This window comes from Triticum urartu, chromosome 4A (assembly GCF_056163025.1).
Source record: "Triticum urartu cultivar PI428250 chromosome 4A, HENAU_Tu73, whole genome shotgun sequence".
Classification (NCBI taxonomy): domain Eukaryota; kingdom Viridiplantae; phylum Streptophyta; class Magnoliopsida; order Poales; family Poaceae; genus Triticum; species Triticum urartu.
The window spans coordinates 567,295,558-567,367,646 of record NC_141876.1 but is presented as its reverse complement, the minus strand read 5'-3'; the positions used below and the strand labels follow the sequence as shown (position 1 = coordinate 567,367,646).

Sequence of the window (72,089 nt, the reverse complement as noted above, 5' to 3'; positions counted from 1 at the left end):
CAACTAAACCAGTATCAAATACTGAGGGGTTGCTATAAACACTAGTAAAGTACACATCAATAACATGTATATCAAATATACGTTTGTTCACTTTGCCATCATTTCTTATCCGCCAAATTCTTGGGGTAGTTCCGCTTCCAGTGACCAGTCCCTTTGCAGTAGAAGCACTTAGTCTCAGGCTTAGGTCCAGACTTGGGCTTCTTCACTTGAGCAGCAACTTGCTTGCCGTTCTTCTTGAAGTTCCCCTTCTTCCCTTTGCCCTTTTTCTTGAAACTAGTGATCTTGTTAACCATCAACACTTGATGCTCTTTCTTGATTTCTACCTCCGTCGATTTCAACATCACGAAGAGCTTGGGAATCGTTTCCATTATCCCTTGCATATTATAGTTCATCACGAAGTTCTACTAACTTGGTGATGGTGACTAGAGAATTCTGTCAATCACTATTTTATCTGGAAGATTAACTCCCACTTGATTCAAGCGATTGTAGTACCCAGACAATCTGAGCACATGCTCACTGCTTGAGGTATTCTCTTCCATCTTTTAGCCATAGAACATGTTCGAGACTTCATATCTCTCAACTCGGGTATTTGCTTGAAATATTAACATCAACTCCTGGAACATCTCATATGGTCCATGACGTTCAAAACGTCTTTGAAGTCCCGATTCTAAGCCGTTAAGCATGGTGCACTAAACTATCAAGTAGTCATCATATTGAGCTAGCCAAACGTTCATAACGTCTGCATCTGCTCCTGCAATAGGCCTATCACCTAGCGGTGCATCAAGGACATAATTCTTCTGTGCAGCAATGAGGATAAACCTCATATCACGGATCCAATCCGCATCATTGCTACTAACATCTTTCAACTTAGTTTTCTCTAGGAACATATCAAAAATAAAACAGGGGAGCTAAACGCAATCTATTGATCTACTACATAGATATGCTAATACTACCAGGACTAAGTTCATGATAAATTTAAGTTCAATTAATCATATTACTTAAGAACTCCCACTTAGAAAGACATCCCTCTAATCTTCTAAGTGATCACGTGTCCAAATCAACTAAACCATAACCGATCATCACGTGAAATGGAGTAGCTTTCAATGGTGAACATCAATATGTTGATCATATCTACTATATGATTCACGCTCGACCTTTCGGTCTTAGTGTTCCGAGGCCATATCTGCATATGCTAGGCTCGTCAAGTTTAACCTGAGTATTCTGCGTGTGCAAAACTGGCTTGCACCCGTTGTAGATGGACGTAGAGCTTATCACACCCGATCATCACATGGTGTCTGGGCACGACGAACTTTGGCAACGGTGCATACTCAGGGATAACACTTTTATCTTGAAATTTAGTGAGAGATCATCTTATAATGCTACCGTCAATCAAAGCAAGATAAGATGCATAAAAGATAAACATCACATGCAATCAATATAAGTGATATGATATGGCCATCATCATCTTGTGCTTATGATCTCCATCTCCGAAGCACCATCATGATCACCATCGTCACCGGCGCGACACCTTGATCACCATCGTAGCATCGTTGTCGTCTCGCAAATCTTATGCTTCCACGACTATCGCTACCGCTTAGTGATAAAGTAAAGCATTATAGCGCAATTGCATTGCATACAATAAAGCGACAACCATATGGCTCCTGCCAGTTGCCGATAACTCGGTTACAAAACATGATCATCTCATACAATAAAATTTAGCATCATGTCTTGACCATATCACATCACAACATGCCCTGCAAAAACAAGTTAGACGTCCTCTACTTTGTTGTTGCAAGTTTTACGTGGCTGCTACGGGCTTTAGCAAGAACCGTTCTTACCTACGCATCAAAACCACAACGATAGTTTGTCAAGTTGGTGCTGTTATAACCTTCGCAAGGACCGGGCGTAGCCACACTCGGTTCAACTAAAGCTGGAGAAACTGACACCCGCCAGTCACCTGTGTGCAAAGCACGTCGGTATAACCAGTCTCGCGTAAGCGTACGCGTAATGTCGGTCCGGGCCGCTTCATCCAACAATACCGCCGAACCAAAGTATGACATGCTGGTAAGCAGTATGACTTATACCGCCCACAACTCGCTTGTGTTCTACTCGTGCACAACATCAACGCATAAAACCTAGGCTCGGATGCCACTTTTGGGGAACGTAGCAATTTCAAAAAAATTCCTACGCACACGCAAGATCATGGTGATGCATAGCAACGAGAGGGGAGAGTGTTGTCCATGTACCCTTGTAGACCGAAAGCGGAAGCGTTAGCACAATGCGGTTGATATAGTCATACGTCTTCACGATCCGACCGATCAAGTACCGAACGCACGGTACCTTCGAGTTCAGCACACGTTCAGCCCGATGACGTCCTACTAACTCCGATCCAGCCGAGTGTTGAGGGAGAGTTTTTGTCAGCACGGCGGCGTGGTGACGATGTTGATGTTCTACCGACGCAGGGCTTCGCCTAAGCACCGCTACAGTATTATCGAGGTGGACTATGGTGGAGGGGGGCATCGCACACGGCTAAGAGACGATCAACTTGATCAACTTGTGTGTCTAGAGGTGCCCCCCTGCCCCTGTATATAAAGGAGCAAGGGGGAGGCGGCTGGCCTAGGAGGAGGGCGCGCCAAGGGGGAGTAGGACTCCTCCTTTCCTTGTTGGAGTAGGAGAGAAGGAAAGAGGAGGAGAGGGAGAAGGAAAAGAGGGCTGCACCCCTTGTCCAATTCGGACCAGAGGGGGGGCGCAGGCCTCCTTCCTTTTGGCCTCTCTCCTCTATTCCCGTATGGCCCAATAAGGCCCATATACTCCCCGGCAAATTCTCGTAACTCTACGGTACTCCGAAAAATACCCGAATCACTCGGAACCTTTCCGAAGTCCAAATATAGTCGTCCAATATATCGATCTTTACGTCTCGACCATTTCGAGACTCCTCGTCATGTCCCTGATCTCATCCGGGACTCCGAACTCCTTCGGTACATCAAAACATATAAACTCATAATATAACTGTCATCGTAGCGTTAAGCGTGTGGACCCTACGGGTTCGAGAACTATGTAGACATGACTGAGACATGTCTCCGGTCAATAACCAATAGCGGAACCTGGATGCTCATATTGGCTCCTACATATTCTATGAAGATCTTTATTGGTCAGACCGCATAACAACATACGTATGTTACTTGCCCGAGATTCGATCGTCAGTATCTCAATACCTAGTTCAATCTTGTTACCGGCAAGTCTCTTTACTCGTTTCGTAATACATCATCTCGCAACTAACTCATTAGTTGCAATGCTTGCAAGGCTTAGGTGATGTGCATTACCGAGAGGGCCCAGAGATACCTCTCCGATAATCGGAGTGACAAATCCTAATCTCGAAATACGCCAACCCAACAAGTACCTTCGGAGACACCTGTAGAGCACCTTTATAATCACCCAGTTACGTTGTGACGTTTGGTAGCACACAAAGTGTTCCTCCGATAAACGAGAGTTGCATAATCTCATAGTCATAGGAACATATATAAGTCATGAAGAAAGCAATAGCAACAAACTAAACGATCAAGTGCCAAGCTAACGGAATGGGTCAAGTCAATCACATCATTCTCCTAATGATGTGATCCCGTTAATCAAATGACAACTCATGTCTATGGTTAGGAAACATAACCATCTTTGATCAACGAGCTAGTCAAGTAGAGGCATACCAGTGACACTCTGTTTGTCTATGTATTCACACATGTATTATGTTTCCGGTTAATACAATTCTAGCATGAATAATAAACATTTATCATGATATAAGGAAATAAATAATAACTTTATTATTGCCTCTAGGGCATATTTCCTTCAACTATGAGCTCCGCAATCGATCCGCGAGCGCGAGGACCTCGGCTATTGGCATCATCGGGCAAGACCAGCCCAAGGACTCAGGCTAGGAGAAGTGCTAGAAGGTGTATCAGAATCAGCCGACCAGTTTGGTCGCCCCATCTTTCTCGTAGGCAGCAGACTCGCTGACCAAAGCCCGCAAGAAAGTCCCCACGTCTGAAAACCTCGAAGCAAACCGCCAACCACCTTGTAAGTGACTCTCAATAACTTCTATTGAATGGTCATGCATTGAACTTGTTAAGTTAATGTTGACCTTGATCATTCCGTAGGCCCTCGTGCAAGTTTGGCACCATGCTGATTTTTGCCCTGTCAACAACTCTGTCAACGTCAGTCAACGGAACCTCCCGCACCTAAACGGGGCCCTGCTAGCAGAGCCCATCACTTCAGTTCCTCCTCCTCCTCCCAAAAATTTCAGCAAAAAACACATATTTGACCTGTGGATGAAAACAATTCAAAATTTGAACTGCTTTAGAAAAAAATTCACGTTGCTGACCCTTTCGAGTGGCGCCCGACAGACAGGTGCCGCACCCTACTGTGTAGCGCCTTTGCCTTAGGCGTCTCACCCCCGGCCAGCGTGGCAGCCCGGGGCCAGGTGCAGCACCTAACTGCTGGGCGCCACACAGTGTAATGTGCAGCGCCTATCGCTTGGGCGCCACACTTGTAATGTGGAGCGCCCGGTCCTTAGGCGTTGCACTGTCTGTTTGTCACTTAGGCTGGCCCCACCCCCTCACCCCACCCATCCCCACCCCACACACCCCGACCCCACCCACAACCTAAAGCTAAGAGCCCTCCCTCTCCCCCCTCTCAAATCCTTCTGAAATCTTGCAAATCTGGAGTATTTGTCCATGGATTTTGAAGCCAACCCCTCCCTTAAGGTAATCTCCTCATCCCCTCTTTTTCATCCATAGGAATTGTCACATTTGCTCAAATCTTGCTAGTTTGGGGAAACCCTAGTTTTGGCTTGGATTTGGAAATTTGTGTTGAAACATGTTATGTTTCTTTGCTAATTTGGTAGGGTTAGGCTTCAAACTATGCTAGGGTTAGGGTTATGTGTGTTTTTATGTTGGGGTTAGGGTTATGCTATTGTTAGGGTTGTGGTTATTGTTAAGTGGGGGTTAGGGTTATTGTTTCATATCTATGTTAGGGCTTATGTATTTTGTGCAAATATTTGGTTAAGTACTTACTTGATATATGTGTTTTTTTATTGTAGGGATGGGAAGAACATGTGTTTATGTTCATCATGTGGATAAAGAGGCCTGTTTGAAAGGCAATGTTGAGCCGCACCCGTATGAGATTGACATGGTGTTTGAGAGTAGTCCTAGCTATGCGGAGCTCTTGGAACAAGTGAGGAAGGATTTGAATTGGATGGACCCAAGTGACGTTGTTCAGTTCGAGGGAAGGCATAATGTTGGTTTTGGAATGCACATCCTTTGGAAGACAATGCGCGTGAACTCCGAGCAACGTTGGGTTGCATACAAGTAGACGGTTGCTGAATCTCTAGACAAGGCTCTTGAGTTATTTGCCTCCCAGAAGGTTGAATCTAGTTTGCATTTGGACTTGAACTGAAACCCCTCCCCGTTGGTTGATAGTACTCCTGCACCCATGAATCACGATCAAATGAGTGAACCACATTTGACGCAGCAAGTTTGGCCAGCATTGAGACCGATTTCAAACAACCAAAATGAAGCTTTTCAAGAGGAGAATGGTGAGTACGAGGAGGATGACAATGAAGTTGGTCTCCATGACAACAATGTGGGTGATCTCGGCCAATACCATGTACAAGAGACAATGGAGTATTCCATCCTTTTTTCCCGTTCATATGCATCGGACTCGGATGACGATGGTCCTGATGAAGAAGTTGATGAGGAGGGGTTCACGCCGAAGGAGGCCGAAGCATTTAAGAAGGTATTCCGGTGGGATCACAAGACACCATTGTTCAAGGATCTTAGTCTCGCGGATGAAGCCATTGTAGATGGTGGCAAATGTATATCTCTTGGAGCTAGGCCAAGTTCTCACCATGATTTGGAAGATGGCAAGAATGGGATATTTTCCGGTTGTGAGTTTGATTCCTTCTTGGAATTGAAGATGTGGCTCGAAAACTACTCGGTTACGCATTATCGTCCACATTGAGTGGCCAACTCGGACGTCAATGTGCGTTACACGGTTAAATGTGAAGTGTCAAGATGTCCATGGATTGTGAGTGCAAGATTCTGATTACGATGCGACGCAAGCAAATTATGCAAGTAAGGTTGCACTTTGAGATAAACCCAATCACCTACTTCAAACGATCTTTCACTCCGATGTTTGTTGGCATGTCGCTTCATGCGCAACTGAGCTTCTTGTAGACGATGTTCCAGAGCAGTGGAGAATGCAGGTGGAACACGCTGCACTAAAGAGGGCTAGGGATGCTTGGTGAAACTGGAAGCACGTGTTGTACAAGAAGTACTTGAGTGAAGGCAAGGACCCAATCCCCGCATACCCCCAAATTACAAAGGCGTACTGGGCAGAATTCAAAAGGGACAGGGAAACTAAAGAGTTTGTTGAGAAGAGTTTCAAGCAATCGGAACTTCAGAAGAAGAACATACACCCCCATTGTATGGATGTGGCAGGATACTATGGCATGAAACTGGTATGTGACCAGGAGGACAAAGAAGCAGTAGCGGTGGGTGGGAATCCGGCCTTTAGTGAAATCAGGGGCCAACGCGTCAAAGACTACTTGTAGGCACGTGCAAAGAGATGTGATGACGGAACTTATTACTTTAAAAACTCACATGACGCCGAACTGTATCAAGTGATGTTAGAGGCTTCCAAGATCCCTGGAAGGTTCTACAGAAACTCAGGGCCGTGTGACATTATGTCTGTTGCTCTGGAAACAAAAGAGCCCTTGGCCGTGCAAGGGGTATAGGTGTTAATGTCCCGCACAAGAGGGCTTTCACACTCAACAAAGAAGAGAGGCTCGGCATGAAAAAAACTAGGAGTGAAATGAAGCAAAATGCATTGTATGAAAGGTTGAGGAAGGAGATTTATCCGGCTGTTCGAAAGGATGTTGAGGAGTCAATGATGATGCAGAAGACTCTAACACTGACAGATAGCCAGCAGATGGGAGGGGAGGCGGGCATGGAGGATGCTGCTTATTGCGCGACAACACTGCACAAGAGTAGTTGTGCATCAGCTGACCCCAGCGACACTGAGACTGCAGCTGCTCGTGATGATGCTATATCTGATCTATCTAGAATGAAAGACAGACTGAAGGGCGTGCTTACACATTATGAAGGTACATTAAAATGTGCAACAGCCTGGGTTTTCCCACCCTTCTTGGAAGATGGCCTCTTGTTGGACAATGTGCCATTGAAGATGGGCTGTGTAAAGTGCTACTTGACTGAAGTAAAGCCTGGATTCAATGAATTTGCCCTGAAGAATGTCCTAGGAAACTTCGATGAGGAAAGGACCTTGGGAGAAACACAGTTACATCACATCCAGTGGCCACGAAAGGAAATAGAGTTCATCGATGAGATCCCTACAGCCCCGCCAAGAGCAACCACTGTTGCCCCTCAACAGGTGATGCTCTCCTTGCCACAGCAGCTCTCACAGGCTGATGCATCAACCTGTGATCGGCCGGCCCGACTTTGTGGCGTACAGGCCATGTCATCCTCCGCCTGAAAGCAGCCAGTGGCAAGGCCTACAACTGCTGAAGACGCACCACCGGTTCAGATGCCGGCCGCTGAAGCAGCGGGGGGAGACCCAGCTGCAGCACGTGCTCAGCAGACCAACCTGGTGGAACGGACTGCTAACCAGTCTGATGCTTCAGAACCGCCTGCTAAGCAGTCTGTAGGTCCAGAACCGACTGCTCATCAGTCTGTCAGTCCGCAGGCACGTGGTCAGTATACCAATGTGTCAGCACTTTCTGCTCAGCAAACCAATGCGTTGGCACGGCCTCCTCAGCACACCGACAAGTTGGCACCACCTGCGCAGAAACTCGACATAGCTTCAACGCATGGTCAGCGGTCCGATGCCTCTGCTCCTACAGCCCAACAGTCCGTCACAGCAGCATCGCCAGCTCAGCGGTCCGGCATAGATAAACCGTCTACTAAGCAGTCCGTCCAAGCTTCACCGTCTTCTCGGCAGTCTACCTTACAAGCAACCAGACGTTCTGCCAGAAATGCTTCAAGTACCAAGATGGAAGTGGCCAAAAAGGCTACACCCACGAGGAAGCACAGCGGGAAAGTGAAGAAGAAAGAGAACGATTGCCTCCTACTTAAAGCACTCATCGCCCAAAACCAAATTAACAGCAGGTTGTTCGAATCGGGGAGTAATATTATTTCTGACGGCATGGATGATGAAGAATTATGTTTGTTGCTTGCTAAAAGTAAAGCAGACATGCTTGAAGCACGCAATTACGTCCATGGTCAGCCATTTCTTATTGGTGAATACTTTGATGAGTGCAGCTTCAGTTGTCGCGAGTTACATGAATATTGCATGGATCGAATGTCAGCAGGTCTTCATGGTTTGCTAGTCCACTACAACAGAGATCATTTCTGACACGATGCTGGTTCCATCAATGTGAGTTTCGAGGACTTACATCTCTTCTTCAACTTCAACGTGCTCGATGCCACTCTTGTTAGATGCCTGATTTTGTAAGTACTTAACAAACTCTGATCAATTTCTCCATACAAGGTTGTAAATGATAAATAGCTAACTACATTGTATTCCTCTGAGGGAATTGAACGCGCAGAGAAGAAAAAGGAAGAGTGTGTATTTCATAGATCCTTAATTAGCAAATGGTACAACAATACATGGTAAGGACCTACGGGACTGGGCCTTTAACATGGCCGTCCGTCTCTTCGAAAACACGTCCCATGCAGAATCATTTCTCTGGCCATATCATAAACGGTAAGTCAAGTAAACAACCACGCATACACTGATTGTCTTTCAGATTTTGACATAATTCGTCAGTTCATGGCTTTCTTAATATATATTAATCTCTGGATATTTGTATTCATTGTTCCAAACAAGAACACAGTTTACTACATCGATTCTCCCAGAGAGCCAACAAATGCTCAGGATCTGACGCATTGATGTCTACTACACAACCTTCTTCTTGTAGACGTTGTTGGGCCTCCAAGTGCAGAGGTTTGTAGGACAGTAGCAAATTTCCCTCAAGTGGATGGCCTAAGGTTTATCAATCCATAGGAGGCGTAGGATGAAGATGGTCTCTCTCAAGCAACCCTGCAACCAAATAATAAAGAGTCTCTTGTATCCCCAACACACCCAATACAATGGTAAATTGTATAGGTGCACTAGTTCGGCGAAGAGATGGTGATACAAGTGGTATATGGATAGTAGATAAAGGTATTTGTAATCTGAAATTATAAAAACAGCAAGGTAACAAGTGATAAAAGTGAGCATAAACGGTATTGCGATGTGTGGAAATAAGGCCTAGGGTTCATACTTTCACTAGTGTAAGTCCTCTCAACAATACTAACATAATTGGATCACATAACTATCCCTCAACATGCAACAAAGAGTCACTCCAAAGTCACTAATAGCGGAGAACGAACGAAGAGATTATGGTAGGGTACGAAACCACCTCAAAGTTATTCTTTCCAATCAATCCGTTGGGATTATTCCTATAAGTGTCACAAACAACCCTAGAGTTCGTACTAGAATAACACCTTAAGACACAAATCAACCAAAACCATAATGTCACCTAGATACTCCAATGTCACCTCAAGTATCCGTGGGTATGATTATACGATATGCATCACACAATCTCAGATTCATCTATTCAACCAACACAAAGGACCTCAAAGAGTGCCCCAAAGTTCTACCGGAGAATCACGATGAAAATGTGTGCCAACCCCTATGCATAGGTTCATGGGCGGAACCCGCAAGTTGGTCACCAAAACATACATCAAGTGAATCACGTGATGTCCCATTGTCACCACAGATATCCACGGCAAGACATACATCAAGTGTTCTCAAATCTTTAAAGACTCAATCCGATAAGATTACTTCAAAGGGGAAACTCAATTCATTACAAGAGAGAAGAGGGGGAGGAGAAACATAAGATCCAACTATAATAGCAAAGCTCGCGATACATCAAGATTGTATCACCTTAAGAACACGAGAGAGAGAGAGATCAAACACATAGCTACTGGTACATACCCTCAGCTCCGAGGGAGAACTACTCCCTCCTCGTCATGGAGAGCACCGGGATGATGAAGATGGCCACCGGAGAAGGATTGCCCCCTCCGGCAGGGTGCCGGAACGGGTCTAGATTGACTTTTGGTGGCTACGGAGGCTTTTGGCGGCAGAACTCCCGATCTATTCTGCGTTGTGGAAGTTTTAGGGTATATGGAGTTATTAGGCAGAAGAAGCACGTCAGGGGAGCCACGGGGCCCCACAAGGCAGGGGCGCGCCCCCCACCCTCGTGGGCAGCTCCCGTATCTTCTGACGTGGGGTCCAAGTCCATCAGGTGTGTTTCCTTCCCAAAATAACTTCTCCAGTTGATTTTGTTCCGTTTTGACTCCGTCTGATATTCCTTTTCTCTGAAACACTGAAATAGGCATAAAACAGCAAATCTGGGCCGGGCCTCCGGTTAATAGGTTAGTCCCAAAACTAATATAAAAGTGGATAATAAAGCCCAATATTGCCCAAAACAGTAGATAATATAGCATGGAGCAATCAAAAATTATAGATACGTTGGAGACGTATCAAGCATCCCCAAGCTTAATTCCTGCTCGTCCTCGAGTAGGTAAATGGTAAAAATATAATTTTTGATGTGGAATTCTAGTTGGCATAATTTCAATGTAATTCTTCTTACTTGTGATATGAATATTCAGATCCATAAGATTCAAGACAAAAGTTTAATATTGACATAAAAACAATAATACTTCAAGCATACTGACTAAGCAATCATGTCTTCTCAAAATAACATGGCCAAAGAGAGCTATCCCTACAAAATCATATAGTCTGGCTATGCTCCATCTTCACCACACAACATATTTAAATCATGCACAACCCCGATGACAAGCCAAGCAATTGTTTCATACTTTTGATGTTCTCAAAATTTTTCAATCTTCACGCAATACATGAGCATGAGCCATGGATATAGCACTATAGGTGGAATAGAGTGGTGGTTGTGGAGAAGACAAAAAGGGGAAGATAGTCTCACATCAACTAGGCGTATCAACGGGCTATGGAGATGCCCATCAATAGATATCAATGTGAGTGAGTAGGGATTGCCATGCAACGGATGCACTAGAGCTATAAATTTATGAAAGCTCAAAAGAAACTAAGTGGGTGTGCATCCAACTTGCTTGCTCACGAAGACCTAGGGCATTTTGAGGAAGCCCATCATTGGAATATACAAGCCAAGTTCTATAATGAAAGATTCCCACTAGTATATGAAAATGACAACATAGGAGACTCTCTATCATGAAGATCAGGGTGCTACTTTGAAGCACAAGTGTGGTAAAAGGATAGTAGCATTGTCCCTTTTATTTTTTTATTTTTTATTTGGCCTTTCTTTTTTTTATTTGGCCTTTTTTTATTTGGCCTTTCTTCTTTTTTTATTTGGCCTTTCTTCTTTGGGGGGGGGGGGGGCAATGCTCTATTGAATGATGATCATCACACTTCTATTTATTTACAACTCGATGATACAACTCGATACTAGAACAAAGATGACTCTATATGAATGCATCCGGCGGTGTACTGGGATATGCAATGAATCAAGAGTGACAAGTATGAAAGAATTATGAACGGTGGCTTTGCCACAAATACAATGTCAACTACATGATCATGCAAATCAATATGACAATGATGAAGCGTGTCATAATAAATGGAACGGTGGAAAGTTGCATGGCAATATATCTCAGAATGACTATGGAAATGCCATTGTAGGTAGGTATGGTGGCTGTTTTGAGGAAGGTATATGGTGGGTTTATGGTATCGGCGAAAGTTGCGCGGTACTAGAGAGGCTAGCAATGGTGGAAGGGTGAGAGTGCGTATAATCCATGGACTCAACATTAGTCATAAAGAACTCACATACTTATTGCAAAAATCTATTAGTTATCGAAACAAAGTACTACACGCATGCTCCTAGGGGTATAGATTGGTAGGAAAAGACCATCGCTCGTCCCCGAATGCCACTCATAAGGAAGACAATCAATAAATAAATCATGCTCCGACTTCATCACATAACGGTTCACCATACGTGCATGCTACGGGAATCACAAACTTCAACACAAGTATTTATCAAATTCACAACTACTCAACTAGCACGACTCTAATATCACCATCTCCATATCTCAAAACAATTATCAAGTATCAAACTTCTCATAGTATTCAACACACTCATAAGAGAGTTTTATTATTAATCTTGCATACCAAGCATATTAGGATTTTAAGCAAATTACCATGCATTAAGACTCTCAAAATAATCTAAGTGAATCATGAGAGATCAATAGTTTCTATAAAACAAATCCACCACCGTGCTCTAAAAGATGTAAGTGAAGTACTAGAGCAAACAACAAACTACTCTGAAAGATATAAGTGAAGATCAATGAGTAGTTGAATAATTATGCAACTATGTGACTCTAACATTTAATAATTTCAGATCTTGGAATTCTATTCAAACAGCAAGCAAAGCAAAATAAAATTACATTCTAAAAATAGCAAACATCATGTGAAGAAGCAAAAACTTAGGATCAACCGATACTAACCGATAGTTGTTGAAGAAAAAAGGTGGGATACCAACCGAGGCATCCCCAAGCTTAGATGCTTGAGACTTCTTGAAATATTATCTTGGGGTGCCTTGGGCATCCCAAGCTTGAGCTTTTGTGTCTCCTTAATTCCTCTCATATCACGGTCTCCCTAAATCTCAAAAGCTTCATCCACACAAAACTCAACAAGGACTCATGAGATAGGTTAGTATAAACCATTGCAAAAACCTTATCATACTCTACTGTAGCAAATCCCTAAAATTATTATTCAACATTGCATACTAAATTCCTCTGCATATTTAATAGTCATATCCTCAAATAGAATCATTAAAGAAGCAAACATATGCAAACAATGCAAACATAACAGCAATCTGCCTAAACAGGATAGTCTGTAAAGAATACTGCAACATCCATACTTCCCTAGCTCCAAAAATTATGAAAGAAAATAACCACTGTAGTAAATTTATCAGAGCTTAATATTCAAAAGGTTTCAACATTTTATCACATTCTGACTTTTCTAGGGAATTATTGCAACATCGATAAACTTACTGTTTTCAAACAGCAACATGTATACTTGTAACATAGGCATAGTAAAGGCTATCAATGCCACTTTTATTGAAATAAAAGATGCAAAACATTTTTCTAAATAACAGCAAGCAAATCCTAACAAAATAAATTGACGCTCCAAGCAAAACACATATCATGTGGTGAATAAAAATATAGCGCCAAGTAAAGTTACCGATGAACGAAGACGAAAGAGGGGATGCCCCGGAAAGCTTAGGCTCTTGGCTATCCTTGAATATTACCTTGGGGTGCCTTGGGCATCTCCAATCTTAGGCTCTTTCCACTCCTTATTCCATAGTCCATCGAATCTTTACCCAAAACTTGGAAACTTCACAACACAAAACTTAACAGAAAACTCGTAAGCTCCGTTAGTATAAGAAAATAAATCACCACTTCAAGGTACTGTAATGAACTCATTATTTATTTATATTAGTGTTAAACCTACTGTATTCCAACTTCTCTATGGTTTATAAACTATTTTACTAGCCATAGATTCATCAAAATAAGTAAACAACACATGAAAAATAGAATCTGTCAAAAACAGAACAGTCTGTAGTAATATGAATCAAACGTATACTTCTGGAGCTCATAAAATTCTAAAATAAATTGCTGGACCTGAGTAATTTATCTATTAATCATATGCAAAAAGAATTAACTAAATATCACTCTCCAATAAAAAATGGCAGCAATTCTCGTGAGCGCTAAAGTTTCTGTTTTTGACAGCATGATCAACAAGACTTTCCCCAAGTCTTCCCAAAGGTTCTACTTGGCACAAACACTAATTAAAAGCATAAAACCACATCTAAACAGAGGCTAGATGGATTATTTATTAATAAACAGGAACAAAAAGCAAGGAACTAAAATAAAATTGAGTTGCATCCCAACAAGCGCTGTCGTTTAATGCCCCTAGCTAGGCACGATGATTTCAACGATGCTCACATAAAAGAAAAGAATTGTAACATAAAGAGAGCATCATGAAGAATATGACTAACACATTTAAGTCTAACATACTTCCTATGCATAGGGATTTTGTGAGCAAACAATTTATGGGAGCGATAATCAACTTGCATAGGAAGGTAAAACAAGCATAACTTCAAAACTTTAAGCACATAGAGAGGAAACTTGATATTATTGCAATTTCTACAAGCATATGTTCCTCCCTCATAATAATTTTCAGTAGCATCATGAATGAATTCAACAATATAACCAGCACCTAAAGCATTCTTTTCATGATCTACAAGCATAGAAATTTTATTACTCTCCACATAAGCAAAATTCTTCTCATTCAGGATAGTGGGAGTATCATAAGATACTTGGATACTATAAATTGTTTCCACATTAAAAGAGTAATGTTCAGAAAAGGGGTAACCATAATCATGACAAGTTTTATAAATATAATCCTCACTACTTAGCATATGTATCATCAGAATAATTGTCATAAGTAGGAGGCATGTTATTATCATTACAAATTTGCATATCAAAACTTGGGATACTAAAAATATCATCTCCATTAAGAGTAGCATCCCCAAGCTTGGGACAAACATTAATTGCAGCAAATATATTCTCAAAAACATCATCTTCATCAAACATAGCATCCCCAAGCTTGGGCCTTTTCATATTATAAGCATAATCACTCTCATCATTAATAGTATGGATAGCACCAATAGTATAGCAATTATCATATTCTTCCAAGCAAGTGCCAAAAAGATTTTCAAGATCATAAGAAGTATCATTATCTTCCACAATTATATTTTCATGAGGCACAATAGTAATAGGAGCAGCATTATTTGGGAGAGATATCTTTTTGCCTCTCTTCCTTTTTCTTTTCTTCTTCTTCACCACATCATGCGTGGGTTCAATCCTCTTTTTGGAGCTCCTTATTAATGAGATTGGTTGAATAGAGGGCTCCTCTTCGTTACTGATTCATCATAAGAAATAATAGGAGAATATTGGGAAGTCTCTTCCCTTTCGTTAGCATTCTCTTCATCTTCTATTTGTTTTATTTTCTTTATGTAATTGGCAATATAAGGATTTTCAATGCAATTCACCGCACAATACATATAAATCTTCTCTAGATCAAAACCAAGAAGTTTATCGAGATTAAATTTTGGAATACCCTCAATTATACATTTCATTTCTTCATAACCCAAGAGCAAACTAAGTTCATTATGATGTGCAAGGTAAATCAAGTCATCACAATTTTTGGACACGATACGGTCATGAAACAATTTCCACTTGATATTTAAATGACCATGTTCATTGCAAAGTTCGCAAGTATGGGTAAGATATCTTAAATTTTTAGCACATTCATCTAGCTCTTCTTGCAACAATTTGGTTTCTAAGTACTTATGCCTCTTGCAATATCTATCTTCCCTATTTGGTGTGTACTTGCAAACCCAGTCTACTCCACAAAAATTGACATGTTTATAGGAGGTATTTTCATCATAACTAGTGCAGTCATCATTAGCATCATGGATATTCAAAGAATTCGTACAAAACCATTGCAATCATGCTCATCATTCAAATATTTAGTGCCAAACATTTTAGAGATCTCTTCTTCTAGCACTTGAGCACAATTTTCCTTTCCATCATACTCACGAAAGATATTAAAAAGGTGAAGCGTATGAGACAAACTCAATTCCATTTTTTTGTAATTTTATTTTATAAACTAAACTAGTGATATAACAAGAAACTAAAAGACTCGATTGTAAGATCTAAAGATATACCTTCAAGCACTCACCTCCCCGGCAACGGTGCCAGAAAAGAGCTTGATGTCTACTACACAACCTTCTTCTTGTAGACGTTGTTGGGCCTCCAAGTGCAGAGGTTTGTAGGACAGTAGCAAATTTCCCTCAAGTGGATGACCTAAGGTTTATCAATCCGTAGGAGGCGTAGGATGAAGATGGTCTCTCTCAAGCAACCCTGCAACCAAATAACAAAGAGTCTCTTGTGTCCCCAACACACCCAATACAATGATAAATTGTATAGGTGCACTAGTTCGGCGAAGAGATGGTGATACAAGTGGTATATGGATAGTAGGTAAAGGTATTTGTAATCTGAAATTATAAAAACAGCAAGGTAACAAGTGATAAAAGTGAGCGTAAACGGTATTGCAATGTGTGGAAATAAGGCCTAGGGTTCATACTTTCACTAGTGTAAGTCCTCTCAACAATACTAACATAATTGGATCACATAACTATCCCTCAACATGCAACAAAGAGTCACTCCAAAGTCACTAATAGCGGAGAATGAACGAAGAGATTATGGTAGGGTATGAAACCACCTCAAAGTTATTCTTTCCAATCAAGCCGTTGGGCTATTCCTATAAGTGTCACAAACAGCCCTAGAGTTCGTACTAGAATAACACCTTAAGACACAAATCAACCAAAACCCTAATGTCACCTAGATACTCCAATGTCACATCAAGTATCCGTGGGTATGATTATACGATATGCATCAGACAATCTCAGATTCATCTATTCAACCAACACAAAGGACCTCAAAGAGTGCCCCAAAGTTCTACCAGAGAATCACGACGAAAACATGTGCCAACCCCTATGCATAGGTTCATGGGCGGAACCCGCAAGTTGGTCACCAAAACATACATCAAGTGAATCACGTGATATCCCATTGTCACCACAGATATCCAGGGCAAGACATACATCAAGTGTTCTCAAATCTTTAAAGACTCAATCCGATAAGATTACTTCAAAGGGGAAACTCAATTCATTACAAGAGAGAAGAGGGGGATGAGAAACATAAGATCCAACTATAATAGCAAAGCTCGCGATACATCAAGATCGTATCACCTTAAGAACACGAGAGAGAGAGAGAGAGAGAGAGATCAAACACATAGCTACTGGTACATACCCTCAGCCCCAAGGGAGAACTACTCCCTCCTCGTCATGGAGAGCACCGGGATGATGAAGATGGTCACCGGAGAAGGATTGCCCCCTCCGGCAGGGTGCCGGAACGGGTCTAGATTGGTTTTCGGTGGCTACGGAGGCTTCTAGCGGCGGAACTCCCGATCTATTGTTCGTTCTGGAAGTTTTAGGTTACGTAGGTATATATGGGTGCAGGAGGTACGTCGGAGGAGCCACGGGGGCCCCACGAGGCAGGGGGCGCGCCCTAGGGGGGGTGCCCCCCACCCTCGTGAGCACCTCCTGTATCTCCTGACGTGGAGTCCAAGTCTATCTGGTGGCTTCGTTCCAAAAATAACTTCTCCAGTTGATTTTGTTCTGTTTCGACTCCGTTTGATATTTCTTTTCTTCGAAACACTGAAATAGGCATAAAACAGCAAATCTGGGCTGGGCCTGCGGTTAATAGGTTAGTCTCAAAAGTAATATAAAAGTGGATAATAAAGCCCAATATTGCCCAAAACAGTAGATAATATAGCATGGAGAAATCAAAAATTATAGATACGTTGGAGACGTATCACACATCTTCAGCAATTCATGGATATGTATTGAATTCTATGATGTTGAAATTAATTTGCATTTATATCAGGTTCAATAATTGATGTTGTCAAAATTCATCATCATTATTTGCAGTGTGCTCGCATTGTGGAAAACTAAACCAGGGAACCTGTTCAAGAGGGAACTACCTCTGCAGCACGAGACCGTTTCTCCGGTAACACACCAAAAACCATTATTTTTGGAAAATTTATCCAATAGTCTACAAATGCCTTTTCTTACGCTAATTAAATGTTCAAGCTTCTAAATAAACCTCTTTCTATTTTATTCAAAGAAAAAATAATACATCTAACACCAGTTAGGTTGTTCCTAACAGGACAAATACATGATTAATTATGTACAAAAAATTTCAGTGTCCCAGCAAGAAGCAAGGATCAACCTTTATGGATACTATGTTTGCGGACACATGATCTCTATCTGCAAATCTGCTGATAATTGTGACGATCCTCGCGAATTAGCACCAGTAAGTCTATCTTAATTAATATCTTCTACTCCACTCATATGGCACATTCTGATCTTAAAAATACTGCATCTCATCTTAAAAACGAGGACCCCTGAACCGCTCCCGGCTAGTGAATTGCTGATGGTTCGAAGATTTATCAGCAACTTCTTTCTGGATCACTACATCAATCCCACTGGTGATAATGAAGATGTCAGCATGCCTTGTCCTGAAACATTGAGTAAGATAGCCGCTAAACATATACGCATGGATCCATTGTTTTCCATCTGATGAGGTCTTCATATTTCATACACTATGATTAATTATGTAATGCATATATGTGTGGACAAATCATTGGAATTTAGCTACCATATGTTCAACTGCAATTGTTGCGAAATCTGATGAATGTTCTTCATGTGGACACTATTTGTTCAATTGAATATTGTGGCGAATTTGTTTTTTGCGTGCCGATTCAAAATGAGATATTTTTGTTTATTTGTTCAATTGAATATTATGACGAATTTGCTTTTTGCGTGCTGATTCAAAATGTGATATTTTTGTTTATTTGTTCAATTGAATATTGGGCGAATTTGCTTTTTGCATGCCGATTCAAAATGGGATATTTTTGTTTTAACCTGGCAATTGCTCCGCACACTGTTCAACTAAATGAGTGTGTGCGATCCACATTGGAAAGCATACGTCAATCGTAGCGGAACTGTTGATGATACACAGAAGATCGCAAAAAACGATTCGTGGTGCTACTACATGTGCGTAGGGTCTCCGGAACCGTTTGTGATATCGTGTTATCGCACACGAGAACTCGGAGTAAACCTTGCCCAATGTAAAATACAATCCCAGTCGCAATTTTTTCAGAAAACATGTGGGATCCCAAACAAAAAGCACACATCACTCTTGCGGCAACCGTCGGTGATACCCAACAAATCACAAACGGTGTGCGAACGGGCTCCTGAACCATTTGTGATAGAACATTATCACAGACGGTAATTGTTGGGAAACGTGCATGATGGAGTCTTGCAAGGCAGACGGGCTACGCAGAAAACTCGTGTGCGATGGGGCACAAATCGCACACAGTTCATATGTGTGGCCCGTGTGCTTTACATACTGTTTCCCAAACGGTTCATTACGACACACCGTATGGTTTCACTGCGTCATTAGAAACGTTTAATCACCGATCCCACACATGCGGAAGAATTTAGTGTGTGCTGCATCGCACACGATTACATTTTGAAAGGCCTCTGGATCATTGCTCCATATCCCCGGCGGTTTCTGGGTCGTGTGGGAAGGACACCCTATCGCCCACACTCACTTGGAGATGGTCCCAAATGTCGTCGCGGAAAGGGCTTAAAAACCGTTTGTATAGCACCGACGCATACCAGTGTATATCCATTATCTGGATGATGTTGCTGAAAACCTTTGTATATCAATATTGAACCATCCTCTCTGTTGTGAACCGATGCTCTTGGATGAAGAAATAATGGCCATTGCTCTGAAGCGGCTTTGAAAACCTCAATCATGATACTGGTTATTGATAACCATAATAAAAAAAATCCAACCATGTTGGCTATTAAATATTTGAATAATATAATCTGGTATAAAAACCTCCATCATTCAATATTATAATAAAATTCCAGCCAAGTTTGGCTATTAAAGATTTGAATAATTTATCTATTGACAAGTAAATCCGGAATTAAATACCCAGCGGCTCTTGGCCGATGGCGACTTAATGCGCATCCATTGTACTCTGGGATGCAACCCGACGGCTTATAGCCTTTGTAAAATTCAAGAACCAATAACCCCTTTGAAATACCAATTTTAATCTTTGATGATGGGCTTAAACTTAATTATTTATACAAGCCATAGCTCTGCATATCCTGCACAAAGTTTAAACAACATACACCCTCGCGGTTTACGCCAGAGCGGGTCATAATTTCCAATATAATATGTTCTGGCGACTTAAAGTCTATAACCAGGGTAGGTTAGAAAAAAACTGAAATATTTATTCAAATATGAAGTCATACCTGTAGACTGGCATCATAATGATGCCATAAGGATGTAAGCCTTATAAGCTAGAAGATGTACAGGTCCAGAAGAGTCTAACTCTATTCTGTTTTTGTTTTTGAAAAAAAAAGTTTTTATCCCATAAGCCGGCTCTCACGTGCCATAAATCTGTCGTTTTAACGTTAAGTAGTTCAGGGTCTTATTGAAAAGATTGACTGTTAAGAGTACGAACGGACCACATAGCGGAGAGACTACGACAGCAGGTGAGTTTATCCTAGCTCTATGTACGTCGGCTCTCACTCACGTGACAAAGGCTGCCGTTTCAACCTTGACAAGTTTAGGGTCTTGAAAACAGGATCAAGAGTAACTGTCAAGAGTTCGGCGGGTCACCTGGTGGAGTAGCATCTTGCGAACAGGCAGGTTTAACTCAAATTCGGCTTGAAAACCGGATCAAGAGGGTGTGAACAGCTATGCTCGGTGAGCAGGAAGCCCCCAATTGACCTTAGGAGTCGGCTTGAAAACTGGATCAAGAGGGTGTGAACAGCTATGCTCAGTGAGCAGGAAGCCCCCAAGTGACCAATGAGTCGGCTTGAAAATAGGATCAAGAGGGTGTGAACAGCTATGCTCATTGGGTAGGAAGCCCCCAAGTGACCTTATGAGATGGCTTGGAAACCGGATCAAGATGGTGTGAACAGCTATGTTCATTGAGCCGATAAGGCAGGATACCCATGTTTGTACTGCGCACAGCAAAAAGTTCTCTTTGGCAACCTATAATTTTTTCTGAGAACTCAAACTTGCGAGAGAGAGACGATTCTTCTTGAACCGGATGTTAAACCGGATATTGATATCTCAAGACTTTGTGAGAGACAGATTTCCCTTGAGCCGGATATTGAAACGAAATCTCTTCTTATAACCTGGAAAATTTCTTTTGAGCCGGAACTTTCTGATTGCTCGCCACTTTTTAAGCCGGAAATTTTTAAATTTGCACCAATGTGGCAATAGCCCCCGAGACCGGGTTGTTTTCCCTTCAATAACTCGGGGGTTCTTGAATCTCACAATATTTGTTATACACTCCCGGTATGGGTCATTCAACAACTTAGTGACATAAGTGTCCCCTATGTCATACGCCGGGACCGTTTTTGATACTCACTCGGCTTATTTGTATGTAAGCCAAGTATCTTTTTTGCCGTGTGTTTTTCATTCCCTACTCGTCTTACGTGGACGTAAGCCGATGAACCATGTTTTGACACTCGGCTTACATGCAGACAACATGCGATTTTCATATAGTGTAACTAACAAGCTCTCTCAAGGTGATTCTTCTGATAAAAATCAAGCAACCTACCATACCTCACTAATAAGCTTCATAAGCTCCTTTTCACGTTATTCAGCCTTATCATCCTTTCCACGTGGCTCTTTCTATGGATGTTAATTCGAAAATGATACACCTACAAACAACTTTTATGTAACCCTACGAAAATCCCCTCCTAACTACCCCCCCCCAATTTCAGGGTGGGCCTGCCACCCCCACTGACATCCAATTAAGAATTGACACCTCATCAATGAGCCTCAAATCATGTAGTCTTTCGTAGATCTAACAAAACCCTATCATTTGCGAACTAACTTTTACGTAAGCTTAGAAAAATCTCTTCTCTCCTAATGAACCATTCCCTTGAATTTTAGGGTGGGCCTGCCACCCCGACTAACATCCAATTAACAATTGACACCTCATTACTTAAGCCCCAGATCACATAGTCTTTTGTAGGTGTAGCAAAGCCCTATTATTTTTGAACTAACTTTTACGTAAGCTTATGAAAATCCCTCCTTTTTTAACTAACCATCCCTTGAATTTTAGGGTGGGCCTGCCATCCCCAGAAACGATTGACACCCTATCAATACCTAATAATAAAGGGGTTATTGCTTTTGGCAGTACGTATTGGCCTCAGAGTTGCAAAATATTACCCACCAATGCCACCTATAACTGAGAAAAAATGTTTCACAGGGGAATCCTCCGCCCGGGCCAGCCCATGCAGTAGGGACCTCCTATACTACGCTCTGCATCACGGGAGAAGACATCGCGCATGTTTGGGCAGGCCCATGTCCGGGCAGCCTGTTTTTTTTTTCCTTTTTTGTTTTTGTTTTTTCTACTTTAAATAATTTGGGACTTCCAAACAGTCTGAAAATTAAAAGAAAAATGAGAATTATGTAATGCTTTTTTAAGAAATCATGAAATGTTTGTGGATTCAAAATATGTTCGTGATTTTGTAAAAAAATGTTTGCTTATTCAAAACAATTCAAAAAAATTAAAACAAATGTTTGGGAAATCAAAAAATGTTCATGATTTATTAAAAATTTGGTGTATTAAAAAGTTAATAAAATTGAACAAAATTTTGCTGATTAAAAAAATGTTCATGAATGGAAAATATCTTAAAAATTCAAAAACTATTCGTGACTTACAAAATAGTTTACTCATTCTTAAAATATTTGCTGATTCAAAAAATGATCACGTATTTCAAAAATATGTTCGTTAAATCAAAAAAATGTTCTTGAATTTCAAATTTTGTTCCACCAGTTTTTTAAAAATGTTTGTTGATTCTAGAAATATTCACGGATTCAAGAAAAGTGTTTAAAAAAATATTCACAATATAAATGGTTGTAAATAGTATAAATTGTTATTGAATTCATAAAGTGTTCTTGATTGTGGAAAATGTTCGAAAATTTGTAAAAGTGTTTATGAATTTAATTTTTTTTTCACTATTTCAAATATGTGCACGAGTTTAAAAAAATGTTCATGATTTAATTGAGAGTGACAGTATCTCGGTGATGCAGCAAAATGTGGTCATGGCCATTAAAGATTATGATATTTTTTTTCTTCTGTTGCATCGCACGGGCCCTTTTGCCAATACTTCCTCCGTTCCAAATTACTCGTTGTGGTTTTAGTTCAAATTTGAGCTAAAACCACGACGAGTAATTTGGAACGGAGGAAGTACTTCCTCGGTTTTTTTAGTTTGCATATAAGATTTGGTCAAAGTCAAACTTTATAAAGTTTGATCAACTATGTAGGAAAAAATATCAACTTCTACTATACTAAAGCTATATGGTATGAAAATTAATTTCATGATGCATCTAACCATATTGATTTCATATTATGAATCTTGATATATTTTTCTATAAACTTAATTAAAGTTAACAAAGTTTGACTTTAATCAAATCTTATATGCGGACTAAAAGGAAACGAAGGGAGTATTACATAAGCATTTAAGCCCCAAATCACGTAGTGTTTCCTAGGTGTAGGCGTGTAGCAAAGTCAATGTTAGTTTTTTTTTTTTTGAGTAAAAAGTCATGTTAGTTTGCCGCGCCGAAGCTTGCACGGCTTTATAAATGCAACAGCGTCCCAGTTTGTAGACATCAGAGCCACAGGCACAAACACTTCGTTCTGGTGCACGGCGTATGCACATGGCGGCTCCGGCTGACCAAGCTAGCAGCAAGCACTTCGTTCTGGTGCACGGCGTATGCGTCGGCGGTTGGGCCTGGTTCAAGGTCGCGACGCGGCTCAGGTCGGCTGGGCACCGCGTCAGCACGCCTGACCTAGCGGCGTCGGGCGTGGACCCCAGGCCGCTGCGCGAGGTGTCGACGTTCTTCGACTACAGCAAGCCGCTGCTGGACCTCCTGGGGTCCCTCCCGCCCGGGGAGAAGGTGGTGCTCGTCGGCCACAGCCTCGGCGGCGTGAGCATTGCCCTCGCCTGCGAGCTGTTCCCGGAGAAGGTCGCCGCTGCGGTGTTCGTCTCCGCCTTCATGCCGGACCACAGGTCGCCGCCGTCGTACGTGCTTGAAAAGGTACACACCATGATCGAATTCCTCGAATCTGCAGCTCTAGATTTGACGTACGCGGAAACAGAAAACATCAATGTAGAAGGACAAGATATGGGCTGTGCAATTTCGATGTATTGATCCGTGCACCAGGCACGTATATATAAGTACAGAGATGGACCACAACCTCAACTATACAAAGGAAACAGGAGGTGGACCCTACACACAAATATACACGTACACAATATACTCAACACCCCCCGCAGTCGAAGCGGCGCCAGTGACACAAAGATTGGAACGAAACTCCTCGAAAGTAGAAGTCGGCGGTCCCTTCGTCATCACATCGGCGAACTGCTGAGCGGTCGGCACATGGAGAACCCGCATGCGTCCAAGAGCCACCTGCTCGCGCACAAAGTGAATGTCCAGCTCGATGTGTTTAGTCCGGCGATGATGAACGGGGTTGGCGGAGAGGTACACCGCAGAGACGTTGTCACAGTAGACAACCGTAGCCTGGGAAATGTCGTGATGCAGCTCCTGCAGTAACTGTCGTAGCCAGGTGCACTCGGCAACGGCGTTGGCCACAGCTCGGTACTCAGCCTCCGCGCTGGAGCGCGAAAATGTGGGTTGTCGCTTAGACGACCACGAGACGAGTGAAGGACCGAGGTAGACGCAATAGCCAGAGGTGGACCGACGAGTGTCAGGGCAGCCAGCCCAGTCAGCATCGGAGTAGGCCACCATTTCCAGAGAAGTAGACGCCGTGAGCGTCAGCCGAGGGTCATCGTGCCGCGGATGTAGCGAAGGATCCGCTTCATGAGAGTCCAATGAGAGTCACGAGGGGCGTGCATGTGGAGACACACCTGCTGAACAGCATACTGAAGATCCGGTCGAGTGAGAGTCAAGTACTGAAGAGCGCCGACAATAGACCGGTAGAAAGGAGCATCCGACGCAGGCGAGCCCTCAAGAGCAGAGACCTTGGCCTTCGTGTCAACAGGAGTAGCAACAGGGTGACAGTTGAGCATACCGGCACGCTCAAGAAGCTCATGTGCATACTTCTGCTGATGAAGAAAGAAACCGTCCGGGCGGCGAACGACCTCAATGCCAAGGAAATAATGTAGAGCACCCAGGTCCTTAATAGCAAACTCGTCACGCAGCCGGAGAGTAATCTGCTGAAGAACAGCTGCGGAGGAGGCAGTCGGGATGATGTCGTCGACGTAAAGCAGCAAGTATGCAGTCATGTCACCGTGGTGATAGACAAACAGCGAGGCGTCCGAGCGAGTAACGCTGAAGCCCAGTGTCTGAAGAAACCCGGCGATCCGCTGGTACCAGGCGCGGGGTGCCTGCTTGAGCCCGTAAAGAGAGCGGGACAGCAGACACACATGGCCGGGAAGTGAGGCGTCGACAAAACCGGTGGGTTGCTCACAATACACCTACTCCTCAAGATGGCCATGGAGAAAGGCGTTGGAGACATCCATCTGATGAACGGGCCAGCCGCGGGACACGGCGAGCTGGAGGACGGTGCGGATCATGCCCGGTTTTACAACCGGGGCGAACGTCTCGGTGAAGTCCACTCCAGCGCGCTGGCGAAAACCACGGACCACCCAGCGCGCCTTGTAGCGCTCGAGAGTGCCATCCGAGCGGGTCTTATGGCGAAAGACCCACTTGCCGGTGATGACGTTGGCGCGAGGAGGCCGGGGAACCAGTGTCCAAGTGCGGTTCCGTTGGAGCACATCGAACTCTTCCTGCATCGCCGCAAGCCAGTGAGGATCACGGAGGGCGGCGCGAGCGGACACGGGAAGAGGCGACGGCTCCGCAGTGGAGGCGGCGAGGACATACTCGTCACTCGTGTACCGGAGGCTCGGACGATGAACGTCGGTACGAGCGCGGGTGATGGGGCCAGAGGGCGCCAACGGAGCCACCGGCGAGGCAGCCGGCGAGGGAGCCCGTGAGACGGCCGGCGTCAGGGCCGGCGAGGCGGCTGGCGAGGCGGCCGGCGTCGGGGCCGGCGAGGGAGCCGGCGAGGCGGCCGACATCGGGGCCGGCGAGGGAGCAGGCGAGGCGGCTGGCGTCCAGGCCGGTGAGGCGGCCGGCGTAAGGGCCGGCGAGGGAGCCGGCGTCGGGGTCGGCGAGGCGGCCGGCGTCGAGGCGGCTGAGGAGGCGGCCGAGCCGGCCGCGCCCGATCCGGCGACGTGTGAGGGAGGGGCGCCAGGGGCGCCGTCAGAGCCGGCCGAGGAGGTCGAGGGGGTGGGCGCCGGCGTGAGGGCGAGGACCGCCAAAGCCCGGAGGTGGTCCGCGGGCCGAACGGAACTGTCCGCCTGACGGAGTCGTCGAAGGGCCGCCGGTGGCCGGCGGTGACGAGACGACCAGGGGTACCTGCTGCTGAAACGAAAACACCATCTCATCAAAGTAAACGTGTCGGGAGGTGAAAACACGATGGGAGACGGGATCATAACAGCGATAGCCCTTAGTGTTGGGTGGGTAGCCGAGAAAGATGCAGGCGACGGAGCGGGGTGCAAGCTTATGAGGCGCAGTAGCGGCGATGCTAGGGTAGCAAAGGCAGCCGAAGATGCGAAGCCCATCATAAGAGGGGGGTGCACCGAAGAGAAGATGATGAGGTGTAAAGTTCCCGCGAGTACGACATGGGCGGATGCTGATGAGGAAAGAAGCGGTAGCGAGAGCGTCAGGCCAAAAGCGCGGAGGCACATTGGCATGAAAGAGAAGAGTCCTAACGCAGTCATTGAGAGTGTGAAGGATGCGCTCAGCACGACCGTTCTGTTGCGAGGTGTACGGGCAAGTGAGACGAAAAATCATGCCATGTGTGGTAAGAAGATTACGAACGGCGAGGTTGTCAAACTCCTTCCCGTTGTCTGTCTGCAACGTGAGAATGGGACGACTAAACTGCATGAGAACATAGGAGTGGAACGCGGCGAGAGTGGATATAACATCCGACTTGCGGCGCAACGGGAAGGTCCACACATAATGCGAAAAATCATCAAGTATGACAAGATAATAAAGAAAGCCCGTATTACTGGCAACAGGAGAGGTCCAAACATCACTATGAATTAACTCAAACGGGTATGATGCAACAAAAGAAGAAGCCCTAAACGGAAGACGAGCATGTTTGTCGAGGCGACATGCATGACACGAGTGATCCTCGTTCTTATTACACGTGAAAGAAAAACTCCGAAGTATGTGGCGAAGGGTGGCAGGATTAGGATGACCCAAGCGAGCATGCCAAAGATCCACTCCCGGTGGCGAAAGCGACAGGGGCGGCGGAAGTGGTGGAGGTGGCGGAGTGAACCGGGTAGAGCTCGTCGGGGCTGTCACATCGGTGGAGCACCATCCGCGTGCGAGCGTCCTTAACAGAAAAACCACATGCGTCAAATTCGACGGTAACCGGATTTTCACGTGTAAGAGAACGGACAGAAACAAGATTTTTAATAAGTTCAGGAGAAACGAGGATATTAGACATGGATATAGGAATGGAGTTAGACGGAAAATATGTATGACCAATATGAGTGATGGGAAGGGAAGAGCCGTCACCGACGCTGATGCGGTTGGAGGTGTGGACAGGATGAGCGGTGTGAAGGTTACCGGGGTACGCCGCCATGTGAGCGGTGGCGCCGATGTCCATGTACCAATCGCCGCCGCCGGTGTAGCTGGACAGGGAGGGAGCGTTGTGGAGAGCCGCCGGGAGGGCCGGGTCCCACGGTGCCGGCGGGAGAGGCGGCGCAGCCGTCAGGGGCAGCAGCGGCGGCCCACCTGACGGCGGCTGCTGACCGTAGGGCGCCGCGTAGGGCTGCGGCGCGGGGTAGTACGCCTGGTGTGGCTGAGGCCGAGTGCCGAGAAGGCCTGGAGCAGGGGCCCGAGGAACCGGCATGGAGTAAGCGTGGACAACGCCGGTCCATAGGTTTTGGCCGGCGTACCACGGGGCCGGCTGAGGGGCCTGCTGTGGCGGGCGGGGCGCTCCTCCCTGAGCACCGCCGCCGCCCCCCTGCTTGCGGCCGCCACGATGACCGCCGCGACGACCACCCCCCCCCCCCCCCCCCGCGTTGGCCGCCGGCTGGGGCGGCGGGAAGGGGGCGGCCGGTGCGGGCGGGAACCCGGGTGGGAAGGCGGGCGCCGCCGACTGGGGCGGCGTCGGGCGTGGCGGTGGCGGGGCCGAACCCCTGCGGATGCCTGCGACGAGGGCGGTGTGGGTCGCGCAAGTCCGTGCCACCCGCATCCGGCGCTCCTCCAACTTGAGGTACGCGACCACCTTGGCGAAGGTGGGCTCCGGGATGAGGGTGATATTGGAGGCGGCGTTCCCGAAGTCCTCGTTGAGGCCGCCGGAGAGGGTGCTGATGAGGAGCTCGTCGCCAATCTTTTCCCCGAGATCACGAAGCTCATCGGCGAGCTTCTTGAGGCGCATGCAAAAATCATCGATGGATGAGTCAAGTTGCTGGCACCCGTAAAACTCACCATAGAGCAGGACCTTGCGATGCAGCCGATTGTCGGTGAAGAGGCCGTTGAGCTTGGTCCAGACCGCATAGGCGTCGTCCTCGTCGTTCACCACGGTGTGAAAGAGGTCGCTGGAGATGGTAAGGTAGAACCAGCGGATGATGGTGGCGTCGAGGACCATCTACTCCTCGTCGTGGATCATGAGCGCCGAGTCCACGGTGCCGTCCACGTGGCCGTGCAGGAGGTACTCACGGAACACAAGCAAAAAATACCGCTTCCAAGCGGAGTAGGAGGTGGTGGTGTGATCAAGCTTGACCGGAACGTGCTCGTGGATGTTGAGGTCGCGGACGAGAGTGACATCGGGACCGGCAAACGGGTTGAAAACGGTGGACGAGGAGGAGCTCATGGCTAGGGTTCGGCGCGGGTGGAGGGAGACGGGGTGCGGCGCGGGTGGGAGGGGAGGGGGAGGTTAGCGGCGCGGGTGGGAGGGGAGGGGAGGGTTGCGGCGCGGGTGAGGGAGGCGGAAGCGGGAGCCCGCGGCGGCGGCGGCCTTGGAGAGGAGGCGGCGGCGGCGAGCGAGATGGTGGGAGAGGCAGCGGTGACCAACGGCAGCGGCGGCGACCGGAAGGAGGGTGGCGGCCGCGGCGGGGAGGAGGGGCGGCGCCGGCGGCGGCGCGGAGGCGCGACGGCAGTGGCGGCTAGGGTTAGGATCGTGTTGCGATAGATACCATGTAGAAGGACAAGATATGGGCTGTGCAATCTCAATGTATTGATCGGTGCACCAGACACGTATATATAAGTACAGAGATGGACCACGACCTCAACTATACAAAGGAAACAGGAGATGGGCCCTACACACAAATATACACGTACACAATATACTCAACAACCAACATACACCAGCTTATGTACTAGTAAGTACTACTGATGAATGTTTGCTGGATCTAAAAAGTACATGGAGCGGAGAATGGACTATGGACATGGAGTTTAAGCCTCAAGATCCTGAGGGCAAGCTCCCTACTTCCATGCGGTTCGGGCCGCTGGTCACCCGAGCAAAGTTCTACCAGGTGTGCTCGCCGGAGGTAACACCTGTCGCTCTGTTAATACCCGGCGTTAGGAAATTAATCCTAACGCCGTTGCATGTTGTTGGCAGGACCTCACGCTGGGAAGATCCCTGATGAGGGTCGGCTCGATGTTCGTGGACGACCTGAAACTGCAGCCACCGTACACCGAGGCTCGCTACGGGTCTGTGCGCAAGGTGTTCATCGTCCTCAAGGACGACAACGCCATCTTCGAGGGGTTCCAACGGTGGATGGTGCAGAACTACCCCGTGGACGAGGTCAGGGAAATCCACGGCGCGGACCACATGGCGTTGCTCTCGACGCCGGCCGAGCTCGCGCGCTGCCTCGCCGACATCGCCGGCAAGTATGCTGCCTGCATTGTCGATGGTGTGGCGCCCGTTGCTCGTTGCCGGTATTAGTTTTTGATTTGTCAGTACTGTGGCCGTCGTTGCCGGCCTTTGTTGATCTCTCTACAGTACGTACGTACTGCTCTTGCTACCTCATGGTCGGGCCGGCTGGCCGACAATTATTTTGATTCTTAAAATAGCCACAAGTTCCAAGACATTTATATCGTACTCAATTTCAGACATATGATGTTTCACATTCATATAGTGCTGCCTGGAACTTTGTGGCTATTTTAATTCATAATCAAAATAATTGTAGGTGAGCACCTACTCGTTGTCGAACCATTATGATCAACGTCATGGGCAGATTTCCCCTGCACAGCACAGGTCCCATTTAGTAAGGACGGTAAAACTGTGGACTCTCATATATACCGGTAATACTAGAAAGTAATTTAAACTGGTAACATACATCTGTTACTATCTTTATAGTGGTATATCAATAAGTCTTCATTTATTTAGATGTAGGCTCATTTTGCCTTCTACATTTCTGTTATGTTACGGTAACATATTATATTACCACGAACATCTATGTTTTTGATCCACTAAGTGGGCTAGGTGTACTGAGAGTGATTATTCTTGTAGAAAAATCAACACATTGTGGTTAACTGGGCCTGAAGCTTGCACAAAGCCCATCAAGCAAGTACCTAGGCCCTTGGAGCTCCTACACACAGCGTCTTGCGCACGATGCCGGGAGCTCCTAGTTGGTGCCTTCTGCGCCGGTTACCTTAAGTGGCGCCTGTAGGGCGTCGTTGCTGGGCTGTTTCTTCACTGGCCCAAGTAGTTGCGCGCTTATACTGTTTCTTTCGACTGTTTCTTCGTTCTGCTGTTTGTTCGTTCTGTTGTTTCTTCTACCTTTCGACAGTACAATTCGAACTGCAAATTTCTTTCTGAATATGTATGAATTGAAATATGCTTGAACAAAATATGGAACAAACTTTCTTAACAGTGGAAAAATCTCCATAAGTCACAGAAACCTGCTGATTGAAATCTTTAAGAATTTGGATCTGGCTTCCAGTAATTTAGTTGTTTGAAAGGAAAATTGTTTGTAAGAAGTACAACTGAATTTAGAAATTAATGCTCTGGACAGATTTCGAACATGTGCGATTTCACTAACAAACGAGTTCTGCTAACCACTCGGACTACTTACGACTAGTGATAGGTAACAGCGCAAATTATGTAATAACAGTGTTGCAGTGCTATTTTATTGGACAAAACTGTACCAATTACTATTTTTTGAATTATTTGACAAACAAAAATCGTGAATTTGAATAGGTCCATAGATTTCGAACAAAGTTCATCGATTTTCAAGAAAAATTCCAAACTTGAAAAACGTTCATCAATTTTCAAACAAAAGCTCATCGATTTTGAATATGTTCATCGAAATTTGAAAAAAGTTCATCGAAATTGAAAAAAGTTCATGGATTTCAAAATTAGTTCATCAATTTTCAAGAAAAGGTCACAAACTTGAAAAAAGTTCATCAATTTTTAAACAAAAAGTTCAGCAAATTTAAAAAAGTTCGTGGATTTTCAAAAAAAGTTCATCAATTTTCTAGAAAAGTTCACAAACTTGAAAAAAAGCTCATTGAGATTGAAAAAAGCTCATGAATTTTCGAAGAAAGTTCATCGAGTTTGAAAAACAAGTTCATGATTTTTTAGAAAATTTCACAAAAATTGAAAAACAGTTCATGGATTTTTGAAAAGTTCACAATTTTGGAAAAAGTTGACTGGATTTGGAAAAAAGGCTCATCAAATTTGGAAAGAAATCCTCGATTTTTTTTAAAAGTGCATCATTATCAAAAAGGTTCATTGCATTTGAAAAAAAGTCCATTCAAAAATACAGAAGGAACAGATTCAAAGGAAAAAAGAACACATATTTAAAAAATGAAAAAAATAAGAATACCCGGATAACAACCGCCCCAGAAATGACCAATGAACCGTGAAAAAACCGGCTTGGGAAGTTTTTTGACGCTTCCCAAAACCAAGGGATTCCCGCGATTGAAGATACAAATAAAAACAAAAAAAGCCAGTTACGAAACAGTGGTTGTTCGATGGCCTAGTGGTAGCTGTGTTGGGGTCGCTGCAACTGATCGTGAGTTCGAACTTTCGCGGCGCACATTTTTTGAACTTTTAAACAGAAAAGAAGAAGATATACATGGGCCGGCCCAGGTCGCAGCGGCTGCAGGCGCCCGTTTGCGAAATGCCCTATAACGGGCGCCTGCAGCGCTAAATAGGAAATGCCCACGATGCCGCACGCCGCACAGGGGGACAGAGCCTGATTGGGCCGGCCCACTTACATACAAGCTTGACGTTGTATCGCCCGGGTCGTTGTGGTGCAAGTGTGCATTATAAAAATCCCCGAAAAAGCTGAGCGCCGGCTTGTGATCGAATTTGGGACCTCTAGTTGCTGAATTGTTGTTGCTACCCACTAGAGCTGATGGGCGCTGGTGATTGTGAACACCGCCAAACATTAAAAGAAATATCTCTTGCGGCAGATAAAAAATGTTTAGAACCTTTTTGAAAATTTCTTGAATTTTTTTTGCTTTGTTGAAAGTCTGAACGGTTTTCTAAAAGTGATTTTTTTAACATTATTTAAAAACGCAAACAATTTTTGAAAATCTGAACAAATTTAGGAAATGTGAACAATTTTTGAAAATCTAGACATTTTAAAATTATGAGTTCTTAAAAAAGCATTATTTTTTTTGTAAACATGAAAACTTTTTAAAAATTCTGAGCAATTTTTAAAAATGTGAAAAATTTCAAAATTTTGAACACTTCCTAAAAATTGTCAGGAATTTTTTAAAGACATGATTTTTTTAAAAATGCTAATATTTTCTGAAAATCTGAACAAAAATGAAAATAAGAGCATTTTTGAAATTATGAATTTAATGAATATAAGAAACAAAAAAATAAGAAAAATCAAAATAAAAACAAAAAGCAGAAAAAGAAAGAAAAGAAAAAAATATGTTTAGGACCTTTCTAGAAGGTTCCCAAAACCGGTCATGAACCTTTAGGAGGTTCACAAAACTGGTGGCTCGCACGCTTAGTAGGTCGGCCCCATTTTTCTATTGAGTGTGCATATGGTCGACTATTTGCTGCAAAATGCGACAAATAGGAAATTCCCTGCAACACCGTCACAATCAGCCCCCTTCCATATTCTCCTTAACCGCCCCTGTCAACAACGCGTTCATCCAATCAACCTACGTCCATCACCCTGCGATGAAAAAAAACTGCAACTGGTGTCATCGCCTCTCCCATCCAATGGCGGATCTAGCTCCCGACGACCTGGGGCAGCTGCCCGGGCTACTTCGGCCATTCTTGACTAAACAACACAAAGAAACCATGATTAACATTACTAATTAGTTGGGCAAATGCTGGGCAACATCGTTGTGCAAAGATTTTGCCCCGGTTCCATCAGCTGGCTGGCTCCGCCACTGCTCCCATCCCCATTACTGACGACGAACATGGAGCGACCGACAATTCGATTTTGCCGGACGAGGAGGTGCGGTTTACTGTTAGAACGCGACATCCTCTGTCACTTGAATCCTTCATCGTCAACCACGTCTCTACCTCCAGTCCCTACTCCACCAATGCGATGGTCATGACGATGTTGATGGTTCACATCATCTAGGTAAAGCACGCCCATCTCTCAAATTCCACAATTCCCAATATATTCTTGGCTTCAGGGCACTCTTGGTGGGCAACATCTACATAGTCCTCTTATCCTCTCTTGCTGAACATGGGACTTGTCCTCTAACCCGACAGCCACCAGTCTGTCACCACAAATCCCCCCTCCTCATTAAGGCCTAGACCTGGACAATTCTCGATTCATGTAGATAGTGCCTAGTCCTCTAACATGACAGTGTACCCAATTGCTGGTTAGTTGAGTATGTACTACCTCCATTCTAGTTTATTGGTCTTCTTCGTATTTTGTGCCTAATTTTGACCATAAATTTAACTAACACAATGTTAATGTATGTCACCAAAAATGATATAGTTGGATTTGTACTTGAACATATTTTTTCTAATATAATTTTTGCTATGTATAAGTTATATTTTATTAGTTGGGATCATGGTTAAAATATGACCCTGAATACTAGGGGGCTAATAAACCAGGACGGATATAGTAGTTATTTACAGAGAGAAGATCTATGTTTCTCTCTTCATGTAAACCTGTTCAATTTTTTTTGGCTGCCAAAACTTTAATGTTTATATATGACTCATAGAGAAATGTCAAATCAAGTCCTACATTGAGAGCATCCATAACAGATGTATTACTTTTTCCTTTCTCGAGTTTGTTATTTGCAAATGAACAACATATTCTTTATATGTCTGAAAGCTTAGTCATGCCTCCCGTTTGTTCTATTTACTTTTAAAGCCTAACATTTTTTACATATTACTAATACTAACTGTTGGAAATATGCCCTAGTGGCAATAATAAAAGGATTATTATTATATTTCCTTGTTCATGATAATTGTCTTTTATTCATGCTATAATTGTGTTATCCGGAAATCGTAATACATGTGTAAATACATAGACACCAACATGTCCCTAGTAAGCCTCTAGTTGACTAGCTCGTTGATCAACAGATAGTCATGGTTTCCTGACTATGGACATTGGATGTCATTGATAATGAGATCACATCATTAGGAGAATGATGTGATGGACAAGACCCAATCCTAAACATAGCACAAGATCGTATAGTTCGTTTGCTAGAGTTTTTCCAATGTCAAGTATCTTTTCCTTAGACCATGAGATCGCGTAACTCCCGGATACCGTAGGAGTGCTTTGGGTGTACCAAACGTCACAACGTAACTGGGTGACTATAAAGGTATACTACGGGTATCTCCGAAAGTGTCTGTTGGGTTGACACGGATCAAGACTGGGATTTGTCACTCCGTATGACGGAGAGGTATCTCTGGGCCCACTCGGTAATGCATCATCATAATGAGCTCAAAGTGACCAAGTGTCTGGTCACGGGATCATGCATTACGGTACGAGTAAAGTGACTTGCCGGTAACGAGATTGAACGAGGTATTGGGATACCGACGATCGAATCTCGGGCAAGTAACGTACCGATTGACAAAGGGAATTGTATACGGGGTTGCTTGAATCCTCGACATCGTGGTTCATCCGATAAGATCATCGAGAGTATGTGGGAGCCAACATGGGTATCCAGATCCCGCTGTTGGTTATTGACCGGAGAGCCATCTCGGTCATGTCTACATGTCTCCCGAACCCGTAGGGTCTACACACTTAAGGTTCGGTGATGCTAGGGTTGTAGAGATATGAATATGTAGTAACCCAAAAGTTGTTCGGAGTCCCGGATGAGATCCCGGACGTCATGAGGAGTTCTGGAATGGTCCGGATGTGAAGAATTATATATAGGAAGTGCAGTTTCGGCCATCGGAAGAGTTTCGGGGGTCACCGGTATTGTACCGGGACCACCGGATGGGTCCCGAGGGTCCACCGGGTGGGACCACCCATCCCGGAGGGCCCCATGGGCTGAAGTGGGGAGGGGAACCAGCCCATAGTGGGCTGGTGCGCCCCCCTTGGCCCACCCCCCGCGCCTAGGGTTGGAAACCCTAGGGTGGGGGGGCGCCCCACTTGCCTTGGGGGCCACTCCACCCTTGGCCGGCGCCCCCCTAGGAGATCCCATCTCCTAGGGCCGGCGCCCCCCTAGGGGAGCCTATATAAAGGGGGGGAGGGAGGGGCAGCCGCACCCTTGACTCTTGGCGCCTCCCTCTCCCCTGCTACACCTCTCCCTCTCACAAAAGAACGGCGAAGCCCTGCTGCGGTGACTGCTGCATCCACCACCACGCCGTCGTGCTGCTGGATCTTCATCAACCTCTCCTCCCCCCTTGCTGGATCAAGAAGGAGAAGACGTCACGCTGACCGTACGTGTGTTGAACACGGAGGTGCCGTCCGTTCAGCGCTAGGATCTCCGGTGATTTGGATCACGTCGAGTACGACTTCCTCATCCCCGTTCTTTGAACGCTTCCGCGCGTGATCTACAAAGGTATGTAGATGCAATCTGATCACTCGTTGCTAGATGAACTCATAGATGGATCTTGGTGAAACCGTAGGAAAATTTTTGTTTTCTGCAACGTTCCCCAACAGTGGCATCATGAGCTAGGTCTATGCGTAGTTCTCTTTGCACGAGTAGAACACAATTTGTTGTGGGCGTAGATGTTGTCAACTTCTTGCCGCTACTAGTCTTATTTTGCTTCAGCAGTATTGTGGGATGAAGCATCCCGGACCAACCTTACACGTACGCTTACGTGAGACCGGTTCCACCGACTGACATGCACTAGTTGCATAAGGTGGCTGGCGGGTGTCTGTCTCTCCCACTTTAGTTGGAGCGGATTCGATGAAAAGGGTCCTTATGAAGGGTAAATAGAAGTTGACAAATCACGTTGTGGCTTTCACGTAGGTAACAAAACGTTCTTGCTAGAACCCTATTGCAGCCACGTAAAACTTGCAACAACAATTAGAGGACGTCTAACTTGTTTTTGCAGCAAGTGTTTTGTGATGTGATATGGCCAAAGTTGTGATGAATGATGAATGATATATATGTGATGTATGAGATGTTCATGCTATTGTAATAGGAATCACGACTTGCATGTCGATGAGTATGACAATCGGCAGGAGCCATAGGAGTTGTCTTTATTTTTTGTATGACCTACGTGTCATTGAGAAATGCCATGTAAATTACTTTACTTTATTGCTAAATGTGTTAGCCATAGTAGTAGAAGTAATAGTTGGCGAGCAACTTCATGGAGACACAATGATGAAGATCATGATGATGGAGATCATGGTGTCATGCCGGTGACAAGATGATCATGGAGCCCCAAGATGGAGATCAAAGGAGCTATGTGATATTGGCCATATCATGTCACTATTATTATTTGATTGCATGTGATGTTTATCATGTTTTTGCATCCTGTTTACTAAGAACGACGGTAGTAAATAAGATGATCCCTCATAATAATTTCAAGAAAGTATTCCCCCTAACTGTGCGCCGTTGCGACAGTTCGTTGTTTCGAAGCACCACGTGATGATCGGGTGTGATAGATTCCAACGTTCACATACAACGGGTGTAAGACAGATTTACACATGCAAACACTTAGGTTGACTTGACGAGCCTAGCATGTACAGACATGGCCTCGGAACACAGAAGACCGAAAGGTCGAGCATGAGTCGTATAGAAGATACGATCAATATGAAGATGTTCACCGATGTTGACTAGTCCGTCTCACGTGATGATCAGACACGGCCTAGTTAACTCGGATCATGTTATACTTAGATGACTGGAGGGATGTCTATCTGAGTGGGAGTTCATTAAATAGATGAACTTAATTATTATGAACTTAGTCTAAAATATTTACAATATGTCTTATAGATCAAATGGCCAACGTTGTCCTCAACTTCAACGCGTTCCTAGAGAAAACCAAGCTGAAAGACGATGGCAGCAATTATACGGACTGGGTCCGGAACCTGAGGATCATCCTCATAGCTGCCAAGAAAGATTATGTCCTACAAGCACCGCTAGGTGAAGCACCTGCTCTCCCTGCAGAACAAGATGTTATGAACGCTTGGCAGACACGTACCGATGATTACTCCCTCGTTCAGTGCGGCATGCTTTACAGCTTAGAGCCGGGGCTCCAAAAGCGTTTGGAGAGACACGGAGCATATGAGATGTTCGAAGAGCTGAAAATGGTTTTTCAAGATCATGCCCGGGTCGAGAGATATGAAGTCTCCGGCAAGTTCTTCAGCTGTAAGATGGAGGAAAACAATTCTGTCAGTGAGCACATACTCACTATGTCTGGATTACATAACCGCTTGACTCAGCTGGGAGTTAATCTCCCGGATGACGCGGTCATTGACAGAATCCTTCAGTCGCTTCCACCAAGCTACAAGAGCTTTGTGATGAACTTCAATATGCAGGGGATGGAAAAGACCATTCCTGAAGTATTTGCAATGCTGAAATCAGCAGAGGTAGAAGTCAAAAAGGAACATCAAGTGTTGATGGTGAATAAAACCACTAAGTTCAAGAAAGGCAAGGGTAAGAAGAACTTCAAGAAGGACGGCAAGGGAGTTGCCGCGCCCGGCTAGCAAGCTGCCGGGAAGAAGCCAAAGAATGGACCCAAGCCCGAGACTGAGTGTTTTTATTGCAAGGGAAGTGGTCACTGGAAGCGGAACTGCCCCAAATACTTAGCGGACAAGAAGGCCGGCATCACGAAAGGTATATGTGATATACATGTAATTGACGTGTACCTTACCAGTACTCGTAGTAGCTCCTGGGTATTTGATACCGGTGCGGTTTCTCACATTTGTAACTCAAAGCAGGAGCTGCGGAATAAGCGGAGACTGGCGAAGGACGAGGTGACGATGCGCGTCAGGAATGGTTTCAAGGTCGATGTGATCGCCGTCGGCACGCTACCTCTACATTTACCTACGATATTAGTTTTAAACCTCAATAATTGTTATTTAGTGCCAGCTTTGAGCATGAACATTGTATCAGGATCTCGTTTAATTCGAGATGGCTACTCATTTAAATCCGAGAATAATAGTTGTTCTATTTATATGAGAGATATGTTTTATGGTCATGCTCCGATGGTGAATGGTTTATTCTTAATGAATCTCGAGCGTAATGCTACATATATTCATAGTGTGAATACCAAAAGATGTAAGGTTGATAATGATAATCCCACATACTTGTGGCACTGCTGCCTTGGTCACATAGGTGTCAAACGCATGAAGAAGCTCCATGCAGATGGACTTTTGGAGTCTCTTGATTACGAATCATTTGACACGTGTGAACCATGCCTCATGGGTAAAATGACCAAGACTCCATTCTCAGGAACAATGGAGCGAGCAACCAACTTATTGGAAATCATACATACTGATGTGTGCGGTCCAATGAGTGTTGAGGCTCGCGGTGGCTATCATTATGTTCTCACCCTCACTGATGACTTGAGTAGATATGGGTATGTCTATTTAATGAAACACAAGTCTGAGAACTTTGAAAAGTTCAAGGAATTTCAGAGTGAGGTTGAGAATCAACGTGACAGGAAAATCAAGTTCTTGCGATCAGATCGTGGAGGAGAATACTTGAGTCACGAGTTTGGCACACACTTAAGAAAATGTGAAATAGTTTCACAACTAACGCCGCCTGGAACACCTCAGCGTAATGGTGTGTCCGAACGTCGTAATCGCACTCTATTAGATATGGTGCGATCTATGATGTCTCTTACCGATTTACCGCTATCATTTTGGGGCTATGCTTTAGAGACTGCCGCATTCACTTTAAATAGGGCTCCGTCGAAATCCGTTGAGACGACACCGTATGAATTATGGTTTGGGAAGAAACCTAAGCTGTCGTTTCTAAAAGTTTGGGGATGCGATGCTTATGTCAAGAAACTTCAACCTGAAAAGCTCAAACCCAAGTCGGAAAAATATGTCTTCATAGGATACCCTAAAGAAACTATTGGGTATACCTTCTACCTCAGATCCGAAGGCAAGATCTTTGTTGTCAAGAATGGATCCTTTCTAGAGAAGGAGTTTCTCTCGAAAGAAGTAAGTGGGAGGAAAGTAGAACTTGATGAAGTATTACCTCTTGAACCGGAAAGTGGTGCAACTCAATAAAATGTTCCTGAGGTGCCTACACCGACTAGAGAGGAAGTTAATGATGATCATGAAACTTCAGATCAAGTTTCTACTGAACTTCATAGGTCCACAAGGACACGTTCCACACCAGAGTGGTACGGCAACCATGTCTTGGAAATCATGTTGTTAGACAACGGTGAACCTTCGAACTATGAAGAAGCGATGGCGGGCCCGGATTCCAACAAATGGCTGGAAGCCATGAAATCCGAGATAGGATCCATGTATGAAAACGAAGTATGGACTTTGACTGACTTGCCCATTGAGCGGCGAGCCATAGAGAATAAATGGATCTTTAAGAAGAAGACAGACGCGGATGGAAATGTGACCATCTATAAAGCTCGGCTTGTCGCTAAGGGTTATCGACAAGTTCAAGGGGTTGACTACGATGAGACTTTCTCACCCGTAGCGAAGCTGAAGTCCGTCCGAATCATGTTAGCAATTGCCGCATTATATTATTATGAGATATGGCAAATGGACGTCAAAACGGCATTCCTTAATGGTTTCCTTAAGGAAGAATTGTATATGATGCAGCCGGAAGGTTTTGTCGATCCTAAGAATGCTGACAAGGTGTGCAAGCTCCAACGCTCGATTTATGGGCTGGTGCAAGCATCTCGGAGTTGGAACATTCGCTTTGATGAGATGATCAAAGCGTTTGGGTTTATGCAGACTTATGGAGAAGCCTGCGTTTACAAGAAAGTGAGTGGGAGCTCTATAGCATTTCTCATATTATATGTAGATGACATACTTTTGATGGGAAATGATATAGTGCTTTTGGACAGCATTAAGGCCTACTTGAATAAGAGTTTTTCAATGAAGGACCTTGGAGAAGCTGCTTATATATTAGGCATCAAGATCTATAGAGATAGATCAAGACGCCTCATAGGTCTTTCACAAAGCACATACCTTGATAAGATATAGAATAAGTTCAATATGGATCAGTCTAAGAAGGGGTTCTTGCCTGTGTTGCAAGGTGTGAAATTGAGCTCAGCTCAATGTCCGACCACGGTAGAAGATATAGAAGAGATGAGTGTCATCCCCTATGCCTCAGCCATAGGGTCTATTATGTATGCCATGCTATGTACCAGACCTGATGTAAACCTTGCCGTAAGTTTGGTAGGTAGGTACCAAAGTAATCCCGGCAAGGAACACTAAACAGCGGTCAAGAATATCCTGAAGTACCTGAAAAGGACTAAGGAAATGTTTCTCGTTTATGGAGGTGACGAAGAGCTCGTTGTAAAGGGTTACGTCGATGCTAGCTTCGACACAGATCTGGATGACTCTAAGTCACAAACCGGATACGTGTATATTTTGAATGGTGGGGCAGTAAGCTGGTGCAGTTGCAAGTAGAGCGTCGTGGCGGGATCTACATGTGAAGCGGAGTACATGGCAGCCTCGGAGGCAGCGCATGAGGCAATTTGGGTGAAGGAGTTCATCACCGACCTAGGAGTCATACCCAATGCGTCGGGGCCGATCAAACTCTTCTGCGACAACACTGGAGCTATTGCACTTGCCAAGGAGCCCAGGTTTCACAAGAAGACCAGGCACATCAAGCGTCGCTTCAACTCCATTCGTGAAAATGTTCAAGATGGAGACATAGATATTTGTAAAGTATATACGGACCTGAATGTAGCAGATCCTTGACTAAACCTCTCCCTAGAGCAAAACATGATCAACACCAGAATTCCATAGGTGTTCGATTCATCACAATGTAACTAGATTATTGACTCTAGTGCAAGTGGGAGACTGTTGGAAATATGCCCTAGAGGCAATAATAAAAGGATTATTATTATATTTCCTTGTTCATGATAATTGTCTTTTATTCATTCTATAATTGTGTTATCCGGAAATCGTAATACATGTGTGAATACATAGACACCAACATGTCCCTAGTAAGCCTCTAGTTGACTAGCTCGTTGATCAACAGATAGTCATGGTTTCCTGACTATGGACATTGGATGTCATTGATAACGAGATCACATCATTAGGAGAATGATGTGATGGACAAGACCCAATCCTAAACATAGCACAAGATCGTATAGTTCGTTTGCTAGAGTTTTTCCAATGTCAAGTATCTTTTCCTTAGACCATGAGATCGTGTAACTCCCGGATACCGTAGGAGTGCTTTGGGTGTACCACACGTCACAACGTAACTGGGTGACTATAAAGGTATACTACGGGTATCTTCGAAAGTGTCTGTTGGGTTGACACGGATCAAGACTGGGATTTGTCACTCCGTATGACGGAGAGGTATCTCTGGGCCCACTCGGTAATGCATCATCATAATGAGCTCAAAGTGACCAAGTGTCTGGTCACGGGATCATGCATTACGGTACGAGTAAAGTGACTTGCCGGTAACGAGATTGAACGAGGTATTGGGATACCGGCGATCGAATCTCGGGCAAGTAACGTACCGATTGACAATGGGAATTGTATACGGGGTTGCTTGAATCCTCGACATCGTGGTTCATCCGATGAGATCATCTAGAGCATGTGGGAGCCAACATGGGTATCCAGATCCCGCTGTTGGTTATTGACCGGAGAGCCATCTCGGTCATGTCTACATGTCTCCCGAACCCGTAGGGTCTACACACTTAAGGTTCGGTGACGCTAGGGTTGTAGAGATATGAATATGTAGTAACCCAAAAGTTGTTCGGAGTCCCGGATGAGATCCCGGACGTCACGAGGAGTTCCGGAATGGTCCGGAGGTGAAGAATTATATATAGAAAGTGCGGTTTCGGCCATCGGGAGAGTTTCGGGGGTCACCGGTATTGTATCGGGACCACCGGATGGGTCCCGAGGGTCCACCGGGTGGGACCACCCATCCCGAAGGGCCCCATGGGCTGAAGTGGGGAGGGGAACCGGCCCATAGTGGGCTGGCGCGCCCCCCTTGGCCCACCCCCCGCGCCTAGGGTTGGAAACCCTAGGGTGGGGGGGGCGCCCCACTTGCCTTGGGGGCCACTCCACCCTTGGCCGCCGTCCTCCCTAGGAGATCCCATCTCCTAGGGCCGGCGCCCCCCTAGGGGAGCCTATATAAAGGGGGGAGGGAGGGGCAGCCGCACCCTTGACTCTTGGCACCTCCCTCTCCCCTGCTACACCTCTCCCTCTCGCAGAAGAACGGCGAAGCCCTGCTGCGGTGACTGCTGCATCCACCACCACGCCGTCGTGCTGCTGGATCTTCATAAACCTCTCCTCCCCCCTTGCTGGATCAAGAAGGAGGAGACGTCACGCTGACCGTACGTGTGTTGAACACGGAGGTGCCGTCCGTTCGGCGCTAGGATCTCCGGTGATTTGGATCACGTCGAGTACGACTTCCTCATCCCCGTTCTTTGAACGCTTCCGCGCGTGATCTACAAAGGTATGTAGATGCAATCCGATCACTCGTTGCTAGATGAACTCATAGATGGATGTTGGTGAAACCGTAGGAAAACTTTTGTTTTCTGCAACGTTCCCCAACACTAACAACAAGAATGCTTGGGAATGATTTGAATTTCATAGTATTATAAGTACATATCTTCTTCCAATAGGTAAATATATATAATGGCTACAATGGCATGTTAAAGTTCCAGTAATTCAGATTATAACATGTTGTGTTCTAACTATTGTTCCTATGCAAACCAAATTTTGAAATAATGTGGAAGTCTTGCATGGGTAGTCTGAGGGTACAAATCGCTAAAATCTTCATGCATTACATGCAACTCAAAAAAATTCAAGGCTTTGTGGTTTTGGTGTTCAATGCTTCTTCGCAGTTTTGGTGTCAAAATTTCAAGACAATATACAATGATCCTTTTTCAATATAGGAATAACACTTCTTACTCCCATGTTTGCCGAGTGTTGTAATTATTAGATTTTAGTCCATCATTATTTTCAATAATTCCTAGGGAAAATCCCAGAGTCCCATATGGCCCATTCATGCATGACAAAGGGGTGTGCAAAGTTTAGTCCCACCACTCTAGTGGAGGGTCTAGCAGACCAACTTATAAGTTGCAATAGGCTTAATCATACGACCCAAACAGAAGGTGATGCACAACATGCATTTGCCAACCGACATGTTTCAGGTTGAAGTGGTTAAGGTGGAACCCGGTTACGGAGATGTGGAACATCTTGAACAAACTAAAGGGGCCGACACACAGAAGATGAAACTCTTCGAATTCCAGATATCGCCCCTTAGGTGGCCAAAGGATCTAATTTATTTGGGCATGACATCCTAGACGAAATGCCCTCTCCGTCGATTACCCCGCCTGCTTCCGCTACAAGCGAACCATCTCCTTTGGGTCCAACCAAACATAAAGAAGGTCCTAAGGATCCGATGGCTAGTCCTGATGAGGCCATGGACGACAAGGAGGAGTAGGTGGACGTTGATTCATTTTTTAATCATGACTATATCATGTCTGCTCTGCCACGGGGGACGCCTCCAGATAACTACATTGACGAGCAACGACCCTCCCTACCAGTGCTGACTCCGAATACATTGTGCAATGTGGCCAAAGGTGTGTTAAAAGGTGATATTGTGGACCCAGTACTAAGCGGGATGCTACAAACAAGAAAGATTTATGGGGCACTGCCAGCCAAAAACTGGTTTAGAAGACGAAGGTCAAATTAACAAATCCTCGGGATCTCCAAGCAGAGGCTCGTTCTCCTCGTCCTCCACTGCGCCTGGTCCATATTTCTCATGAACCCATCATACCGAGGGATTCTTACGATATCCTTCCGAAAGAAGTGAAGATTCTACATGACAATATTCTCACTTGGGAGAAGGCGGCTCTTTCACGTCGAGATGAAGACCATCTGTTTTTCATGGTGCAGGTGCCACCATGTCTTGACTTCCTGAATGTTTTCCCTATGGAAAAATTATATCTGGATTGCAAGGACATTTCAAAATGTTCAAATTTTTCGGGCTCAACCCAACTCTGCATATGTTGTCTCAACATAGTCGGTCCCAAGCCCAGATAAAGGAGAAGGGAATTGTGATAGCTTGGCAAGCCAATATTAAAACTCAGCCACTCTTATGAAGATGAAACCCAGAAGAACATCATTAGTTGGGGCATAACCCTCTTAGCGACGTGCCATATCGGAACCCTGGTGTAGTGTCAAATGGGCAACGGCCAGACCATCACCCCCTTGGTGGCGCGCGTATCTTGATCTGGATACGCTGACAAGTGAGTAAGGATCGAGTCTGTCGCAACCTTAATTAGTGGCGCACTACATCGACGCTCGGGTGATTAAAGTGGAGGATTAAAAATGCAAAAGGCTAGCACGAATCTTGAAGCAATGTACCACGGCCTTCACTGTTCAGGACGTCCAGCTGGCCGTGGCAATGCATTCTGGCGAGCTGTATAAGTACGCCAGGCAAACACCACCGCGGCCGCAACGATGGCCACAACAACAATCTTCATCACCAGTGACAACTTGGACAGCCACTGCCACAGCCGCAGCGACAGCGCCGGAGCCTCCGCGGTCTTCTTTTCTTTCGGAGAAACATCCTCCTCCCTTTCGCTCGGAGAAGGAGCCTCCGGCGGCGGCGCCTCCGCGGTCTCGAACGTCAGCCGTTCGGCACCAATGTCGTAGATCATGTTCCTGCCCGTCTGGAGCAGGCTTCCCAGGACCGATCCGCCCCTCGACGGCAGTATGGTCAGGCACACTAGCCCTCCGGCGGCACCGTCCTTGAAGAAGTAGTTCTCCGGCTTGAGCTCCATCGCCGCTCCCACGCCGTCGAACACCAACGTCAGCCTCGGGACCTTCACGTTAACAAAGGACGACGACGGGTAGCACAGGTGCTCGAGGTCCTGGCTGTCGAATGGACTCACCCCCTGCGATTGGATCCTGCTCACCAGAGCTCGCCTTAGCACGCTGTAGGCGGCCTCCTCGAGGTACGTCACGGGCACCGTCGTGCTCAGGAACACCCCGCCGGAGCCGTCCGCCTGGAGCTCGAACGCTCCCGCCGGGATGCTGCTCAGCGCCTTGCCGTCGACCTGGACGCCGGTGAGCCTGACGTAGTACATGTCGGTGTGCATGGTGCTTCTGAGTAGTGGCGTGGAGCGGCTGCTACTGGTCCGCGGCACGGCGTCGTCGCCCAGACGGATGACGGTCTCGGAGCTGTCGGAGTCGTCGGTCGCGAGGAAGTAGGAGAACCTTGAGAGGTTGAGCTGTGACACGAGGGAGAGGGGCCCTCTGCCAAAGCCGATGACGCTGGACGCGCCGGCAAGGGAGAGGTCGACCGTGCTCACGGCGCTGCAGCCCAGCACCATGCCGGGGACAGACGTGGTCCCGAAGGTGAAGGTGTCGGTGGCCAGGTAGCCGGACGTGTAGGCGGTGGCGTCGCTGCCGTACGTGGCGACGTAGCTGCAGCCGTCGCTGTCGAGGATGCAGGTCCGGCTGAGCACGCGCTGGCACGCCGGGCTGGCGCAGGGGAGCCACGAGAAGGAGCCTCCCCCGGACTCGGTGGGCTGCACGGAGAGGGGCGTCTGCACGCACTGCGTCCAGACGAGCTGGGAGGAGATGTCCATGACGCCGGAGATGGTCCGCGTCCCGACGGCGAGGTCGAAGACGACGAGGCCGGCGGTTTCGAGAGCCGCACTGCCCAGCTGAGCCTGCGCCTGCGCGTCTGGGCCCGCCGGCACCGGGACGTCGCCGCTCTCGTCATTTTGCTGTCGCCGGAAGATGTCTGTCACACCCTCGGCGGCGCGGTGCTGCAAGAAATCCGTGACGACCTTGGTGATGAGTGGCCTGGCGCGGATCATGTAACGAAGCAGGAGGACCTGCGCCTGCGACGAGGCGGGCGAGGGGAGAAGGAGAAGCTGGAGAGTAACTAGAGCCGCCGCCACGGCCACTCCACTTGGTCTTTGCCGAACCATACCCATGTTCTAGCTCAGCTAGCTACGTGAGTTGTTCTTGAAACTTCCACCATGTATAGACATGGCAACCTTCAATTCTGATGTGTTGGGAAGATTAGATAGCTTTGTGGCGCCAAGATGGAGACCAGCCATACATTTCTTGAAATTAAAAAGAAAAAGCTCGATCTGAACATTTTTTGTTGTTGCATGCTGTGAGCTTGTGGCCTTCCATACAGACTCAGACAGCTGCGAAAGAAAACACTTGCAAATTATGGCTTAACTAGGTACCATCAGTCCATCACTAAACAAATTATCCGAATATTCATTTTTTGGGTAGTATGTCAATGCATATATAGGCACACTCAATCACACTACACAAATATTGCAAGTAGGAACTGAAAACGAATGATCTTGTTACAAATTGCTAGGGTATACTTCGAAACAAATAATGCTCCTAAGCACTACGGGTTATACCTGGCCATCCTTCGGGCTGGGCTGGGCCTAACCAAGCCCAATGCAGATAACTTAGGCCTGGCCCAGGTGTCGGGCCTAAAAATCAGGCCCAAGTCTGGCCCGACAGTGTAAAAGCCCATCCAAGCCTCGGGCCTTGGACCGGGCCTCTTCGTTAAATCGCTAATATGGCGGGCTCAGGCCTGGGCCGGTCTGGCAATCTAGGCCCAGGCCCGGCCTATGGACAAGGTCGGGCCAGGCTTTTTTGGGCCTGGTCGGGTCGGGCCGTCCGGGCCGGGCTGCCCATGGCCACGTATACTTCGGGTGTGCGCCTTTGTTCCCCTTCGCTTTTGTTTCTCCGGGTGGTTCTGTCGTCGCTTTTTTACTTTTCTGCAGTAGTTTGTTTGTAGGAGAAACGCTCGGTTTCTTTAATGGAATCGAAAGGGAAGGCCCTTCTTATGTTAAAGAAAATAACTTCGAAACATAAAAGGACCCTGTCAAGGAGACATTCTTTTCCCAATCCCTTTTCAATATTCGCTAATGTGCTGACAATTTTTTTTACTGAAAGAGGCAACTTGAATGCAATTTATAGATTCGACAACTATAATCCCTTGGACTCAAAAAGTAATAACAAAAATGGCTAATCTAATAGCAGATTCCATAGCTGGCGGTTCAATTTCTAGAATGATACCACCTCTGGTAGATGGTCGGCGGTCAATCCTGCAGTAGACTAGACAATCCTCTTTATGGAGCACCTTCAAGAAACTTTGAAGCTTAAATCCAGATAGAGTGCAAATGTGAGACTCTCATTTCTGGGCAAGCATTATGAATGTAAGAGGGGTTTCTTTTCTTTTGGACCTCCAACATCGAGGATGGCTTAAAGGTGCGATTCCAGGAGAATTAAATGGGTGGGCATGACTCCTCTCAACCGTCAATACCATCATCTTTACATATTGTAAGGGACAAGCATACCATCGACGTTGATGTGATATCCTTTCTCATGTCTTAGCTGTACAAAATCTAGTGGCGTGGAACAATCTTTCTACACGGATCACCAAAGGGACGACATGGTTGGTGCAGATTTTTGGAACATGGGTCCAGACGCAACCGATTAGCCAAAAAAAAAAGTAAAAAAATATGTCAAACTTTGTCGGAACAAGCATTGTCTAGCGTATTACTCACGTGTAAAGTTTCAAAACAAAATGGCTTCTATAATATTGTTGGCAAAAAAGACAAAATTGCAAGTATAAACTGTGTGAATAGTAAGTTTAATACAGTATCGGTTTTGGTTTCACTCGTTCAAAATACCACAAAAGTCATTTTTTTCGCGAAACTTTATAGGCGAGTAATACACTAGACAATGCTTGTTCTGAGAAAGTTTCACATTTTTTTATTCTTTTCACCATCAAAAAAACAATTCGGTGCGCCTAGACCCATGTTCGTCTATTTTCGCGACGTGGTTATATACATTGTGTGGACAAGACAAAACATCATTTATTTGCAATGCATGCACCCATTCAATTGAACAAAGCAGATATATACACGGCTAATCTTCACAAGAAACTAATATTTTATGGGTGTATCCAATAAAGGGATGACATGGTTACATTTAATCTTTCTATACGGATCACTAACCCACAAAACTACATCAGCAAAGGGAGGGCCATGAGCTGGTGATGGTGGTGTGTTCGCAGTTGGAGAAGGTGGTCAGGGATCGGTTTGTCCAGCATGGATGTTAGCCTAGTCTTCGCATGAAAGCGTCATGAGTTTTCTATGCAACATCTTGAGAGTTTATTTCCTTGGTATCTCTAGCAACTTTTATTTTCATACCCATTGGTGTGGCTTATACGGTTTTGGTTGTGCGCGTCCTGATGAAAAGAAGAAAGCTTGAATGTTTTATGCAATTTGTATTATCCATTTTATTGTTTAATAGTAATAATAATTCCATTTAGAAAAATAGGTAATGCAAGTGGTGATTTGTTTTATTTAGCTACTCCTAGTTGCCTTATTAGAGCATTGACAATTAATGACTAGGACAGATGTATTTATTAGTGACAGTTTTGTTAAGATATGGTGGCAATTTTTTTTGTCCTAACAAAAATTGTATGGATTGCCAATAAAATGATGTTTTGTCTTGTTCTACCATTTGACATTGATTTGCTAAAAAGAATTTAGCTTAGCTTAAGTGGCTAACATGTCGTCCATACTAATTGTAGTCTTACTCAATTTGTTTGTGCTGGATCTTAGCTTGCTAGAGTACCACTTGCCTTAATCTTTTTATTACACACAAGTGTTTAGAGATAGTGGGTATTTTATACCAAAGACCTTTTCTACCAATGCACAACTTTTAGTTAATTTATTAGTAGTTGACTATGTGTGGTCATAACTACTTCAAATGGTTCGGATGCAACTTTTATCAAAGATATGTGTATCACGTTTATGGTCTTTAACTTATCACAAATTCTCAGACTCGTACATGGTCCTTCGAAATGAACCTTTGATTACTTATGATCGGATGGCTTTTCACTATCAAACTTGAGTAGGACTAAGCCTTCCAAAATTTCAGTCTACCACATTGACTTTATAGTGTTATTTTGACACACTTGCGATAAGGCCTTATACAATGCAAGGTGCTTAGAGAAATAAATCATATTTTATTCAAGCACCGGTACTTCTTTGGAGATGATAAGCGCTAGTTAGGCACCCCTCCTGGATAAGCACTAATAATTAAGAAAAAATGGTTTATTTTACAAAGCACCTTCTTAAGCATCTTGCATTCTACTCCCTCCGTTCCTAAATATAAGTTTTTTTCCATATGTAGTCCATATTAGAATCTCTAAAAAAGACTTATATTTAGAAACAGGGGAAGTACAAGGCATACTTTACAGTGTCGCTCATTTTGCTTCGTATGTAGTCCATATTAGAATCTCTAAAAAAGACATATATTTAGGAGGGGGGGGGGGGGGGGGGTACAAGGCCTAAGTTAGGCATGTGAATAGGTTTAAGTAGTTTCTGCAGTTTGGTTTGTCGTTATTAGTAAAATCTACTCCTCCGACCCATAATATAAGAGTGTAGGGAGTAGTTTGCTAACCAGGGCATTGACTTTTTCCTATAGCTACTTTTGCACAACGTATAGTTTATAAAACAAGCTTAGCATCATACTGTTCAACAACTACCTAGCAGATTACATGATTACTGCAATTCTCAACCTAAGAATGCAGCTAATAGACAGTATATTAGCAAAATGTAATTCAGATTATGTACAAAAATATGATGCGGTTCTGTTGTTTCAAAATTGGCATCAACCATATATCCAATGTATTGCTTATTTACGGTAATATGCTAGCACTACAACCGTGTTAACCGAGAAGCCATATGTACCGAACCGAATTAGCCTATGCACCTGTCTCTTTGCCTAGTTTAACTGTTGCAGAAATCCCCATAACCAGCTACTTCCATGGTACGGACGAGCTACAGCTAGCACACATGCTGGACACAACACAAGGAAGGAACCAAACAACATATGTGCCTTTAACACGCAGCAGCATAAAAGCGTGCATGCAACATTTCCCCTACTACTGTTGGACAACGCGTCACCTAATTCCGCAAATTTTACAACGTATTTGCCGACAAAAAAACCCTGATATACCAACATTACAACCAACTATTGTCGCTGTATCATTTCTATTCTGCTACTCATCTCTGCCATATACAGAAGTACAGGTCATTCTTTTTCTTGTTTTGTTGCCGTGTCCGCAAACACCTAGGCGGTCCCTGCTACTTCACTGCAGCAGGACGCGGAAGAGGCCCGGCTGTGCCTGCGTGTACTGAAGGCCGTGCTCCAGGAGGTACTGCTCGATGGCGGCGGTCAGCCTCGCAGGGGTACGGGGGTTAGAGATAATGATGGCCTGGAGCCGGCGGCCCGTGGAACGGGCGATCTTCCTCCGGTTGTTGAGTTCGTTGTTCAGGACGTGCATCGCCTCACTTGCATGAAGACCACAAAGATCGATCGCGGGATTCTGCTCCTGGATGAGGCCTTGCAACTCTGGCATCTGGAATCTGGTGAAGGCAATCAAGAGAATATTAGCCAACAACTCGTTTACCATTTAGTAATCTAGAGAGAGAGATCATGATGTGAGAATCATTTCACAACCGAGCATCGTGGTTGATTCATTTGCGGGGTACTGGACTACGATATAGTAGATGGGCAGTGACTGGCACTGATTTATTAAGTAATAATATTAAGCAATAGCATTGACTGTGACTCAAAAGGAGGTATACAGCATACTCCATAATGGTACACAAATGATCTGGCTGGTATTGTAGAATTTCAAGATCTTAAACTTTAAACTTCAATGCAAGCTACCCATACAAGTTGAATTATACTCCCTCCGTTTCTAAATATAAGACCTTTTAGAGATTTCAATATGGACTACATACGGATGTATATAAAACATATTTTAGAGTGTAGATTCACTCGGTTTGCTCCATATGTAGTTCCTATTGAAATCTCTAAAAGGTCTTATATTTAGAAACGGAGGGAGTAATATACAGAACATATTATTTTGACAATATATGAACAATTTCTTATCTTAAACAGCATTCAAATAAAACAGGTAAGTTTTCAGATAATAATAATGCATGCAAACCAAGTACTCCCTCCGTTCCTAAATATAAGTCTTTCTAGAAATTCCAATATGGACTACATACAGAGCAAAATGAGTGAATCTACACTCTAAAATATGTCTATATACATCCCTATGTAATCCATATTGAAATCTCTAAAAAAGACATATTTAGAAACGGAGGGAGTATGTTTAAAGAAAATCTTCTATTGTTCACTCACATAAAAAGCCCAAGCACTGTATGCTCACCAAGAAGAAAGCCTGGTGTGGCATTTTGAATTATGCAAAATTATAGACATAACAGTTTGTATGTGCAGACGTGTTCATTCTTACACAAGATAACATTATCGGAACATATATAAATGTGACTCAAAAAATGTGAGATGGAGGAAATAAGTGCTGACCTCTGTTGATATATATTTTCTCTAGCCTTCTCCTGAGCTAATCTGCTTTGGATAGAGTACAGCTCCTTAATATTTAGTTCCTTTGCTAAAGGATTGCCACCAGTTAGAAAAGCTTGTCTATCCTGCTAAAAAAAATTAGACAGCAGCACTGTGAGCAAACATAACCACAAGTTGAGAAAACAGTGCTCGCAATACAAGATATATTTCGAGAGGCCGCTATTGAAATGGTGTAAAAATCAGAGTATTTTAGATTTTGTGCGGTCCTTGTATGACCAACAGCGAACACAAAATAAAATGTTCATAGGAAATTGGTCCATATAGCATAGCTCCAGAACACACTAACAAAAACTCTCTTCCTATGAGATGTAGTTTTACTGGCAGTGAGTTCATTTTAAATGCCATGAACAACTATAGTTTCCAGGTCTAGGTTCCTGTAATTGTTACTACATGGTGAGTGACGACCATCAGTTCATACTGCAGTAGAATAAAAGATGCTACTAAAAAATTATGGTAGTAATTAAATTATGTGCATTATCACTACTATACTACTTTCACTAACATAAAATTACCATATATACTCACAATAACTACGGCTCAATTCCAACAATCTGGTTTCTCAGAGTAGTATATCTACCTGTTCAAGAAGTGCATGTCTTAGACTTGCAAAATCATGAACTTCATCCTTTTCCAAAAACATGTTAGCTGTCATAAGAAAATTCAAACAATAAGGCAACTAGGCATCTGTGCTGCCACAGGTTCATAAAAAAAACATGTATCATAATTCAAGAACACTACCTGTAGCATCTGTGTCGAGCCAAGTTTGTCCCGTTTGAACTCCAGCAATGTTTTGCAGTGTGTTGTTTGAGAGCATATCATGATTACCATTGTATGAGCCAGCCAACAGATGAGAGCCTCTGCTTGAACCAAGACTAGTAACAGGCAAATTAGTTGTCTTGTACCTCCCCCTTGGAGAATCTAGGGATAAACGTTCCCTGCCAGCTGAAGGTGAAATTATATCATCTGTGAGTATGGCTGAATGAGATCTGTATGGACTGTTCGGCAGACCAAAAGCCTCTTTGTTATAGTTGGCAAGACCATTTTGAGCATATGATACTGGTGATGGGGGACTTGAATGTCCAAATGACAGTGACCTGAGATTCTGATTGAGTCGTCCATCAACTTTATTCTGCTATTGAACATATTGTAGTATTAAACAAGTGTTTCAAGTAGATTTCATGCAGGTAAACAATACTACCTCCATGCCAAAATATATGACATCTTGGTAGGCTACTTTAGCCTACCAAAACATCATATATTATGGCACGGAGGTAGTAGACTGTAGCTATTGCCATCAAATATTCCAAAGTAACCAATACAAAAATCATCAGAAAATATGGCGTATGCAGTTTTGTTAACCCACAGGCAGATCAGATACTTTGTGGATAACAGACATTTGACCACAAAACTGGCAGTGAGATCACAAAATATATTTGTTAGCTATGGTTTCTTAAAACTATGGTTGGACTGAATAAAATAGCAGATTTTATCAGGAGATTGACCTCAGAAGAAAACAATTAAACTATGTTCCGTACATTCTAGCGTATACACCCTAACTTGATTGGTTTGAACTAATAGGGTATGATACCTGAAACGGAGAATTAACACCGTTATATAGTTATCGATACAAAATAAGAGTTATAAGTCAGTTTCTTCTAAAATGGAATGGCTCCATAGATAATCAGAGTGATCTGTTGTAGTCACTGTAAATACAAGTCATCCTAGTTTGTGGGCTTCATAGGAAGTCCAACGAAATGCAAGTAATCCTATGAGACCCACCACAACATGTTTGGTGAGACTGATGCATCAATTGCACAGTAGTGTATCTACCACAGAACATGATATTTTCTTTTTTATCAGTGGCTTGCAGTCTTGTACACACCAAGTGAAAGTGCCTATTAGTTGTTGCAACTGAGAACATAAAGAATTCACCAAGTTTTACATTGCTTTCATATCATTACTCAAATAACTCATACAATACGTAGTCTCACAATATATACTCGTTTTATATATATAGCTCAGTGCGGATACCATGGTAGACTAGTTTCTGTTCTAAGACGGTGTTTAGTTGCTTGCCACAATTTGCAACACATGAGTTAGGCATGTTTGACTTTCTTAGGCCAGTGTCTGGATCTTTGCCAAACTTGTAGCACACTACACCATTACAGCACCGTACCTCACATGCCATAAATATAATTTATTGCCAAATCTTGCCACTTGCAGGACAGATGGCCATGACACAATTGTCGGTTGCCAAAAAATTTGCATAAAAATATGGCAACGGGTAGAAGCAACCAAAAAGGTCAGAGACACATGAGATCCCTATTGCTTGTAATCGATTACGACATCAAATTGAATATGCATTCGTGACTAGGGAGTGAAAGTCCTAGGCTCCTAGCTGTACAAACCAAAGGTCGAATAAGGAACTAGGAATCGCAATACATGCAAAACTTGACAAGTAAAACCATAAGCGCGGGCAACATCGACCTGCACGCACGTGGGCGGTGAGTGGGGGGGGGGGGGGGGGGTGATCTTGCTAAAAGTTTCATGTTTATTTATAACATACATCTTAGCTGGTATTAAACCTCTGCATGGTTGATGTAAACTGTAAAACTATACACTGCATGTACCTCATGACCATTTTTAAACATATCAAGACTTTTGCTGCTCTAATATATGATAAACACACCAGTTAGCTTACAGATTGAAAATAGGGACCTGGTTAGTGCCATATCTTTTTTTTTTCTTTTATGGTTGTTGTGTACCTAAGCTTATGGACAGTTGGAGCCTCGGAAGAACATAATTTCAAATGAACGATTTGAGATGTATAGGATGCATTAATGAAGACAGACCTCCAGCTGAGTCATGCTGTCCATACTTGACCTAAAGCTACGCCGGTTTCTGTAATAAGCATCAGACTGCAGTGGGGATCCTGAAATTGCAAGTGGAAAGGTTAGGGTTAATAGAATCACCTTCAGTATAGAAAATTACACTCATCAAATCAATATACCAATGCTAGAATCTCCATTGTAGTGACTAGCATCCCTTCTGTTTGTACCATATTGACCACCATTTCTTACTGTCTTTACCCATGGAGCAGCAGTTGGACTCATAGTACTTGCAGTGGGACTCATAATAGTAGCTTGCGGCTGTTCTTGGCCAGGAAATTCAAACTTCGCTCGTGTACTTAGCGTGTCCCTAACAAATGGAGAAGCATGATGCTGCATTCTTGATGTCTGGTTTGGAGAAAATAATGAAGCACCAAAGCCATCATTCATTGAGAGGCCCGTGAGTGAAAGACTGTCAGGTCCAGGAGTCTCATCTTGGCCAAGAACGTTGAAATCAGGGGTGATATCATCTGGAAGCTGTTGTTGCCAATACCGGTGTGCTTCTTCATCAGGGTTGCTTGGTACGGACTCTGGTTGGTCTGCGCTGATTTCCTTGGAGGACTCTGAGACAGGAATCTTGGTTGTGTCCGATCTGTTTGAAGCATCACTCACAGATCTAAGGCATGAAGGAACAAATTCTACCGCGTTAGGATTTAACGAAGTCGTCCTGTTTATCAAACTTATTTTCCTTTCTTCAATGGACATCTTGCTAATGAGCAGATGCAGCAATTCTGCAGAATTCAAAATTTGACACAAGTGTCTTGGGAGATTCTTCTAGTCCTATCAGATAGAATCGTGAAAGGTAGAGTTAGATTTGAGACAAGCAAAATTAACAAAGACACAAAGTCTTTTTGCAAAAAGTACAAAATGGTCTTAAGTACCACAATTATGCGGAACTCAAAACGTATCCACCAAATTATGATGCAGAAACCAGGGTAACAACTTCTGTGAGTGTGGTTTGCACACACAAAAATGCATTGCACATTTGCACATTTGCACAACACAATATCTGTGGTCTTCCTAATTAGATATCTCAGTTCAACTGGATAGATGAAGATGGGCTGGTGGTATTCTTATACAATATGGAAGTCAACATGGAAATCAGACTGTTCTACGAAGTGCAATTGGTACACTTTCTAGTATCGACTGAGGATTAGAAGTTATGGAACATTTATGACATATCAAACTCTGCCATGTGAGGCTGCTCATGGTTAGCAAAATCAACCAATCAAAACTTAAACAAAATAGCTATCCAATAAGCTGTAAATCCAACATAGCAAGCAAAACGCACGTGCGGGGACTGAGACGTGTAAAGAAAGCTCTATTTAACATGGAAATTGGCTCCTTCCCATTTTACTGTGGACAAAAAATGGAAATGCTTGCGTGCAATTGAATCTTAGAAGTTCGCATCCGAGACAACAAAGTAGACACACCAAGGTTCCACTTGAGAACAGGCAAAGGGAACAAAACAACAGACTTGTTACCAACAGAGAGAGACTAAGCTGCTGAGCTAAGCATCTCAAACCATTCCTAGTCACTCCGCAATGGATTTCATAATATGCATGGAGAAAGAACAAAATGCACACATTTGATACTTTTGGAAACAGAAGTACCAGAGCACAGAAGCATTTCTTGCGAGGGGTTAAATTACAAGCGACAAGTCCACTAAAAGGAAAAGGCTAACAATTATAATCACCAAATAGCAGCAAGCATTTCTAACCATAAGGAAGATGATAATAAGCAGGATACTTGACAAATCGCAATAGAAAAACAATGAAACATCCACAACCAAAAAGCAGTGGGATTCCCCACCACCATCGCATCCAGAAGCATCTAGATATAAGCAATACATGGCTTAGGACATGAACTGATTCAGTTCCAACCCGCAGCTCGCGGTCCCCATCGAACTGGTGCGGTGCTCCCGTGAGGAAATCGAAGTAAGCAAGTAACAACTAACAACAGGAAGTGGAGCGCAACAGCAAACACTGAAGCAACTAAATCCAGCAGGCTTTAACCCGCAAGCGGACTGTACCACACGCACGCACACCTACCGAATCCAATCCAATCATTATAATACCCAGCTCGGCGCAGCTTAAAAAAAACTCCACACGGGCACTTGACAGCTTGAAAAACAAACGAAATCGAGCGCCGAAAGAGCTGAATTCAGCAGCTCCGCCACTGAGCCCACAAAACCCCACGCGCGAATCGAGCACTCGAAGCGCGGGTCAATGCAATCGACGAGCGTCCACAAGGATCTAGCAGCGCCGGGGGGCCCTCAGCCCCGACGAGATCGACGGAGCTGGCGGCGCGCGGCGGAGGCCCGGCCCGTGACGTGCGTGCAGACACGCGACGGCGCTCGTCGTCCGTCCACGCCCCGCGTGCTAATTAAGCTGCGCCGCCGCCTAAAACCACGCACCCCGGCGACGCGGCGCGCGCCCGCGGAGAAGGGAATTGCTGGAGGGTCCCGACGAACCCAGAAGCTTCCAGAAGGATTGGAGATCTCACCTTCGCTCGCCTCCCCCTTGCTTCTCCGCCTCCTCCCTCTTCCTCTCGCCCTCGCAATAATTTCCCAGTGATTTTTTTTCCGGCCCTCTCTCCCTATCACTCTTGTTCGCTGTGTTGACTCGCAGCCTTATATTATTCGGGGACGCGATAATGTCCCACGGGCGCGCCCCGGCCCTCCGATCCGCCTGCGGGCGCGCATCCGGCCGTCCGTCGCCCCCGCGGCCGCAGATCGAGCGCGCCTCCGGAGCCACCGAGCCGGGTCTGGGTGACACGCGGGGCCCGCGCGAGGAGTGGCGTCTGCTGTGCCGTGTCTGTTTGTCCCGTGAGGGGAGCCGCGGCCCGGCCGCCGATTTGACGGGTCCGGGGTTGGTAGCGGGCGTGTGCCGCTGGGCGGTGGGGCCGGGCGGCGGGGCGGCCCGCGTGTCAGCGTGTGGGAAAAGTTGCGCGCGGGCTGGTGTGGTGGCCCTTTGTATTTATTTTTTCTGGTTGGAGTCGCGTCACGTCCCCCTGGAGGTGCGAGGGGGCGAACAGTGCACGCATTTTTTGTACCGAATGATTCTCGAGTAAGTAGGTTGCATGGGATCGCGTGGTCCTCGGTGCGCACGTCTCGTAGGCGAGCACGAACGGACAGGAGCTACTGCGATGCGATTTTGTATTCCCGGGGTTTAGAGCAATTTTAATGGGGCGACCAAACGGACGGCAGTTTTGTTTGCTTTTTATTTGTTTGGATCGACCGTTCGTTCGGCGTGCGTTCTGTTTTTGAAATGGGTCGGCAGCGTGACTAACGCGTCGATCCATATGTGTTGGCGTAGCTGGCTGGTCGCCTAATTTTATATTGATAATTTGCATTCAAATATATTGTCAAATAAACCGAATAAAAATAGTATAGTTTTACAAGCCGAATATAAATAAAAATGTTTCACGTAGTTTTGCAAACGAATAAAAGGAGATACACCTATTGGTTGCCAACATGAGCCCACATATACTGAACCAAATCATTTTGCAGTTACGCGTGAGTTTCCCAATCACGCATGTCTTGATGAAATTGGATGAACTGTTCAAATGTTGCCGCTACTCCATGCTCAGGCACAACATTCTCACCCTGAAACTGAAACCCTTGATCGTATAGACGTTCCGGTCGTTTGTTTTCTACTATCATATTGTGCATGATCACACAAGCAGTCATCACCTTCCACAGTTTCTGTGTGCTCCAGGTATTAACAGGATATCGAACGATGCCCCATCGAGATTGCAAAGCACCAAAGGCACGCTCGACATCCTTCCTAGCACTCTTTTATGCTTGGGCAAATTTTTTCCTCTTCTCTCCGACAGGGTTGGGTATTGTCTTGGCAATAGTGGTCCACCGAGGATAGATACCATCAACCAGGTAGTATCATTTGCCGTAGTTGTGGTCGTTGACAGCAAAGTTCACCGGTGGGCTGTTGCTTTCGGCAAGCCTAGCAAACACCGGCGAGCGCTGAAGCACGTTGATATCATTGTGTGATCCAGCCATGCCAAAGAAAGAGTGTCAGATTCAGAGATCTTGAGACGCCACGACCTCTAGTATGACAGTGCAAGCCCTGACATGTCCCTTATACTGCCCTTACCAAGCAGAAGGACAGTTTTTCCACTCCCAGTGCATGCAGTCTATGCTGCCAAGCATCCCTGGGAAGCCCCTTCCAGCATTCAACAAACAGGCTGTATCTTCAGCTATCGACTCTCTCAAGTACTCAGGGCCAAACACAACAATAATAGCCTTGCAGAACTTATATAGGGACTCTAGGCATGTAGACTCGCTCATACGGATGTACTCGTTAATGAGATCACCGGGCACTTTGTATGCAAGCATTCGGATGGCGACATTGCATTTCTGGTAAGGGGAGAAATCGATCTTGCCGACGGCATCCTCTTTGCACTCGAAATAGTCATCATAGCCGACCACCCCCTCTCTAATACGGTCGAAAAGATGCCTACTCATACGGAAACGAGGGCGGAATTTTTGATGTTTGAACAACGGGTCTGTTGTATCAAAGTAGTCCTTTCAAAGAAGAAAATGCCCGCTCTCTCGGTTGCGAATCAACGCCGGAAGGTGGCCCAGAATGGAGCCACGGAACAACGGCCGCTGGCTGTTGAGGTGATGATGGACCAACACGATAGCCAATATCTCCTCCTGGTCGTCGGACGACGAATTGTCGGGGTCACAAAGGAAATTGTGGAAAAAGAACTCGTCGGCAGAGTCCATTTCGTACCTTGGCAAACTATCGAACAGCTTACGGGCGTCGAAGAAGGAGACGGCCGGCAAGGGGAGTCGCGGCGCGCACGGACCAGCTAGCTGCCCTGCCGACGAGTGTGCCGGTCGGGTCTGGCTAGGGCGGCGAGGTGGCTTCTTGGTCGCGGGCGGCTGTGCGGTGGGGGAAGCGGCGATGGGAAGCAGTTTGCTCCCCGGCGGCAAGACGGCGGTGGCGGGCGACGGGGGAGTGGGCGTCGTTGCTGGGCGGATGTGGAGGCGGCGGCGGCGGCTGGCAGAGTTGCCGGCAAAAATGGGCGGCGGGGGCGACGACGAAGGAGGCGGGCGAGGGTTGTTGTTGGCTGGGGGTTGAGGGGGAGGCCAATGTGCCACCAACCAGCGGGCCCGGGGAGAGGAGAAGGCGAGCGTGCGCGCGTCCGTCGCGTGTCCGCCCCAACGAAAATCCGGCTTAAAAATGGGTCAGGAATGGGTCGTCTGTGGACAAAAAGCGGACGCGCGTCCGTTTGGGTCTCGGGCGACTCATTTCGTCCGCCGCCGTCCGTTTGGGTCGGCGCAGACTGCTACCTCTTTTAGCACTGCGTTGGTTTTCCCCAAAGAGGAAGGGATGGTGCAGCAAAGTAGCGTAAGTATTTCCCTCAGTTTTTGAGAACCAAGGTACCAATCCAGTAGGAGGCTACGCGCGAGTCCCTCGTACCTGTACAAAACAAATAAATCCTCGCAACCAACGCAAATAGGGGTTGTCAATCCCTATAGGGCCACTTACGAGAGTGAGATCTGATAGATATGATAAGATAATATTTTTGGTATTTTTATGATAAAGATGCAAAGTAAAATAAAGGCAAAGTAAATAGCAAAGTGAATAACTAAGTAGTAGGAGATTAATATGATAAAGATAGACCCGGGGGCCATAGGTTTCACTAGTGGCTTCTCTCGAGAGCATAAGTATTCTACAGCGGGTGACCAAATTACTGTTGAGCAATTGACAGAATTGAGCATAGTTATGAGAATATCTAGGTATGATCATGTATATAGGCATCACGTCCGAGACAAGTAGACCGACTCCTGCCTGCATCTACTACTATTACTCCACTCATCGACCGCTATCCAGCATGCATCTAGAGTATTAAGTTAAAAATAGAGTAACGCCTTAAGCAAGATGACATGATGTAGAGGGATAGACTCATGCAATATGAAGAAAACCCCATCTTGTTATCCTCGATGGCAACAATACAATACGTGCCTTGCTGCCCTTACTGTCATCGGGAAAGGACACCGCAAGATTGAACCCAAAGCTAAGCACTTCTCCCATTGCAAGAAAGATCAATCTAGTAGGCCAAACCAAACTGATAATTCGAAGAGACTTGCAAAGATAATCAATCATACATAAAAGAATTCAGAGAAGATTCAAATATTATTCATAGATAGACTTGATCATAAACCCACAATTCATCGGTCTCAACAAACACACCGCAAAAAGAAGATTACATCGAATAGATCTCCACAAGAGAGGGGGAGAACATTGTATTGAGATCCAAAAAGAGAGAAGAATCCATCTAGCTACTAACTATGGACCCGTAGGTCTGAAGTAAACTACTCACACTTCATCGGAGAGGCTATGGTGTTGATGTAGAAGCCCTCCGTGATCGATGCCCCCTCCGGCGGAGCTCCGGAACAGACCCCAAGATGGGATCTCGTGGATACAGAAAGTTACGGCGGTGGAATTAGGGTTTTGGCTCTGTCTCTGATCGTTTGGGGGTACGTGGGTATATATAGGAGGAAGAAGTACGTCGGTGGAGCAACAGGGGGCCCACGAGGGTGGAGGGCGTGCCTGGGGGGGCAGGCGTGCCCCCCTACCTCGTGGCCTCCTGTTAGTTGGCTTGACGTAGGGTCCAAGTCTCCTGAGTTGTATTCGGTGAGAAAATCACGTTCCCGAAGGTTTCATTCCGTTTGGACTCCGTTTGATATTCCTTTTCTTCGAAACCCTAAAACAGGCAAAAAACATCAATTCTGGGCTGGGCCTCCGGTTAATAGGTTAGTCCCAAAAATAATATAAAAGTGGATAATAAAGCCCAATAATGTTCAAAACAGTAGATAATATAGCATGAAGCAATCAAAAATTATAAATACGTTGTAGACGTATCAAGCATCCCCAAGCTTAATTCCTGCTCGTCCTCGAATAGGTAAATGATAAAAACAGAATTTTTGATGCGGAGTGCTACTTGGCATAATTTTAATGTAATTATCCTTAATTGTGGTATGAATATTCAGATCCGAAAGATTCAAGACAAAAGTTTATATTGACATAGAAAATAATAATACTTCAAGCATACTAACAAAGCAATTATGTCTTCTCAAAATAACATGGCTAAAGAAAGTTATCCCTACAAAATCATATAGTCTGGCTATGCTCTATCTTCACCACACAAAATATTTAAATCATGCACAACCCCGATGACAAGCCAAGCAATTGTTTCATACTTTTGACATTCTCAAAAACTTTTTTAATCTTCACGCAATACATGAGCGTGAGCCATGGATATAGCATTATAGGTGGAATAGAGTGGTGTTTGTGGAGAAGACAAAAAGGGGAAGATAGTCTCACATCAACTAGGCGTATCAACGGGCTATGGAGATGCCCATCAATAGATATCAATGTGAGTGAGTAGGGATTGCCATGCAACGGATGCACTAGAGCTATAAGTATATGAAAGCTCAAAAAGAAACTAAGTGGGTGTGCATCCAACTTGCTTGCTCATGAAGACCTAAGGCAATTTTGAGGAAGCCCATCATTGGAATATACAATCCAAGTTCTATAATGAAAAAATTTCCACTAGTATATGAAAGTGATAACATGAGAGACTCTCTACTATGAAGATCATGGTGCTACTTTGAAGCACAAGTGTGGTAAAAGGATAATAACATTGTCCCTTCTCTCTTTTTCTCTCTTTTTTATTTTTTTTATTTGGGCCTTTTCTCTTTTTTATGGCCTTTTTTCTTTCTCTTTTTTTTTTGTCCGGAGTCTCATCCCAACTTGTGGGGGAATCATAGTCTCCATCATCCTTTCCTCACTGGGACAATGCTCTAATAATGATGATCATCACAGTTTTATTTTTCTTACAACTCAACAATTACAACTCGATACTTAGAACAAAATATGACTCTATGTGAATGCCTCCGGCGGTGTACATGGATATGCAATGATTCATGAGTGACAAGTATGAAAGAATTATGAACGGTGGCTTTGCCACAAATAGTATGTCAACTACATGATCATGCTAGGCAATATGACAATGATGGAGTGTGTCATGAACGGAACGGTGGAAAGTTGCATGGCAATATCTCTCGGAATGGCTATGGAAATACCATAATAGGTAGGTATGGTGGCTGTTTTGAGGAAGGTATATGGTGGGTGTATTATACCGGCGAAAGGTGCGCGGTATTAGAGAGGCTAGCAAGGGTGGAAGGGTGAGAGTGCGTATAATCCATGGACTCAACATTAGTCATAAAGAACTCATATACTTATTGCAAAAATCTACAAGTTATCAAAGCAAAGTATTACGTGCATGCTCCTAGGGGGATAGATTGGTAGGAAAAGACCATCGCTCGTCCCCGACCGCCACTCATAAGGAAGACAATCAATAAATAAATCATGCTCCGACTTCATCACATAACGGTTCACCATACGTGCATGCTACGGGAATCACAAGCTTCAACACAAGTATTTCTCAAATCCACAACTACTCAACTAGCATGACTTTAATATCACCATCTCCATATCTCAAAACAATTATCAAGTATCAAACTTATCATAGTATTCAACACACTCATAAGAAAGTTTTATTATTAATCTTGTATACCAAGCATATTAGGATTTTAAGCAAATTACCATGCTATTAAGACTCTCAAAATAATATAAGTTAAGCATGAGAGATCAATAGTTTCTATAAAACAAATCCAGCACCGTGCTCTAAAAGATATAAGTGAAGCACTAGAGCAAAATTATATAACTCAAAAGATATAAGCGAAGCACATAGAGTATTCTAACAAATTCCAAATCATGTATGGCTCTCTCAAAAGGTGTGTACAGCAAGGATGATTGTGGTAAACTAATAAGCAAAGACTCAAATTATACAAGACGCTCCAAGTAAAACACATATCATGTGGTAAATAAAAATATAGCTCCAAGTAAAGTTACCGATAGAAGTAGACGAAAGAGGGGATGCCTTCTGGGGCATCCCCAAGCTTTGGCTTTTAGGTGTCCTTAGATTATCTTGGGGGTGCCATGGGCATCCTCAAGATTAGGCTCTTGCCACTCCTTGTTCCATAATCCATCAAATCTTTACCAGAAACTTGAAAACTTCACAACACAAAACTTAAAGTAGAAAATCTCGTGAGCTCCGTTAGCAAAAGAAAACAAAAGATAACTTCAAGGTACTGTAATGAACTCATTATTTATTTATATAGGTGTTATACCTACTGTATTCCAACTTCTCTATGGTTTATAAACTAATTTACTAGCCATAGATTCATCAAAATAAGCAAACAACACACGCAAAACAGAATCTGTCAAAAACAGAACAGTCTGTAGTAATCTGTAGCTAGCACAAGATCTGGAACCCCAAAAATTCTAAAATAAATTGCTAGACGTGAGGAATTTATCTATTAATCATATGCAAAAGGAATTAACTAAATATCACTTTCCAAATAAAAATTACAGCAGTTCTCGTGAGCGCTAAAGTTTCTGTTTTTTACAGCAAGTTCAACAAGACTTTCCCCAAGTCTTCCCAACGGTTCTACTTGGCACAAACACTAGTTAAACACAAAAAACACAACCAAAACAGAGGCTAGATAATTTATTTATTACTAAACAGGAGCAAAAATCAAGGAATAAAAATAAAATTGGGTTGCCTCCCAACAAGCGCTATCGTTTAACGCCCCTAGCTAGGCATAACAAGCAAGAATAGATCTAGGTATTGCCATTTTTGGTAGGCAATCCATAAGCGGCTCTCATAATAGATTCATAAGGTAATTTAATTTTCTTTCTAGGAAAGTGTTCCATGCCTTTCCTTAACGGAAATTGGAATCTAATATTTCCTTCCTTCATATCAATAATTGCACCAATCGTTCTAAGGAAAGGTCTACCAAGAATAATAGGACATGAAGGATTGCAATCTATGTCAAGAACGATGAAATCTACGGGCACATAATTCCTATTTGCAACAATAAGAACATCATTAATTCTTCCCATAGGTTTCTTAATAGTGGAATCCGCAAGGTGCAAGTTTAGAGAGCAATCATCAAAATCACGGAAACCTAACAAATCACACAAAGTCTTTGGAATCGTGGAAACACTAGCACCCAAATCACATAAAGCATAGCATTCATGATCTTTAATTTTAATTTTAATAGTTGGTTCTCACTCATCATAAAGTTTTCTAGGGATAGAAACTTCCAATTCAAGTTTTTCTTCATAAGATTGCATCAAGGCATCAACGATATGTTTAGTAAACGCTTTATTTTGACTATAAGCATGAGGAGAATTTAGCACGTATTGCAACAAGGAAATACAATCAATCAAAGAGAAATTTTCATAGTTAAATTCCTTGAAATCCATAATAGTGGGTTTAGCAACATCTAGGGTTTTAATTTCTTCAATCCCACTTTTATTAAATTTAGTATCAAGATCAAAAGATTCAGAATTATTGGAACGCCTTCTAGGTAAAGGTGGATCATATTCAGTCCCATCATTATCAAGATTCATATTGCAAAACAAAGATTTAATAGGGGACACATCAATAAATTTTAGATCTTCATCATTATTTTCATAGGAACTAGAAGAACACGCTTTTATAAAGGCATCTTTCTTAGCACGCATCCTAGCGGTTCTTTCTTTGCACTCATCAATGGAAATTCTCATGGATTTGAGAGACTCATTGATATCATGCTTAGGTGGAACAGATCTAAGTTTCAAAGAATCAACATCAAGAGCAATTCTATCAACGTTCCTAGCCAAATCATCAATCTTAAGCAATTTTTCTTCAATCATAGCATTAAAATTCTTTTGCGAAGTAATAAATTCTTTAATATTAGAATCAAAATCAGAGGGCATCTTATCATAATTTCCATAAGAATTATTGTAGGAATTACCATAATTATTAGAGGGATTACTAGGATAAGGCCTAGGATTGAAATTTCCTCTATACGCGTTGTTACCAAAATTGTTCCTACCAAAAAAATTCACATCCATAGATTCATTATTATTCTCAATCAAAGTAGACAAGGGCATATCATTAGGATCAGAAGAAACACTCTTATTAGCAAATAATTTCATAAGTTCATCCATCTTTCCACTCAAAACATTAATTTCTTCTATCACATGCACCTTTTTATTAGTAGATCTTTCAGTGTGCCATTGAGAATAATTAACCATAATATTATCTAGGAGTTTAGTAGCTTCTCCTAAAGTGATTTTCATAAAAGTGCCTCCCGCGGCCGAATCTAAAAGATTTCTAGAAGCAAAATTCAATCCGGCATAAAAAAATTGTATGATCATCCACAAATTTAAACCATGAGTAGGGCAATTACCTATCATTAATTTCATTCTCTCACAAGCTTGTGCAACATGTTCATGATCAAGTTTCTTAAAGTTCATAATATCGTTTCTAAGAGAGATGATTTTAGCGGGAGGAAAATACTTAGAGATAAAAGCATCTTTGCACTTATTCCATGAATCAATACTATTTTTAGGCAAAGACGAAAACCAAGCTTTAGCATGATCTCTAAGCGAAAAAGGAAATAGCTTCAATTTAACAATATCATTATCCACATCTTTCTTCTTTTGCATGTCACACAAATCAACGAAGCTATTTAGATGGGTAGCGGCATCTTCACTAGGAAGGCCGGAGAACGGATCTTTCATGACAAGATTGAGCAAAGCAGTATTAATTTCACAAGATTCAGCATCGGTAAGAGGAGCAATCGGAGTGCTAATAAAATCATTGTTGTTGGTATTGGTGAAGTCACACAATTTAGTATTATCTTGAGCCATCGTGACAAGCAAGCAAACTAACACACAAGCAAACAAAAAGCAAGCGGACAAAAAGAGGCAAATAGAGAAAGAGAGGAAGGATAGACAGAGAGGGCGAATAAAACGGCAAGGGTGAATTGGGGGGAGAGGAAAACGAGAGGCAAATGACAAATAATGTAATGCGTGAGATAAGGGTATGTGATGGGTACTTGGTATGTTGACTTTTGCATAGACCTGCCCGGCAACGACGCCAGAAATCCTTCTTGCTACCTCTTTTTGCACTACGTTGGTTTTCCCCGAAGAGGAAGGGATGATGCAGCAAAGTAGCGTAAGTATTTCCCTCAGTTTTTGAGAACCAAGGTATCAATCCAGTAGGAGGCTACGTGCGAGTCCCTCGTACTTGCACAAAACAAATAAATCCTCGCAACCAATGCAAATAGGGGTTATCAATCCCTATAGGGCCACTTACGAGAGTGAGATCTGATAGATATGATAAGATAATATTTTTGGTATTTTTATGATAAAGATGCAAAGTAAAATAAAAGAAAAGTAGAAAGCAAAGAAAATAACTAAGTAATGTAAGATTAATATGATGAAGATAGACCCGGGGCCCATAGGTTTCACTAGTGGCTTGTCTCGAGAGCATAAGTATTCTACGGTGGGTGAACGAATTACTGTTGAGCAATTGACAGAATTGAGCATAGTTATGAGAATATCTAGGTATGATCATGTATATAGGCATCACGTCCGAGACAAGTAGACCGACTCATGTCTGCATCTACTACTATTACTCCACTCATCGACCGCTATCCAGCATGCATCTAGAGTATTAAGTTAATGAAAACAGAGTAACACCTTAAGCAAGATGACATGATGTAGATGGATAAACTCATGCAATATGATGAAAACCCCATCTCGTTATCCGCAATGGCAACAATCAATACGTGCCTTGCTGCCCTTACTGTCACCGGGAAAGGACACCGCAAGGTTGAACCCAAAGCTAAGCACTTCTCCCATTGCAAGAAAGATCAATCTAGTAGGCCAAACCAAACTGATAATTCGAAGAGACTTGCAAAGATAACCAATCATACATAAAAGAATTCAGATAAGATTCAAATATTATTCATAGATAGACTTGATCATAAACCCACAATTCATCGGTCTCAACAAGCACACCGCAAAAAGAAGATTACATCAAATAGATCTCCACAAGAGAGGGGGAGAACATTGTATTGAGATCCAAAAAGAGAGAAGAAGCCATCTAGCTACTAACTATGGACCCGTAGGTCTGAAGTAAACTACTCACACTTCATCGGAGAGGCTATGGTGTTGATGTAGAAGCCCTCTTGTGGATACAGAAAGTTACGGCGGTGGAATATGGTTTTGGCTCCGTCTCTGATCGTTTGGGGGTACGTGGGTATATATAGGAGGAAGAAGTACGTTGGTGGAGCAATAGGGGGCCCACGAGGGTGGAGGGCGCGCCTAGGGGGGGCATGCGCGCCCCCTACCTCGTGGCCTCCTGTTAGTTGGCTTGACGTAGGGTCCAAGTCTCCTGAGTTGTATTCGGTGAGAAAATCACGTTCCCGAAGGTTTCATTCCGTTTGGACTCTGTTTGATATTCCTTTTCTTTGAAACCCTAAAACAAGCAAAAAACAACAATTCTGGGCCGGGCCTCCGGTTAATAGGTTAGTCCCAAAAATAATATAAAAGTGGATAATAAAGCCCAATAATATCCAAAATAGTAGATAATATAGCATGGAGCAATCAAAAATTATAGATACGTTGGAGACGTATCACAGACACAAAAGGCGGCCCAACGCGCCGACCCAAATGGATGCGCGTCCACTTTTCGTCCGCCCGCCGACTCACTCCCGGTCCAATTTTGAGACTCATTTGCGTCGGCACGCACACAAAATGGACACGTGTGACGCCCTCCTACTCCTTCCTCTGGCCCGTTAGTCGGTGGCATATTGGCCATCCTCTTCCATTCCAACAACAAACCCTCGCCCGCCTCCTTCGCGCAGCCGCCGGCCATTTTCCAGTGCCTCTGCTAGCTATCGGTGCCACAACACCCCCCCCCCCCCGCTCGCCCCCGCCCTCTACGCCGCCACCTCCCACGCCGCCATCACCGCCGGGGATTTGAAAACTTCCCACCCTCACCTCCCCGACACAGTCGCAACCAAGAAGCCGCCTCGCCAGCTCCTTCATCCTGACACTGGCACGCTCGTCGGAAGCCGCCAGGACAGCCAGCTAGTCCGAGGGCGGCGTGACTCCCTTCGCCGAACGGCTCCTTCGTCGATGCCCGCAAACTGTTCGACAATTTGCCAAGGTACAAAATGGACTCCGCCAACTAGTTCTTTTTCCACAATTTCGTTTGCGACTCCTACGATTCCACGTCCGATGAGGAGGAGGAGATCTTGGCTGCTGTGTTGGTGCATCACCACCTCAATAGCCAGCATCGTTGTTCTGTGGCTCCATTCCGGGGCACCTTCCGGCGTTGAATCGCAACCGAAAGAGCGGGAATTTCCTTCTTTGGAAGGACTACTTTGACACAACGAACCGGCTGTTCAAATGTCAGAAATTCCGCCGTCATTTCTGTATGAGTAGGCATCTTTTCAACCGTATTAGAGAGGGGGTGGTCGGCTATGATGACTATTTCGAGTACAAAGAGGGTGCCCTTGGAAAGATTGGTTTCTCCTCTTATCAGAAATGCACTGCAGCCGTCCGGATGCTTACATACGGAGTATCGGTGATCTCATTGACGAGTACGTCCGTATGAGCGAGTCTACATGCCTAGACTCCATGTACAAGTTCTGCAAGGTTGTGATTGTTGTGTTTGGCCCTGAGTACTTGAGAGAGCCGACTCCTCAAGATATAGCCCGCTTGTTGGCGATGAATGCCAGCAGGGGCTTTCCAGGGATGCTTGGCAGCATAGACTACATGCACTGGGAGTGGAAGAACTACCCTTCTGCTTGGCAAGGGCAGTATAAGGGCCATGTCAGGGCTTGCACTGTCATACTTGAGGTTGTGGCATCTCAAGATCTCTGGATCTGACACTCTTTCTTTGGCATGGCCGGATCACACAATGATATCAATGTGCTTCGACGCTCGCCGATGTTTGCAAGGCTTGCCGAAGGCAACAACCCACCGGTGAATGTTACCATCAATGACCACAACTACGACAAAGTATACTACCTAGATCACGGTATCTATCCCCAGTGGACCACTATTGTGAAGACAATCCCCAGCCCTGTCAAAGAGAAGAGGAAAAGATTCGCCCAAGAGCAAGAGAGTGCTAGGAAGGACATCGACCGTGCCTTTGGTGTTTTACAATCTCGATGGGGCATCGTTCGGTATCCTGCTAGGATTTGGAGCACGAAGAAGCTCTGGGAGGTGATGAATGCTTGTGTGATCATGCACAATATGATCCTAGAATATGAGCGTCCGGAACATATCTACGAACAAGGGTTTCAGTTTCAGGGTGAGAATGTTGTGCCTGAGCATGGAGGAGCGGCAACGTTTGAACAGTTCACCCAATTTCATCATGAAATGCGTGATTGGAAAACTCACATGCAGCTGCAAAATGATTTGGTTGAGTATATGTGGGCTCATGTTGGCAACCAATAGATGTATCCTTTTTATTGGCTTGTAAAACTATGTGAGAACAATTTAATTTATATTCGGGCTTGTAAAACTATGCTTTATATTTGGTTGTGAAACCGTGCTTCCTTGTGAAACTACATATTTGCTTGCGAAATATGCAAAGTGTTCATTGAAAATGGAGGCCAGCCGGCCACGCCGATAAATATGGGTCGGCGCGTTGGGCGCACTGCTGACCCATATCAAAAAAAGGGCGGACACCGAGCGGTTGGCCGACCCAAACGGACAAAAAACGGGCAAATGCATTGTCCATTTGGGTCGCCGCGTTGAAGTTGCTCTTATACAAGTATAAGTAATATAGGGCCTCTTTGATTCAAAGAATTTGTATAAGAATTTTAAAGGATTAGAAATTTTGTCTACGTTGGTCGCTTGATTCGTAGAATTGAATTCTATAGGATATTTTTCCTAAGAAATCATTTGTTCTGCATTTTATTTGAAATCTAACATCCACTTCAAGCTCTTGGAAAAATCATTTATTTACCTATGATGCAAGCAAGGAACGTCAAATTCTATAGGATTCAAATGGACATGACTGTCAATTTTTTTTTTCTATTTCTGCGTTTTTACAATCCAGCGGATCTAAGAGGCTCCAAGAAGTAAAGTGTCAGGGTTTTTTTATAAGTGAAGTTTTGGTATTGATATACCCTTTGAAATGTAACTTTGAGAGATATTTCGTGTTATAGTATATCTATGATATCCTTATGAAGATGTTTTCGTGTTAAATTTACATTTATGGTTCAATTTTTTATCCAAATATTTAGAACTATGTCGGACATGGTTTTCAAAGTTCCAGCATAGGTGTTTTCTAAATTGTTTCTTCACCTGTTGTTTTCTTAGCAATTGAATGTGTGACTAGTCGACAACTACGCTAGGACGAACAAAGGAAAACTATTGCAGTGCGGTTTGGAGGGTTTATAAGTACAATACAAACAGGTGAAGATTCAGATATTAATGTATGTTTTGAAATATACATTTGACCAGTATTTACTACTCTCTCCGATCCAAAATAAGTGTCGTGGTTTGAGAGTATTATAGTGTATCCATGGTATCATGAAAAGTTACAATATTCTAAAAATATTTTTCGAGATAAATCCATCCATATGGTTTCTAGGTTCCTCATCAAAATATTTGGGAAAAGTAGCCACTTGACATACAGGTCAGCACTGTTAACTAGGAGGTAGGCACTCTCGTCTTTCAACCCCTCGTGCAACAAACTTCCGAAAGGGGGCATATTTGGAGAGTTGGATCAGGAGACAAAGTCAGTATATGGGACGATCATTGGATTTCATCTGGCCTAACAAGAATGGTGCTGATGAGGAGAGGCAATATTTTGTTGAGGACAGTGAATGAGGTAATTGAGCCGATACTGGGAGCTGGCATGAAGATCTTATTAGAAACATGTTCATTCTTGTGGATGCAGAAAGAATCTTGACTATACCTCTCCCAGATAATCTCACTGAAAATTTTATTGTGTGGCATATAATAAAAACTTATTCATTTTTTGTCCGATCTGCGATTCTGCATATTATACTGAGTCGGAGCACCAATTTTGATATGGATCACTAAGTCCTCAAGGGACTTATTTTATTAATCCAGTTTGCGTCGATTTGGGAGATCGAGGTGCCAAGGAAAGTCATAATTTCCATCTGGCGAGCACTCCAAGGATTGATATCGTGCATGGTTGTTCTAGCTCAGGCTGGTCATAGTGGGGAGTAACTTAGACTAGTATCATATGCATGACACTAGTATAAGTTACTACCTTCATAGTGCAAAGTAACATAATAGTAGTGTCATAGTTTGGTTCATTTATTAGATTGTAGACTCATTCTTTCTCGGGAAGCGCTATGTTACAGTAATATATTATGTTACTCTAAACACCTCTCTCCTCATTAACTACATGCAACATAAGAAAAAATTTCTTGA

General features: G+C 44.3%; 3 protein-coding genes and 1 pseudogene across 6 annotated transcripts; 1 reads left to right on the top strand and 3 right to left on the bottom strand.

The window, feature by feature from the left end:
* Positions 1-23,543: 23,543 nt before the first annotated feature.
* Positions 23,544-29,820, top strand: LOC125554885 (salicylic acid-binding protein 2-like). Its single transcript, XM_087520945.1, has 4 exons — positions 23,544-23,930; positions 25,163-25,178; positions 29,307-29,422; positions 29,494-29,820. The coding sequence occupies exons 1-4, from the start codon at positions 23,544-23,546 to the stop codon at positions 29,818-29,820; spliced, it is 846 nt and encodes a 281-aa protein (XP_087377071.1).
* On the bottom strand, positions 27,112-28,746 carry LOC147976683 (uncharacterized; annotated as a pseudogene).
* Positions 29,821-44,754: 14,934 nt separating the features above from the next.
* On the bottom strand, positions 44,755-46,329 carry LOC125554886 (aspartic proteinase nepenthesin-2-like). Its single transcript, XM_048718270.2, has one exon. The coding sequence runs from the start codon at positions 46,327-46,329 to the stop codon at positions 44,755-44,757; it is 1,575 nt and encodes a 524-aa protein (XP_048574227.2).
* A 3,932-nt stretch (positions 46,330-50,261) lies between these two features.
* LOC125552851 (polyadenylate-binding protein-interacting protein 7) lies at positions 50,262-57,371 on the bottom strand. Of its 4 annotated transcripts, none has more exons than XM_048716547.2 (7): positions 57,232-57,371; positions 54,849-55,506; positions 54,691-54,770; positions 52,577-52,970; positions 52,416-52,483; positions 51,782-51,906; positions 50,262-50,811 (listed from the first exon to the last, which is right to left on the bottom strand). In XM_048716547.2, the coding sequence occupies exons 2-7, from the start codon at positions 55,429-55,431 to the stop codon at positions 50,535-50,537; spliced, it is 1,527 nt and encodes a 508-aa protein (XP_048572504.1). In that variant the 5' UTR covers positions 55,432-55,506; positions 57,232-57,371; the 3' UTR covers positions 50,262-50,534. The 4 variants fall into 4 exon arrangements, with proteins under 4 accessions (XP_048572504.1, XP_048572506.1, XP_048572505.1 ...); XM_048716549.2 differs by having other exon boundaries at positions 51,782-51,903; XM_048716548.2 differs by having other exon boundaries at positions 52,577-52,967.
* Positions 57,372-72,089: the final 14,718 nt, after the last annotated feature.

Excerpts from the sequence above, each read along its gene's own strand:
- LOC125554885 (XM_087520945.1), top strand. The coding sequence starts at position 23,544 with ATGCACATGGCGGCTCCGGCTGACCAAGCTAGCAGCAAGCACTTCGTT. Across the intron at positions 29,423-29,493 it reads ACCAGGTGTGCTCGCCGGAG|GACCTCACGCTGGGAAGATC; the intron begins GTAACACCTGTC and ends TGTTGTTGGCAG.
- LOC125554886 (XM_048718270.2), bottom strand. The coding sequence starts at position 46,329 with ATGGGTATGGTTCGGCAAAGACCAAGTGGAGTGGCCGTGGCGGCGGCT.
- LOC125552851 (XM_048716547.2), bottom strand. The coding sequence starts at position 55,431 with ATGTCCATTGAAGAAAGGAAAATAAGTTTGATAAACAGGACGACTTCG. Across the intron at positions 52,484-52,576 it reads GCTCGACACAGATGCTACAG|CTAACATGTTTTTGGAAAAG; the intron begins GTAGTGTTCTTG and ends TTCTTATGACAG. Across the intron at positions 50,812-51,781 it reads GAAAATATATATCAACAGAG|ATTCCAGATGCCAGAGTTGC; the intron begins GTCAGCACTTAT and ends TGCCTTCACCAG.